Genomic DNA, 72,089 nt, shown 5'->3' with positions numbered 1-72,089 from the left:
GGACTGAGTTGTTTGTACCCTGAAGACTTGGTAGCCTTTACGCTAGATGGGTAACAGGTTGTTGTAATAGGGGAGCGGCCGAGTTTGCTTGGTGATAATTTTGTATGTCGCCCCGAGTCAATGATGTTGTTGTCTTGAAGAGAAACAGCGACTGGTGGGCCGTCACCGGGTTTTAGTGCCCAACAATCAGCTTTTTCAACATCACCACATCGGCCCAGCGACCTAATGATCAACGACAAGATCCCAAAAATTGTCTCGCCGAAAACCTCTGGTGTAATAAACTTGGCCGGGTTTCGGGATACACGTCCGGTCTGCAAGAAAACCACCATCGAGATCTTCAATGGTAAAGGTTGCTTCCAAACCGCCGGGATGTGGAGTGTATTTTCGCATCGTTGCGATACAACCTGGCCTGTAAAACAAAACTCGGTATAAGCACCTGCATGGCAATCAAATCCAAAAATCCTCTGTTTAAACAGTTCCTAGGGCTGGCGACTCATTAATGGGCCTCTAATTTGGTACATTGCAGAGCACACAGCAACAAACAATTATGAAAAACTTTCCTTTGTGACGTCCTCTTTATATTGTGCCGCCAGAGGACTACAAAGTGGGCATTTCCCGCCGGCGAAACGTATTTTAATAGAAACACAGGTATGCGGCCTTCAATTCAGTCAATTTGATTTAACCGATATTTGCTACGTTCCGAGCTTACCACGTGCATTTGAAGTCTTCCGCTTGCATCTGGCTTCCCGATTTCCAAAACTTTTCGTGTTCTCCAACTTAAAATCTATACAACGACGTCATAGTGATTTTACAATGTTCATGCGATATGTTGCACCCGACGCTTACCGATAACACGACATTTGGGAAGACCACTACCAGTCGCGATAGTCGCACCTCCAAACCTGGTTTTCTAAAGATAAACCATTCGAATTAAAAAAATAAAACAGAAACTGATGTTTCACAATGACCAATAAGCAGGGTTGTCGGTGGCATGCAACCTCAAATATGAACGACTCAAGAATGAGCATGACTTGCTACATTGAGATTTTTTGTGAAGTTGTAACGAACACAACATTATGTATTCACAGAAATTTGAAGGCCTTTGCGGGGTTAAAATCCACAGTCATTAAGTATATGAGACTTACTTTTCCAAGTACAGGCAACGACACGGTTTTCCAAGCCCTGCAAAAGACAATACTTATTCGAGCACGTAACTGCTTGAAATTAAAGGGGCCAACAATTTGCGTATCAACTCAATATGTCATACAAATAAATGTCCCCTATAATATTACAAGCACAGCAATTAAAACATCGGTATGCAAATCTCTCACCTTTTTACTGACAGGCAGAAACCTGTACCGAAGCAAAATAAAGCCATTTCCAGTGATAAAATACTCCGTAAAATTCAAACTTCTTTAGCGATCAACAACAAAAAAGTAGCAAAAATTGCTTGCTAGACTGCCAGCTGCCATGGGATTAATGAGAGCAATGTGACGTCATAGACTTGTCTTTGTTTCTTCTTTCCCTCAGTTTGCATTTATGATTTTTGTGCGTGCACACAGGCAAAGTGTTTGTTTATATCTCGTAATCAAGTTTGCTGCTTGGTTTGACCACTTTCTATTTGGTATCCCAACATGTGGCGCGTAAGCAAGAGAAACATGGAAAAAAATGGCAAAGCTCGACAGTTCTTACTGTGGCAGAGTATAATTAAATGAAAAGAAATATCCAGGGGATTTAATTGATTCAAAAATGAAATCAGTCAGTAATCCCAACTGCTGATAAAAGAAGGCAAATTGACGCAGAATGTGATGCACCCGTTATAGTTTCTTAAAGCGTGTGTTAAAAAAAACGCACAAAGTTACGCTTGATTGCACATGCCAATAAGAGCCTGGAGTCTGCAGTAGCCTACTGCTGTACTGCTGGACGCAAGTACAGTCCCACAACTGTGATTTGAATAGTTCGTAAAGTCATACTCTGTGCCTTAATGGTAAACTTTTGAAAGGAAATTAGATTGAAAATGTTTTAACTCGATGAAATGCAGCCATATTTTGTGTTCAAGTGGTTTTATGGTGTGCCGCAGTGACAATGAAATACTGAGACAACGGTAAGGTAATATCTTTGACAACAGAATGTTTTTGGCAGTAATTGCATTTATCTATACGACGTGTAAGATCTACTAAAAAAAGTGCACTCAATTATAAAAACAGATTGGCTCTAACACTGCGGATTTGAGATTTCAATCTGGAGAAAAACTGATCATCAGCATAAGTCATATAATTTTCAAAATCATGCTGCATTGTTGGTGAATTTCTAGGAAAGATCTTACTCATCTTATGAAAGGACATTTGCTGCATGATTACCTTCCATGCATTGAATGCTTCGAAACTGTATGTTTTCGATAAACATAGTGCCGATAGTATGTTTGTCCGAAAATTGCTGGCAATGAGATTTATATTAAAAGTAAATGTTTAACTATCACTCTCGTAACAATACAATCAATAAAAAGCCCTACTAAAATGTTTGCAAATGCGGAAGATGACTGCAAACATACAGAATAAATGAGAACACTAGATACAAAACATCCTGAAGGAAATGTTTATAAACATCTATATGTAGAGAAACTATGCAAAGTTTAACAAAATATGGCAAAACATTTTCATTTTTACGGTTTTAGGTGTTTTTTAAAGCAGCAAAGCCACAACGCATATTATGAGACATTGTAATCTGTTTTGGGTGAGTACACAGCCACACATGCCAAATTTCAGTCCAATGTGAAAAGTAGTTGGGAGTTATCAAACTTTCTCTCAAACTTTCCTTTTTGGTCGAAATTGGGATTTTTAAACCCCTGTATTTTGAAAACTACTGGGTTAATTTTGATAACATTGGTGTTGGTTGAAAAGGAATTGAACACAGATCCTATATCTGTAATTAGTTTTTAACTTTTTGTTTCCTTATTGCAATGACCTATTGATCTTTTTTATGACCCCGAAATATACCTTGTCGGGCGTGGTGCGGGGGTTATCAGATGTTCAATTTTTAGGTCCATCTCATAACTGAAACTTATCAAACAGTTGGAGGGGGTATATTTAATTTCCTTGCAATATCACCTTTAAAAACAAAATTTGGCATGTGTGACTGTGCCACTGTACTTTTTAAGTGTAAGGGTATAGAAGGTCATTTTTTGGTGATTCAACATGGAATGATCCGACTGCTGTGTGCATTGATTATTCCAGTTGTACTAATGTCAATGCTTTGTTGTTGTTTTTCAGGAAACCCAAACTGGCAGGCCTTTTTCATGACAGTGGATGACCATGTAAAGATTGTTTTGGGCCTTTTTGGAAGGTTTTTAGACCTTTCACGTCAAAGTATAGAAGACCCATCACAAAAGTTCCCTGAAAGCTACTTAGTTACCTACGATTTTGAATGACTTTTTCATACACATGTGTTATTTGCTTTGTCATGCATTATTGAAATGGTGTTGCAATAAATGGCGCCGGTCTGTGACCCGAAGGTTGCTTTTTCTGCAAAGTCAAATTTTATGCTTTTTGGTGTCAAAACTTGGACAATCAAACTGGTCCCAACGTCGAAAAATTCAAACATATTCTTGGATGGCCTCGCGTTAGCGTCAGAGTTGTACAGAAACCGAAGTCCACGAGTGAATGGAGTCGGAGTTTAGCAATGTTTGACTGTTTGGATTAGATGCAAAAAAATTCGTCCGAAATACTGGATTCTTTATATCTTTAACTGCAAGAGAAACTTTAATATTCTTCAGTTGAAGTCGGGTTTTGCAATTATCACCAGGAGGAGTGCAGATTTTAGACATTTACAATAATCTCTAAAATAAAAGTGCACCTATTTCAACATTAAAGTAACCACCTTTCACGCGTGACTCCTAAAACCTTGTTTTTTTTGCGGGGTCGTCCAATACATGTCTATTACACACCTCTCTCCAATTGATTCAACTCCTTTCTACAGTGTATCCCAGCCGGAGAGAGGTAGGATTGAATTTGGATATCGCAATTGCCCTTATAGGTCAGCGGAGATTGACTGTTATAGTGCATCGATTCAAACGACTTTGCAAAATACACACTAATTTATTCACATTGCAAAATCGAGAAATTTTTTTTGAACAATTGAATCGACATATAGCTGCTACTGCCTTGGCACTATTAGAAAGGTAAAGCAGAAACGTTCAGTTTCTATTTTCCTGTTTTGAATTCCTAATAGAAGCTTTTCCTTGCAGAAGGTTTTGGAAGAAAACTCTTCTTGCGTTTTGACCCAACCACATTCCCCATCGTGTTAATGCCAAACTGGACATGATAGCCGAGAAGGGAATTAGACTTGCAAGGGCTTACAATTTGTCCTGAAGGCAGCTTGAAACGGACACTTCTTTCAGTGCGACTCTGCGCATCTCCATTACCTTTTAACATCGACTTATTTTCCGGCAACTCCACGATTCTGTTGTTTGAGGAGTGCAGACCTTTTTCTGCCTTGTAATATTCCAACTAATCCTCTTCGGTTGGACCTTGGCCTGGTACGTAATCTTCGTCCGCCTCATTGAGTGACTCGTTTCCGACTCTGTCGATGATTTCAATCAAACTGCGTGGACTGAGGTGTTTAGACGCCGTGGTCTTCACGCCATATGTGTAACTGGTTGTAATCGGGGAGCGGCCGAGTTTTCGATTTGGAGACGAAACAACTTGTCCTGTAAAGTATCAAACAGTGGTTAAAACTTTAGGACCTACATGTGTATTAAATTGCAGAAATCCTGTTTACAAGGCCCTGTGCCCTAATGCACCTGACGACTCTTCCGCTTGTTTCCCACCACCAAGTACTACCTGATTGAAATAGCCCAAAACCCCACTAAAACTACCCCAAACACCCTAAAGTTCGCTATGACACAGCACACGCATATGCGCTCATTCAACCGTCAAATTGATCCCCATGCATTGCTGGTTTGCTCTGTGACGTACTCATTCCATTGTGACAGAGGTCTACACGGTTGGGCATTTCCCACCACCGAAACTGATTTTCATAGAAATAGCGATATGCGTCCGTTAGCGAAATTTTTGAGCAAGTGTACATTCCACTTTTATTCCTTATCTCTAATTTCGAACTTACCGTAGGTCGCCGGTGACGTTATATTTTGTTCTTTGCCAACACGGCGGCTAATGGGTCAATTTTATTACCATCGCAAAAACACAAACAATTATCCTCCATGCTTATGGCTTACCCAACGTGACGGAGATATTTGGAGTCTTTCCATTCTCAAGTGTTTTGCCGGTTACGTCGCCATGCTGTTTACGTTTCCCCAATCGAGGTACCTGATAAAATGAACGACTGTTTTGTGACTGTGCATCAACCGATCAGGAAATTCCTTTACTTTTTGACGAAGATTTTGCATGGAGTGAGAACGTTGCGCAGCTTTTTCTGCCTTGTAATACTCCAGCCAATCCGCTTCTGTTGGACCTCCACATGGCACGTAATCTTCGTCCACGCCATTATTCGAGTCGTTTCCAACCCTATTGATGATTTCCATCAAACCACGTGGACTGAGTTGTTTGTACCCTGAAGACTTGGTAGCCTTTACGCTAGATGGGTAACAGGTTGTTGTAATAGGGGAGCGGCCGAGTTTGCTTGGTGATAATTTTGTATGTCGCTCCGAGTCAATGATGTTGTTGTCTTGAAGAGAAACAGCGACTGGTGGGCCGTCACCGGGTTTTAGTGCCCAACAATCAGCTTTTTCAACATCACCACATCGGCCCAGCGACCTAATGATCAACGACAAGATCCCAAAAATTGTCTCGCCGAAAACCTCTGGTGTAATAAACTTGGCCGGGTTTCGGGATACACGTCCGGTCTGCAAGAAAACCACCATCGAGATCTTCAATGGTAAAGGTTGCTTCCAAACCGCCGGGATGTGGAGTGTATTTTCGCATCGTTGCGATACAACCTGGCCTGTAAAACAAAACTCGGTATAAGTACCTGCATGGCAATCAAATCCAAATATCTTCTGTTTAAACAGTTCCTAGGGCTGGTGACTCATTAATGGGCCTCTAATTTGTCAACAGGAGGAAAAAGTAATTGCAGGTACATTGCAGAGCACACAGCAACAAACAATTATGAAAAACTTTCCTTTGTGACGTCCTCTTTATATTGTGCCGCCAGAGGACTACAAAGTGGGCATTTCCCGCCGGCGAAACGTATTTTAATAGAAACACAGGTATGCGGCCTTCAATTCAGTCAATTTGATTTAACCGATATTTGCTACGTTCCGAGCTTACCACGTGCATTTGAAGTCTTCCGCTTGCATCTGGCTTCCCGATTTCCAAAACTTTCCGTGTTCTCCAACTTAAAATCTATACAACGACGTCATAGTGATTTTGCAATGTTCATGCGATATGTTGCACCCGACGCTTACCGATAACACGACATTTGGGAAGACCACTACCAGTCGCGATAGTCGCACCTCCAAACCTGGTTTTCTAAAGACAAACCATTCGAATTAAAAAAATAAAACAGAAACTGATGTTTCACAATGACCAATAAGCAGGGTTGTCGGTGGCATGCAACCTCAAATATGAACGACTCAAGAATGAGCATGACTTGCTACATTGAGATTTTTTGTGAAGTTGTAACGAACACAACATTATGTATTCACAGAAATTTGAAGGCCTTTGCGGGGTTAAAATCCACAGTCATTAAGTATATGAGACTTACTTTTCCAAGTACAGGCAACGACACGGTTTTCCAAGCCCTGCAAAAGACAATACTTATTCGAGCACGAAACTGCTTGAAATTAAAGGGGCCAACAATTTGCGTATTAACTCAATATGTCATACAAATAAAAGTCCCCTATAATATTACAAGCACAGCAATTAAAACATCGGTATGCAAATCTCTCACCTTTTTACTGACAGGCAGAAACCTGTACCGAAGCAAAATAAAGCCATTTCCAGTGATAAAATACTCCGTAAAATTCAAACTTCTTTAGCGATCAACAACAAAAAAGTAGCAAAAATTGCTTACTAGACTGCCAGCTGCCATGGGATTAATGAGAGCAATGTGACGTCATAGACTTGTCTTTGTTTCTTCTTTCCCTCAGTTTGCATTTATGATTTTTGTGCGTGCACACAGGCAAAGTGTTTGTTTATATCTCGTAATCAAGTTTGCTGCTTGGTTTGACCACTTTCTATTTGGTATCCCAACATGTGGCGCGTAAGCAAGAGAAACATGGAAAAAAATGGCAAAGCTCGACAGTTCTTACTGTGGCAGAGTATAATTAAATGAAAAGAAATATCCAGGGGATTTAATTGATTCAAAAATGAAATCAGTCAGTAATCCCAACTGCTGATAAAAGAAGGCAAATTGACGCAGAATGTGATGCACCCGTTATAGTTTCTTAAAGCGTGTGTTAAAAAAAACGCACAAAGTTACGCTTGATTGCACATGCCAATAAGAGCCTGGAGTCTGCAGTAGCCTACTGCTGTACTGCTGGACGCAAGTACAGTCCCACAACTGTGATTTGAATAGTTCGTAAAGTCATACTCTGTGCCTTAATGGTAAACTTTTGAAAGGAAATTAGATTGAAAATGTTTTAACTCCATGAAATGCAGCCATATTTTGTGTTCAAGTGGTTTTATGGTGTGCCGCAGTGACAATGAAATACTGAGACAACGGTAAGGTAATATCTTTGACAACAGAATGTTTTTGGCAGTAATTGCATTTATCTATACGACGTGTAAGATCTACTAAAAAAAGTGCACTCAATTATAAAAACAGATTGGCTCTAACACTGCGGATTTGAGATTTCAGTCTGGAGAAAAACTGATCATCAGCATAAGTCATATAATTTTCAAAATCATGCTGCATTGTTGGTGAATTTCTAGGAAAGATCTTTCTCATCTTATGAAAGGACATTTGCTGCATGATTACCTTCCATGCATTGAATGCTTCGAAACTGTATGTTTTCGATAAACATAGTGCCGATAGTATGTTTGTCCGAAAATTGCTGGCAATGAGATTTATATTAAAAGTAAATGTTTAACTATCACTCTCGTAACAATACAATCAATAAAAAGCCCTACTAAAATGTTTGCAAATGCGGAAGATGACTGCAAACATACAGAATAAATGAGAACACTAGATACAAAACATCCTGTAGGAAATCTTATAAACATCTGTAGGTAGAGAAACTATGCAAAGTTTAACAAAACATGGCAAAACATTTTCATTTTTACGGTTTTAGGTATTTTTTAAAGCTGCAAAGCCATAACGCATATTATGAGACATTGTAATCTGTTTTGGGTGAGTACACAGCCACACATGCCAAATTTCAGTCCAATGTGAAAAGTAGTTTGGGAGTTATCAAACTTTCCTTTTTGGTCGAGATTGGGATTTTTAAACCCCTGTATTTTGAAAACTACTGGGTTAATTTTGATAACATTGGTGTTGGTTGAAAAGGAATTGAACACAGATCCTATATCTGTAATTATAGTTTTTTACTTTTTGTTTCCTTATTGCAATGACCTATTGATCTTTTTTATGACCCCGAAATACACCTTGTCGGGGCGTGGTGCGGGGGTTATCAGATGTTCAATTTTTAGGTCCATCTTATAACTGAAACTTATCAAACAGTTGGAGGGGGTATATTTAATTTCCTTGCAATATCACCTTTAAAAACGAAATTTGGCATGTGTGACTGTGCCACTGTACTTTTTAAGTGTAAGGGTATAGAAGGTCATTTTTTGGTGATTCAACATGGAATGATCCGACTGCTGTGTGCATTGATTATTCCAGTTGTACTAATGTCAATGCTTTGTTGTTGTTTTTCAGGAAACCCAAACTGGCAGGCCTTTTTCATGACAGTGGATGACCATGCAAAGATTGTTTTGGGCCTTTTTGGAAGGTTTTTAGACCTTTCACGTCAAAGTATAGAAGACCCATCACAAAAGTTCCCTGAAAGCTACTTAGTTACCTACGATTTTGAATGACTTTTTCATACACTTGTGTTATTTGCTTTGTCATGCGTTATTGAAATGGTGTTGCAATAAATGGCGCCGGTCTGTGACCCGAAGGTTGCTCTTTCTGCAAAGTCAAATTTTATGCTTTTTGGTGTCAAAACTTGGACAATCAAACTGGTCCCAACGTCGAAAAATTCAAACATATTCTTGGATGGCCTCGCGTTAGCGTCAGAGTTGTACAGAAACCGAAGTCCACGAGTGAATGGAGTCGGAGTTTAGCAATGTTTGACTGTTTGGGTTTGATGCAAAAAAATTCGTCCGAAATACTGGATTCTTTATATCTTTAACTGCAAGAGAAACTTTTGATATTCTTCAGTTGAAGTCGGGTTTTGCAATTATCACCAGGAGGAGTGCAGATTTTAGACATTTACAATAATCTCTAAAATAAAAGTGCACCTATTTCAACATTAAAGTAACCACCTTTCACGCGTGACTCCTAAAACCTTGTTTTTTTTGTGGGGTCGTCCAATACATGTCTATTACACACCTCTCTCCAATTGATTCAACTCCTTTCTACAGTGTATCCCAGCCGGAGAGAGGTAGGATTGAATTTGGATATCGCAATTGCCCTTACAGGTCAGCGGAGATTGACTGTTATAGTGCATCGATTCAAACGACTTTGCAAAATACACACTAATTTATTCACATTGCAAAATCGAGCGAAATTTTTTTTGAACAATTGAATCGACATATAGCTGCTACTGCCTTGGCACTATTAGAAAGGTAAAGCGGAAACGTTCAGTTTCTATTTTCCCGTTTTGAATTCCTAATAGAAGCTTTTCCTTGCAGAAGGTTTTGGAAGAAAACTCTTCTTGCGTTTTGACCCAACCACATTCCCCATCGTGTTAATGCCAAACTGGACATGATAGCCTTGAAGGGAATTAGACTTGCAAGGGCTTACAATTTGTCCTGAAGGCAGCTTGAAACGGACACTTCTTTCAGTGCGACTCTGCGCATCTCCATTACCTTCTAACATCGACTTATTTTCCGGCAACTCCACGATTCTGTTGTTTGAGGAGTGCAGACCTTTTTCTGCCTTGTAATATTCCAACCAATCCTCTTCGGTTGGACCTTGGCCTGGTACGTAATCTTCGTCCGCCTCATTGAGTGACTCGTTTCCGACTCTGTCGATGATTTCAATCAAACTGCGTGGACTGAGGTGTTTAGACGCCGTGGTCTTCACGCCATATGTGTAACTGGTTGTAATCGGGGAGCGGCCGAGTTTTCGATTTGGAGACGAAACAACTTGTCCTGTAAAGTATCAAACAGTGGTTAAAACTTTAGGACCTACATGTGTATTAAATTGCAGAAATCCTGTTTACAAGGCCCTGTGCCCTAATGCACCTGACGACTCTTCCGCTTGTTTCCCACCACCAAGTACTACCTGATTGAAATAGCCCAAAACCCCACTAAAACTACCCCAAACACCCTAAAGTTCGCTATGACACAGCACACGCATATGCGCTCATTCAACCGTCAAATTGACCCCCATGCATTGCTGGTTTGCTCTGTGACGTACTCATTCCATTGTGACAGAGGTCTACACGGTTGGGCATTTCCCACCACCGAAACTGATTTTCATAGAAATAGCGATATGCGTCCGTTAGCGAAATTTTTGAGCAAGTGTACATTCCACTTTTATTCCTTATCTCTAATTTCGAACTTACCGTAGGTCGCCGGTGACGTTATATTTTGTTCTTTGCCAACACGGCAGCTAATGGGTCAATTTTATTACCATCGCAAAAACACAAACAATTATCCTCCATGCTTATGGCTTACCGAACGTGACGGAGATATTTGGAGTCTTTCCATTCTCAAGTGTTTTGCCGGTTACGTCGCCATGCTGTTTACGTTTCCCCAATCGAGGTACCTGATAAAATGAACGACTGTTTTGTGACTGTGCATCAACCGATCAGGAAATTCCTTTACTTTTCGACGAAGATTTTGCATGGAGTGAGAACGTTGCGCAGCTTTTTCTGCCTTGTAATACTCCAGCCAATCCGCTTCTGTTGGACCTCCACATGGCACGTAATCTTCGTCCACGCCATTATTCGAGTCGTTTCCAACCCTATTGATGATTTCCATCAAACCACGTGGACTGAGTTGTTTGTACCCTGAAGACTTGGTAGCCTTTACGCTAGATGGGTAACAGGTTGTTGTAATAGGGGAGCGGCCGAGTTTGCTTGGTGATAATTTTGTATGTCGCCCCGAGTCAATGATGTTGTTGTCTTGAAGAGAAACAGCGACTGGTGGGCCGTCACCGGGTTTTAGTGCCCAACAATCAGCTTTTTCAACATCACCACATCGGCCCAGCGACCTAATGATCAACGACAAGATCCCAAAAATTGTCTCGCCGAAAACCTCTGGTGTAATAAACTTGGCCGGGTTTCGGGATACACGTCCGGTCTGCAAGAAAACCACCATCGAGATCTTCAATGGTAAAGGTTGCTTCCAAACCGCCGGGATGTGGAGTGTATTTTCGCATCGTTGCGATACAACCTGGCCTGTAAAACAAAACTCGGTATAAGCACCTGCATGGCAATCAAATCCAAAAATCCTCTGTTTAAACAGTTCCTAGGGCTGGTGACTCATTAATGGGCCTCTAATTTGGTACATTGCAGAGCACACAGCAACAAACAATTATGAAAAACTTTCCTTTGTGACGTCCTCTTTATATTGTGCCGCCAGAGGACTACAAAGTGGGCATTTCCCGCCGGCGAAACGTATTTTAATAGAAACACAGGTATGCGGCCTTCAATTCAGTCAATTTGATTTAACCGATATTTGCTACGTTCCGAGCTTACCACGTGCATTTGAAGTCTTCCGCTTGCATCTGGCTTCCCGATTTCCAAAACTTTTCGTGTTCTCCAACTTAAAATCTATACAACGACGTCATAGTGATTTTACAATGTTCATGCGATATGTTGCACCCGACGCTTACCGATAACACGACATTTGGGAAGACCACTACCAGTCGCGATAGTCGCACCTCCAAACCTGGTTTTCTAAAGATAAACCATTCGAATTAAAAAAATAAAACAGAAACTGATGTTTCACAATGACCAATAAGCAGGGTTGTCGGTGGCATGCAACCTCAAATATGAACGACTCAAGAATGAGCATGACTTGCTACATTGAGATTTTTTGTGAAGTTGTAACGAACACAACATTATGTATTCACAGAAATTTGAAGGCCTTTGCGGGGTTAAAATCCACAGTCATTAAGTATATGAGACTTACTTTTCCAAGTACAGGCAACGACACGGTTTTCCAAGCCCTGCAAAAGACAATACTTATTCGAGCACGTAACTGCTTGAAATTAAAGGGGCCAACAATTTGCGTATCAACTCAATATGTCATACAAATAAATGTCCCCTATAATATTACAAGCACAGCAATTAAAACATCGGTATGCAAATCTCTCACCTTTTTACTGACAGGCAGAAACCTGTACCGAAGCAAAATAAAGCCATTTCCAGTGATAAAATACTCCGTAAAATTCAAACTTCTTTAGCGATCAACAACAAAAAAGTAGCAAAAATTGCTTGCTAGACTGCCAGCTGCCATGGGATTAATGAGAGCAATGTGACGTCATAGACTTGTCTTTGTTTCTTCTTTCCCTCAGTTTGCATTTATGATTTTTGTGCGTGCACACAGGCAAAGTGTTTGTTTATATCTCGTAATCAAGTTTGCTGCTTGGTTTGACCACTTTCTATTTGGTATCCCAACATGTGGCGCGTAAGCAAGAGAAACATGGAAAAAAATGGCAAAGCTCGACAGTTCTTACTGTGGCAGAGTATAATTAAATGAAAAGAAATATCCAGGGGATTTAATTGATTCAAAAATGAAATCAGTCAGTAATCCCAACTGCTGATAAAAGAAGGCAAATTGACGCAGAATGTGATGCACCCGTTATAGTTTCTTAAAGCGTGTGTTAAAAAAAACGCACAAAGTTACGCTTGATTGCACATGCCAATAAGAGCCTGGAGTCTGCAGTAGCCTACTGCTGTACTGCTGGACGCAAGTACAGTCCCACAACTGTGATTTGAATAGTTCGTAAAGTCATACTCTGTGCCTTAATGGTAAACTTTTGAAAGGAAATTAGATTGAAAATGTTTTAACTCGATGAAATGCAGCCATATTTTGTGTTCAAGTGGTTTTATGGTGTGCCGCAGTGACAATGAAATACTGAGACAACGGTAAGGTAATATCTTTGACAACAGAATGTTTTTGGCAGTAATTGCATTTATCTATACGACGTGTAAGATCTACTAAAAAAAGTGCACTCAATTATAAAAACAGATTGGCTCTAACACTGCGGATTTGAGATTTCAATCTGGAGAAAAACTGATCATCAGCATAAGTCATATAATTTTCAAAATCATGCTGCATTGTTGGTGAATTTCTAGGAAAGATCTTTCTCATCTTATGAAAGGACATTTGCTGCATGATTACCTTCCATGCATTGAATGCTTCGAAACTGTATGTTTTCGATAAACATAGTGCCGATAGTATGTTTGTCCGAAAATTGCTGGCAATGAGATTTATATTAAAAGTAAATGTTTAACTATCACTCTCGTAACAATACAATCAATAAAAAGCCCTACTAAAATGTTTGCAAATGCGGAAGATGACTGCAAACATACAGAATAAATGAGAACACTAGATACAAAACATCCTGTAGGAAATTTTTATAAACATCTATATGTAGAGAAACTATGCAAAGTTTAACAAAAATGGCAAAACATTTTCATTTTCACGGTTTTAGGTGTTTTTTAAAGCAGCAAAGCCATAACGCATATTATGAGACATTGTAATCTGTTTTGGGTGAGTACACAGCCACACATGCCAAATTTCAGTCCAATGTGAAAAGTAGTTTGGGAGTTATCAAACTTTCTCTCAAACTTTCCTTTTTGGTCGAAATTGGGATTTTTAAACCCCTGTATTTTGAAAACTACTGGGTTAATTTTGATAACATTGGTGTTGGTTGAAAAGGAATTGAACACAGATCCTATATCTGTAATTAGTTTTTAACTTTTTGTTTCCTTATTGCAATGACCTATTGATCTTTTTTATGACCCCGAAATACACCTTGTCGGGCGTGGTGCGGGGGTTATCAGATGTTCAATTTTTAGGTCCATCTCATAACTGAAACTTATCAAACAGTTGGAAGGGGTATATTTAATTTCCTTGCAATATCACCTTTAAAAACAAAATTTGGCATGTGTGACTGTGCCACTGTACTTTTTAAGTGTAAGGGTATAGAAGGTCATTTTTTGGTGATTCAACATGGAATGATCCGACTGCTGTGTGCATTGATTATTCCAGTTGTACTAATGTCAATGCTTTGTTGTTGTTTTTCAGGAAACCCAAACTGGCAGGCCTTTTTCATGACAGTGGATGACCATGTAAAGATTGTTTTGGGCCTTTTTGGAAGGTTTTTAGACCTTTCACGTCAAAGTATAGAAGACCCATCACAAAAGTTCCCTGAAAGCTACTTAGTTATCTACGATTTTGAATGACTTTTTCATACACATGTGTTATTTGCTTTGTCATGCATTATTGAAATGGTGTTGCAATAAATGGCGCCGGTCTGTGACCCGAAGGTTGCTTTTTCTGCAAAGTCAAATTTTATGCTTTTTGGTGTCAAAACTTGGACAATCAAACTGGTCCCAACGTCGAAAAATTCAAACATATTCTTGGATGGCCTCGCGTTAGCGTCAGAGTTGTACAGAAACCGAAGTCCACGAGTGAATGGAGTCGGAGTTTAGCAATGTTTGACTGTTTGGATTTGATGCAAAAAAATTCGTCCGAAATACTGGATTCTTTATATCTTTAACTGCAAGAGAAACTTTTAATATTCTTCAGTTGAAGTCGGGTTTTGCAATTATCACCAGGAGGAGTGCAGATTTTAGACATTTACAATAATCTCTAAAATAAAAGTGCACCTATTTCAACATTAAAGTAACCACCTTTCACGCGTGACTCCTAAAACCTTGTTTTTTTTGCGGGGTCGTCCAATACATGTCTATTACACACCTCTCTCCAATTGATTCAACTCCTTTCTACAGTGTATCCCAGCCGGAGAGAGGTAGGATTGAATTTGGATATCGCAATTGCCCTTATAGGTCAGCGGAGATTGACTGTTATAGTGCATCGATTCAAACGACTTTGCAAAATACACACTAATTTATTCACATTGCAAAATCGAGCGAAATTTTTTTTGAACAATTGAATCGACATATAGCTGCTACTGCCTTGGCACTATTAGAAAGGTAAAGCGGAAACGTTCAGTTTCTATTTTCCCGTTTTGAATTCCTAATAGAAGCTTTTCCTTGCAGAAGGTTTTGGAAGAAAACTCTTCTTGCGTTTTGACCAAACCACATTCCCCATCGTGTTAATGCCAAACTGGACATGATAGCCTTGAAGGGAATTAGACTTGCAAGGGCTTACAATTTGTCCTGAAGGCAGCTTGAAACGGACACTTCTTTCAGTGCGACTCTGCGCATCTCCATTACCTTCTAACATCGACTTATTTTCCGGCAACTCCACGATTCTGTTGTTTGAGGAGTGCAGACCTTTTTCTGCCTTGTAATATTCCAACCAATCCTCTTCGGTTGGACCTTGGCCTGGTACGTAATCTTCGTCCGCCTCATTGAGTGACTCGTTTCCGACTCTGTCGATGATTTCAATCAAACTGCGTGGACTGAGGTGTTTAGACGCCATGGTCTTCACGCCATATGTGTAACTGGTTGTAATCGGGGAGCGGCCGAGTTTTCGATTTGGAGACGAAACAACTTGTCCTGTAAAGTATCAAACAGTGGTTAAAACTTTAGGACCTACATGTGTATTAAATTGCAGAAATCCTGTTTACAAGGCCCTGTGACCTAATGCACCTGACGACTCTTCCGCTTGTTTCCCACCACCAAGTACTACCTGATTGAAATAGCCCAAAACCCCACTAAAACTACCCCAAACACCCTAAAGTTCGCTATGACACAGCACACGCATATGCGCTCATTCAACCGTCAAATTGACCCCCATGCATTGCTGGTTTGCTCTGTGACGTACTCATTCCATTGTGACAGAGGTCTACACGGTTGGGCATTTCCCACCACCGAAACTGATTTTCATAGAAATAGCGATATGCGTCCGTTAGCGAAATTTTTGAGCAAGTGTACATTCCACTTTTATTCCTTATCTCTAATTTCGAACTTACCGTAGGTCGCCGGTGACGTTATATTTTGTTCTTTGCCAACACGGCAGCTAATGGGTCAATTTTATTACCATCGCAAAAACACAAACAATTATCCTCCATGCTTATGGCTTACCGAACGTGACGGAGATATTTGGAGTCTTTCCATTCTCAAGTGTTTTGCCGGTTACGTCGCCATGCTGTTTACGTTTCCCCAATCGAGGTACCTGATAAAATGAACGACTGTTTTGTGACTGTGCATCAACCGATCAGGAAATTCCTTTACTTTTCGACGAAGATTTTGCATGGAGTGAGAACGTTGCGCAGCTTTTTCTGCCTTGTAATACTCCAGCCAATCCGCTTCTGTTGGACCTCCACATGGCACGTAATCTTCGTCCACGCCATTATTCGAGTCGTTTCCAACCCTATTGATGATTTCCATCAAACCACGTGGACTGAGTTGTTTGTACCCTGAAGACTTGGTAGCCTTTACGCTAGATGGGTAACAGGTTGTTGTAATAGGGGAGCGGCCGAGTTTGCTTGGTGATAATTTTGTATGTCGCCCCGAGTCAATGATGTTGTTGTCTTGAAGAGAAACAGCGACTGGTGGGCCGTCACCGGGTTTTAGTGCCCAACAATCAGCTTTTTCAACATCACCACATCGGCCCAGCGACCTAATGATCAACGACAAGATCCCAAAAATTGTCTCGCCGAAAACCTCTGGTGTAATAAACTTGGCCGGGTTTCGGGATACACGTCCGGTCTGCAAGAAAACCACCATCGAGATCTTCAATGGTAAAGGTTGCTTCCAAACCGCCGGGATGTGGAGTGTATTTTCGCATCGTTGCGATACAACCTGGCCTGTAAAACAAAACTCGGTATAAGCACCTGCATGGCAATCAAATCCAAAAATCCTCTGTTTAAACAGTTCCTAGGGCTGGTGACTCATTAATGGGCCTCTAATTTGGTACATTGCAGAGCACACAGCAACAAACAATTATGAAAAACTTTCCTTTGTGACGTCCTCTTTATATTGTGCCGCCAGAGGACTACAAAGTGGGCATTTCCCGCCGGCGAAACGTATTTTAATAGAAACACAGGTATGCGGCCTTCAATTCAGTCAATTTGATTTAACCGATATTTGCTACGTTCCGAGCTTACCACGTGCATTTGAAGTCTTCCGCTTGCATCTGGCTTCCCGATTTCCAAAACTTTTCGTGTTCTCCAACTTAAAATCTATACAACGACGTCATAGTGATTTTACAATGTTCATGCGATATGTTGCACCCGACGCTTACCGATAACACGACATTTGGGAAGACCACTACCAGTCGCGATAGTCGCACCTCCAAACCTGGTTTTCTAAAGATAAACCATTCGAATTAAAAAAATAAAACAGAAACTGATGTTTCACAATGACCAATAAGCAGGGTTGTCGGTGGCATGCAACCTCAAATATGAACGACTCAAGAATGAGCATGACTTGCTACATTGAGATTTTTTGTGAAGTTGTAACGAACACAACATTATGTATTCACAGAAATTTGAAGGCCTTTGCGGGGTTAAAATCCACAGTCATTAAGTATATGAGACTTACTTTTCCAAGTACAGGCGACGACACGGTTTTCCAAGCCCTGCAAAAGACAATACTTATTCGAGCACGTAACTGCTTGAAATTAAAGGGGCCAACAATTTGCGTATCAACTCAATATGTCATACAAATAAATGTCCCCTATAATATTACAAGCACAGCAATTAAAACATCGGTATGCAAATCTCTCACCTTTTTACTGACAGGCAGAAACCTGTACCGAAGCAAAATAAAGCCATTTCCAGTGATAAAATACTCCGTAAAATTCAAACTTCTTTAGCGATCAACAACAAAAAAGTAGCAAAAATTGCTTGCTAGACTGCCAGCTGCCATGGGATTAATGAGAGCAATGTGACGTCATAGACTTGTCTTTGTTTCTTCTTTCCCTCAGTTTGCATTTATGATTTTTGTGCGTGCACACAGGCAAAGTGTTTGTTTATATCTCGTAATCAAGTTTGCTGCTTGGTTTGACCACTTTCTATTTGGTATCCCAACATGTGGCGCGTAAGCAAGAGAAACATGGAAAAAAATGGCAAAGCTCGACAGTTCTTACTGTGGCAGAGTATAATTAAATGAAAAGAAATATCCAGGGGATTTAATTGATTCAAAAATGAAATCAGTCAGTAATCCCAACTGCTGATAAAAGAAGGCAAATTGACGCAGAATGTGATGCACCCGTTATAGTTTCTTAAAGCGTGTGTTAAAAAAAACGCACAAAGTTACGCTTGATTGCACATGCCAATAAGAGCCTGGAGTCTGCAGTAGCCTACTGCTGTACTGCTGGACGCAAGTACAGTCCCACAACTGTGATTTGAATAGTTCGTAAAGTCATACTCTGTGCCTTAATGGTAAACTTTTGAAAGGAAATTAGATTGAAAATGTTTTAACTCGATGAAATGCAGCCATATTTTGTGTTCAAGTGGTTTTATGGTGTGCCGCAGTGACAATGAAATACTGAGACAACGGTAAGGTAATATCTTTGACAACAGAATGTTTTTGGCAGTAATTGCATTTATCTATACGACGTGTAAGATCTACTAAAAAAAGTGCACTCAATTATAAAAACAGATTGGCTCTAACACTGCGGATTTGAGATTTCAATCTGGAGAAAAACTGATCATCAGCATAAGTCATATAATTTTCAAAATCATGCTGCATTGTTGGTGAATTTCTAGGAAAGATCTTTCTCATCTTATGAAAGGACATTTGCTGCATGATTACCTTCCATGCATTGAATGCTTCGAAACTGTATGTTTTCGATAAACATAGTGCCGATAGTATGTTTGTCCGAAAATTGCTGGCAATGAGATTTATATTAAAAGTAAATGTTTAACTATCACTCTCGTAACAATACAATCAATAAAAAGCCCTACTAAAATGTTTGCAAATGCGGAAGATGACTGCAAACATACAGAATAAATGAGAACACTAGATACAAAACATCCTGTAGGAAATTTTTATAAACATCTATATGTAGAGAAACTATGCAAAGTTTAACAAAAATGGCAAAACATTTTCATTTTCACGGTTTTAGGTGTTTTTTAAAGCAGCAAAGCCATAACGCATATTATGAGACATTGTAATCTGTTTTGGGTGAGTACACAGCCACACATGCCAAATTTCAGTCCAATGTGAAAAGTAGTTTGGGAGTTATCAAACTTTCTCTCAAACTTTCCTTTTTGGTCGAAATTGGGATTTTTAAACCCCTGTATTTTGAAAACTACTGGGTTAATTTTGATAACATTGGTGTTGGTTGAAAAGGAATTGAACACAGATCCTATATCTGTAATTAGTTTTTAACTTTTTGTTTCCTTATTGCAATGACCTATTGATCTTTTTTATGACCCCGAAATACACCTTGTCGGGCGTGGTGCGGGGGTTATCAGATGTTCAATTTTTAGGTCCATCTCATAACTGAAACTTATCAAACAGTTGGAAGGGGTATATTTAATTTCCTTGCAATATCACCTTTAAAAACAAAATTTGGCATGTGTGACTGTGCCACTGTACTTTTTAAGTGTAAGGGCATAGAAGGTCATTTTTTGGTGATTCAACATGGAATGATCCGACTGCTGTGTGCATTGATTATTCCAGTTGTACTAATGTCAATGCTTTGTTGTTGTTTTTCAGGAAACCCAAACTGGCAGGCCTTTTTCATGACAGTGGATGACCATGTAAAGATTGTTTTGGGCCTTTTTGGAAGGTTTTTAGACCTTTCACGTCAAAGTATAGAAGACCCATCACAAAAGTTCCCTGAAAGCTACTTAGTTATCTACGATTTTGAATGACTTTTTCATACACATGTGTTATTTGCTTTGTCATGCATTATTGAAATGGTGTTGCAATAAATGGCGCCGGTCTGTGACCCGAAGGTTGCTTTTTCTGCAAAGTCAAATTTTATGCTTTTTGGTGTCAAAACTTGGACAATCAAACTGGTCCCAACGTCGAAAAATTCAAACATATTCTTGGATGGCCTCGCGTTAGCGTCAGAGTTGTACAGAAACCGAAGTCCATGAGTGAATGGAGTCGGAGTTTAGCAATGTTTGACTGTTTGGATTTGATGCAAAAAAATTCGTCCGAAATACTGGATTCTTTATATCTTTAACTGCAAGAGAAACTTTTAATATTCTTCAGTTGAAGTCGGGTTTTGCAATTATCACCAGGAGGAGTGCAGATTTTAGACATTTACAATAATCTCTAAAATAAAAGTGCACCTATTTCAACATTAAAGTAACCACCTTTCACGCGTGACTCCTAAAACCTTGTTTTTTTTGCGGGGTCGTCCAATACATGTCTATTACACACCTCTCTCCAATTGATTCAACTCCTTTCTACAGTGTATCCCAGCCGGAGAGAGGTAGGATTGAATTTGGATATCGCAATTGCCCTTATAGGTCAGCGGAGATTGACTGTTATAGTGCATCGATTCAAACGACTTTGCAAAATACACACTAATTTATTCACATTGCAAAATCGAGCGAAATTTTTTTTGAACAATTGAATCGACATATAGCTGCTACTGCCTTGGCACTATTAGAAAGGTAAAGCGGAAACGTTCAGTTTCTATTTTCCCGTTTTGAATTCCTAATAGAAGCTTTTCCTTGCAGAAGGTTTTGGAAGAAAACTCTTCTTGCGTTTTGACCAAACCACATTCCCCATCGTGTTAATGCCAAACTGGACATGATAGCCTTGAAGGGAATTAGACTTGCAAGGGCTTACAATTTGTCCTGAAGGCAGCTTGAAACGGACACTTCTTTCAGTGCGACTCTGCGCATCTCCATTACCTTCTAACATCGACTTATTTTCCGGCAACTCCACGATTCTGTTGTTTGAGGAGTGCAGACCTTTTTCTGCCTTGTAATATTCCAACCAATCCTCTTCGGTTGGACCTTGGCCTGGTACGTAATCTTCGTCCGCCTCATTGAGTGACTCGTTTCCGACTCTGTCGATGATTTCAATCAAACTGCGTGGACTGAGGTGTTTAGACGCCCTGGTCTTCACGCCATATGTGTAACTGGTTGTAATCGGGGAGCGGCCGAGTTTTCGATTTGGAGACGAAACAACTTGTCCTGTAAAGTATCAAACAGTGGTTAAAACTTTAGGACCTACATGTGTATTAAATTGCAGAAATCCTGTTTACAAGGCCCTGTGCCCTAATGCACCTGACGACTCTTCCGCTTGTTTCCCACCACCAAGTACTACCTGATTGAAATAGCCCAAAACCCCACTAAAACTACCCCAAACACCCTAAAGTTCGCTATGACACAGCACACGCATATGCGCTCATTCAACCGTCAAATTGACCCCCATGCATTGCTGGTTTGCTCTGTGACGTACTCATTCCATTGTGACAGAGGTCTACACGGTTGGGCATTTCCCACCACCGAAACTGATTTTCATAGAAATAGCGATATGCGTCCGTTAGCGAAATTTTTGAGCAAGTGTACATTCCACTTTTATTCCTTATCTCTAATTTCGAACTTACCGTAGGTCGCCGGTGACGTTATATTTTGTTCTTTGCCAACACGGCAGCTAATGGGTCAATTTTATTACCATCGCAAAAACACAAACAATTATCCTCCATGCTTATGGCTTACCGAACGTGACGGAGATATTTGGAGTCTTTCCATTCTCAAGTGTTTTGCCGGTTACGTCGCCATGCTGTTTACGTTTCCCCAATCGAGGTACCTGATAAAATGAACGACTGTTTTGTGACTGTGCATCAACCGATCAGGAAATTCCTTTACTTTTCGACGAAGATTTTGCATGGAGTGAGAACGTTGCGCAGCTTTTTCTGCCTTGTAATACTCCAGCCAATCCGCTTCTGTTGGACCTCCACATGGCACGTAATCTTCGTCCACGCCATTATTCGAGTCGTTTCCAACCCTATTGATGATTTCCATCAAACCACGTGGACTGAGTTGTTTGTACCCTGAAGACTTGGTAGCCTTTACGCTAGATGGGTAACAGGTTGTTGTAATAGGGGAGCGGCCGAGTTTGCTTGGTGATAATTTTGTATGTCGCCCCGAGTCAATGATGTTGTTGTCTTGAAGAGAAACAGCGACTGGTGGGCCGTCACCGGGTTTTAGTGCCCAACAATCAGCTTTTTCAACATCACCACATCGGCCCAGCGACCTAATGATCAACGACAAGATCCCAAAAATTGTCTCGCCGAAAACCTCTGGTGTAATAAACTTGGCCGGGTTTCGGGATACACGTCCGGTCTGCAAGAAAACCACCATCGAGATCTTCAATGGTAAAGGTTGCTTCCAAACCGCCGGGATGTGGAGTGTATTTTCGCATCGTTGCGATACAACCTGGCCTGTAAAACAAAACTCGGTATAAGCACCTGCATGGCAATCAAATCCAAAAATCCTCTGTTTAAACAGTTCCTAGGGCTGGTGACTCATTAATGGGCCTCTAATTTGGTACATTGCAGAGCACACAGCAACAAACAATTATGAAAAACTTTCCTTTGTGACGTCCTCTTTATATTGTGCCGCCAGAGGACTACAAAGTGGGCATTTCCCGCCGGCGAAACGTATTTTAATAGAAACACAGGTATGCGGCCTTCAATTCAGTCAATTTGATTTAACCGATATTTGCTACGTTCCGAGCTTACCACGTGCATTTGAAGTCTTCCGCTTGCATCTGGCTTCCCGATTTCCAAAACTTTTCGTGTTCTCCAACTTAAAATCTATACAACGACGTCATAGTGATTTTACAATGTTCATGCGATATGTTGCACCCGACGCTTACCGATAACACGACATTTGGGAAGACCACTACCAGTCGCGATAGTCGCACCTCCAAACCTGGTTTTCTAAAGATAAACCATTCGAATTAAAAAAATAAAACAGAAACTGATGTTTCACAATGACCAATAAGCAGGGTTGTCGGTGGCATGCAACCTCAAATATGAACGACTCAAGAATGAGCATGACTTGCTACATTGAGATTTTTTGTGAAGTTGTAACGAACACAACATTATGTATTCACAGAAATTTGAAGGCCTTTGCGGGGTTAAAATCCACAGTCATTAAGTATATGAGACTTACTTTTCCAAGTACAGGCGACGACACGGTTTTCCAAGCCCTGCAAAAGACAATACTTATTCGAGCACGTAACTGCTTGAAATTAAAGGGGCCAACAATTTGCGTATCAACTCAATATGTCATACAAATAAATGTCCCCTATAATATTACAAGCACAGCAATTAAAACATCGGTATGCAAATCTCTCACCTTTTTACTGACAGGCAGAAACCTGTACCGAAGCAAAATAAAGCCATTTCCAGTGATAAAATACTCCGTAAAATTCAAACTTCTTTAGCGATCAACAACAAAAAAGTAGCAAAAATTGCTTGCTAGACTGCCAGCTGCCATGGGATTAATGAGAGCAATGTGACGTCATAGACTTGTCTTTGTTTCTTCTTTCCCTCAGTTTGCATTTATGATTTTTGTGCGTGCACACAGGCAAAGTGTTTGTTTATATCTCGTAATCAAGTTTGCTGCTTGGTTTGACCACTTTCTATTTGGTATCCCAACATGTGGCGCGTAAGCAAGAGAAACATGGAAAAAAATGGCAAAGCTCGACAGTTCTTACTGTGGCAGAGTATAATTAAATGAAAAGAAATATCCAGGGGATTTAATTGATTCAAAAATGAAATCAGTCAGTAATCCCAACTGCTGATAAAAGAAGGCAAATTGACGCAGAATGTGATGCACCCGTTATAGTTTCTTAAAGCGTGTGTTAAAAAAAACGCACAAAGTTACGCTTGATTGCACATGCCAATAAGAGCCTGGAGTCTGCAGTAGCCTACTGCTGTACTGCTGGACGCAAGTACAGTCCCACAACTGTGATTTGAATAGTTCGTAAAGTCATACTCTGTGCCTTAATGGTAAACTTTTGAAAGGAAATTAGATTGAAAATGTTTTAACTCGATGAAATGCAGCCATATTTTGTGTTCAAGTGGTTTTATGGTGTGCCGCAGTGACAATGAAATACTGAGACAACGGTAAGGTAATATCTTTGACAACAGAATGTTTTTGGCAGTAATTGCATTTATCTATACGACGTGTAAGATCTACTAAAAAAAGTGCACTCAATTATAAAAACAGATTGGCTCTAACACTGCGGATTTGAGATTTCAATCTGGAGAAAAACTGATCATCAGCATAAGTCATATAATTTTCAAAATCATGCTGCATTGTTGGTGAATTTCTAGGAAAGATCTTTCTCATCTTATGAAAGGACATTTGCTGCATGATTACCTTCCATGCATTGAATGCTTCGAAACTGTATGTTTTCGATAAACATAGTGCCGATAGTATGTTTGTCCGAAAATTGCTGGCAATGAGATTTATATTAAAAGTAAATGTTTAACTATCACTCTCGTAACAATACAATCAATAAAAAGCCCTACTAAAATGTTTGCAAATGCGGAAGATGACTGCAAACATACAGAATAAATGAGAACACTAGATACAAAACATCCTGTAGGAAATTTTTATAAACATCTATATGTAGAGAAACTATGCAAAGTTTAACAAAAATGGCAAAACATTTTCATTTTCACGGTTTTAGGTGTTTTTTAAAGCAGCAAAGCCATAACGCATATTATGAGACATTGTAATCTGTTTTGGGTGAGTACACAGCCACACATGCCAAATTTCAGTCCAATGTGAAAAGTAGTTTGGGAGTTATCAAACTTTCTCTCAAACTTTCCTTTTTGGTCGAAATTGGGATTTTTAAACCCCTGTATTTTGAAAACTACTGGGTTAATTTTGATAACATTGGTGTTGGTTGAAAAGGAATTGAACACAGATCCTATATCTGTAATTAGTTTTTAACTTTTTGTTTCCTTATTGCAATGACCTATTGATCTTTTTTATGACCCCGAAATACACCTTGTCGGGCGTGGTGCGGGGGTTATCAGATGTTCAATTTTTAGGTCCATCTCATAACTGAAACTTATCAAACAGTTGGAAGGGGTATATTTAATTTCCTTGCAATATCACCTTTAAAAACAAAATTTGGCATGTGTGACTGTGCCACTGTACTTTTTAAGTGTAAGGGCATAGAAGGTCATTTTTTGGTGATTCAACATGGAATGATCCGACTGCTGTGTGCATTGATTATTCCAGTTGTACTAATGTCAATGCTTTGTTGTTGTTTTTCAGGAAACCCAAACTGGCAGGCCTTTTTCATGACAGTGGATGACCATGTAAAGATTGTTTTGGGCCTTTTTGGAAGGTTTTTAGACCTTTCACGTCAAAGTATAGAAGACCCATCACAAAAGTTCCCTGAAAGCTACTTAGTTATCTACGATTTTGAATGACTTTTTCATACACATGTGTTATTTGCTTTGTCATGCATTATTGAAATGGTGTTGCAATAAATGGCGCCGGTCTGTGACCCGAAGGTTGCTTTTTCTGCAAAGTCAAATTTTATGCTTTTTGGTGTCAAAACTTGGACAATCAAACTGGTCCCAACGTCGAAAAATTCAAACATATTCTTGGATGGCCTCGCGTTAGCGTCAGAGTTGTACAGAAACCGAAGTCCATGAGTGAATGGAGTCGGAGTTTAGCAATGTTTGACTGTTTGGATTTGATGCAAAAAAATTCGTCCGAAATACTGGATTCTTTATATCTTTAACTGCAAGAGAAACTTTTAATATTCTTCAGTTGAAGTCGGGTTTTGCAATTATCACCAGGAGGAGTGCAGATTTTAGACATTTACAATAATCTCTAAAATAAAAGTGCACCTATTTCAACATTAAAGTAACCACCTTTCACGCGTGACTCCTAAAACCTTGTTTTTTTTGCGGGGTCGTCCAATACATGTCTATTACACACCTCTCTCCAATTGATTCAACTCCTTTCTACAGTGTATCCCAGCCGGAGAGAGGTAGGATTGAATTTGGATATCGCAATTGCCCTTATAGGTCAGCGGAGATTGACTGTTATAGTGCATCGATTCAAACGACTTTGCAAAATACACACTAATTTATTCACATTGCAAAATCGAGCGAAATTTTTTTTGAACAATTGAATCGACATATAGCTGCTACTGCCTTGGCACTATTAGAAAGGTAAAGCGGAAACGTTCAGTTTCTATTTTCCCGTTTTGAATTCCTAATAGAAGCTTTTCCTTGCAGAAGGTTTTGGAAGAAAACTCTTCTTGCGTTTTGACCAAACCACATTCCCCATCGTGTTAATGCCAAACTGGACATGATAGCCTTGAAGGGAATTAGACTTGCAAGGGCTTACAATTTGTCCTGAAGGCAGCTTGAAACGGACACTTCTTTCAGTGCGACTCTGCGCATCTCCATTACCTTCTAACATCGACTTATTTTCCGGCAACTCCACGATTCTGTTGTTTGAGGAGTGCAGACCTTTTTCTGCCTTGTAATATTCCAACCAATCCTCTTCGGTTGGACCTTGGCCTGGTACGTAATCTTCGTCCGCCTCATTGAGTGACTCGTTTCCGACTCTGTCGATGATTTCAATCAAACTGCGTGGACTGAGGTGTTTAGACGCCCTGGTCTTCACGCCATATGTGTAACTGGTTGTAATCGGGGAGCGGCCGAGTTTTCGATTTGGAGACGAAACAACTTGTCCTGTAAAGTATCAAACAGTGGTTAAAACTTTAGGACCTACATGTGTATTAAATTGCAGAAATCCTGTTTACAAGGCCCTGTGCCCTAATGCACCTGACGACTCTTCCGCTTGTTTCCCACCACCAAGTACTACCTGATTGAAATAGCCCAAAACCCCACTAAAACTACCCCAAACACCCTAAAGTTCGCTATGACACAGCACACGCATATGCGCTCATTCAACCGTCAAATTGACCCCCATGCATTGCTGGTTTGCTCTGTGACGTACTCATTCCATTGTGACAGAGGTCTACACGGTTGGGCATTTCCCACCACCGAAACTGATTTTCATAGAAATAGCGATATGCGTCCGTTAGCGAAATTTTTGAGCAAGTGTACATTCCACTTTTATTCCTTATCTCTAATTTCGAACTTACCGTAGGTCGCCGGTGACGTTATATTTTGTTCTTTGCCAACACGGCAGCTAATGGGTCAATTTTATTACCATCGCAAAAACACAAACAATTATCCTCCATGCTTATGGCTTACCGAACGTGACGGAGATATTTGGAGTCTTTCCATTCTCAAGTGTTTTGCCGGTTACGTCGCCATGCTGTTTACGTTTCCCCAATCGAGGTACCTGATAAAATGAACGACTGTTTTGTGACTGTGCATCAACCGATCAGGAAATTCCTTTACTTTTCGACGAAGATTTTGCATGGAGTGAGAACGTTGCGCAGCTTTTTCTGCCTTGTAATACTCCAGCCAATCCGCTTCTGTTGGACCTCCACATGGCACGTAATCTTCGTCCACGCCATTATTCGAGTCGTTTCCAACCCTATTGATGATTTCCATCAAACCACGTGGACTGAGTTGTTTGTACCCTGAAGACTTGGTAGCCTTTACGCTAGATGGGTAACAGGTTGTTGTAATAGGGGAGCGGCCGAGTTTGCTTGGTGATAATTTTGTATGTCGCCCCGAGTCAATGATGTTGTTGTCTTGAAGAGAAACAGCGACTGGTGGGCCGTCACCGGGTTTTAGTGCCCAACAATCAGCTTTTTCAACATCACCACATCGGCCCAGCGACCTAATGATCAACGACAAGATCCCAAAAATTGTCTCGCCGAAAACCTCTGGTGTAATAAACTTGGCCGGGTTTCGGGATACACGTCCGGTCTGCAAGAAAACCACCATCGAGATCTTCAATGGTAAAGGTTGCTTCCAAACCGCCGGGATGTGGAGTGTATTTTCGCATCGTTGCGATACAACCTGGCCTGTAAAACAAAACTCGGTATAAGCACCTGCATGGCAATCAAATCCAAAAATCCTCTGTTTAAACAGTTCCTAGGGCTGGTGACTCATTAATGGGCCTCTAATTTGGTACATTGCAGAGCACACAGCAACAAACAATTATGAAAAACTTTCCTTTGTGACGTCCTCTTTATATTGTGCCGCCAGAGGACTACAAAGTGGGCATTTCCCGCCGGCGAAACGTATTTTAATAGAAACACAGGTATGCGGCCTTCAATTCAGTCAATTTGATTTAACCGATATTTGCTACGTTCCGAGCTTACCACGTGCATTTGAAGTCTTCCGCTTGCATCTGGCTTCCCGATTTCCAAAACTTTTCGTGTTCTCCAACTTAAAATCTATACAACGACGTCATAGTGATTTTACAATGTTCATGCGATATGTTGCACCCGACGCTTAAGTACAGGCAACGACACGGTTTTCCAAGCCCTGCAAAAGACAATACTTATTCGAGCACGTAACTGCTTGAAATTAAAGGGGCCAACAATTTGCGTATCAACTCAATATGTCATACAAATAAATGTCCCCTATAATATTACAAGCACAGCAATTAAAACATCGGTATGCAAATCTCTCACCTTTTTACTGACAGGCAGAAACCTGTACCGAAGCAAAATAAAGCCATTTCCAGTGATAAAATACTCCGTAAAATTCAAACTTCTTTAGCGATCAACAACAAAAAAGTAGCAAAAATTGCTTGCTAGACTGCCAGCTGCCATGGGATTAATGAGAGCAATGTGACGTCATAGACTTGTCTTTGTTTCTTCTTTCCCTCAGTTTGCATTTATGATTTTTGTGCGTGCACACAGGCAAAGTGTTTGTTTATATCTCGTAATCAAGTTTGCTGCTTGGTTTGACCACTTTCTATATTGTATCCCAACATGTGGCGCGTAAGCAAGAGAAACATGGAAAAAAATGGCAAAGCTCGACAGTTCTTACTGTGGCAGAGTATAATTAAATGAAAAGAAATATCCAGGGGATTTAATTGATTCAAAAATGAAATCAGTCAGTAATCCCAACTGCTGATAAAAGAAGGCAAATTGACGCAGAATGTGATGCACCCGTTATAGTTTCTTAAAGCGTGTGTTAAAAAAAACGCACAAAGTTACGCTTGATTGCACATGCCAATAAGAGCCTGGAGTCTGCAGTAGCCTACTGCTGTACTGCTGGACGCAAGTACAGTCCCACAACTGTGATTTGAATAGTTCGTAAAGTCATACTCTGTGCCTTAATGGTAAACTTTTGAAAGGAAATTAGATTGAAAATGTTTTAACTCGATGAAATGCAGCCATATTTTGTGTTCAAGTGGTTTTATGGTGTGCCGCAGTGACAATGAAATACTGAGACAACGGTAAGGTAATATCTTTGACAACAGAATGTTTTTGGCAGTAATTGCATTTATCTATACGACGTGTAAGATCTACTAAAAAAAGTGCACTCAATTATAAAAACAGATTGGCTCTAACACTGCGGATTTGAGATTTCAATCTGGAGATAAACTGATCATCAGCATAAGTCATATAATTTTCAAAATCATGCTGCATTGTTGGTGAATTTCTAGGAAAGATCTTTCTCATCTTATGAAAGGACATTTGCTGCATGATTACCTTCCATGCATTGAATGCTTCGAAACTGTATGTTTTCGATAAACATAGTGCCGATAGTATGTTTGTCCGAAAATTGCTGGCAATGAGATTTATATTAAAAGTAAATGTTTAACTATCACTCTCGTAACAATACAATCAATAAAAAGCCCTACTAAAATGTTTGCAAATGCGGAAGATGACTGCAAACATACAGAATAAATGAGAACACTAGATACAAAACATCCTGTAGGAAATTTTTATAAACATCTATATGTAGAGAAACTATGCAAAGTTTAACAAAAATGGCAAAACATTTTCATTTTCACGGTTTTAGGTGTTTTTTAAAGCAGCAAAGCCATAACGCATATTATGAGACATTGTAATCTGTTTTGGGTGAGTACACAGCCACACATGCCAAATTTCAGTCCAATGTGAAAAGTAGTTTGGGAGTTATCAAACTTTCTCTCAAACTTTCCTTTTTGGTCGAAATTGGGATTTTTAAACCCCTGTATTTTGAAAACTACTGGGTTAATTTTGATAACATTGGTGTTGGTTGAAAAGGAATTGAACACAGATCCTATATCTGTAATTAGTTTTTAACTTTTTGTTTCCTTATTGCAATGACCTATTGATCTTTTTTATGACCCCGAAATACACCTTGTCGGGCGTGGTGCGGGGGTTATCAGATGTTCAATTTTTAGGTCCATCTCATAACTGAAACTTATCAAACAGTTGGAGGGGGTATATTTAATTTCCTTGCAATATCACCTTTAAAAACAAAATTTGGCATGTGTGACTGTGCCACTGTACTTTTTAAGTGTAAGGGTATAGAAGGTCATTTTTTGGTGATTCAACATGGAATGATCCGACTGCTGTGTGCATTGATTATTCCAGTTGTACTAATGTCAATGCTTTGTTGTTGTTTTTCAGGAAACCCAAACTGGCAGGCCTTTTTCATGACAGTGGATGACCATGTAAAGATTGTTTTGGGCCTTTTTGGAAGGTTTTTAGACCTTTCACGTCAAAGTATAGAAGACCCATCACAAAAGTTCCCTGAAAGCTACTTAGTTATCTACGATTTTGAATGACTTTTTCATACACATGTGTTATTTGCTTTGTCATGCATTATTGAAATGGTGTTGCAATAAATGGCGCCGGTCTGTGACCCGAAGGTTGCTTTTTCTGCAAAGTCAAATTTTATGCTTTTTGGTGTCAAAACTTGGACAATCAAACTGGTCCCAACGTCGAAAAATTCAAACATATTCTTGGATGGCCTCGCGTTAGCGTCAGAGTTGTACAGAAACCGAAGTCCACGAGTGAATGGAGTCGGAGTTTAGCAATGTTTGACTGTTTGGATTTGATGCAAAAAAATTCGTCCGAAATACTGGATTCTTTATATCTTTAACTGCAAGAGAAACTTTTAATATTCTTCAGTTGAAGTCGGGTTTTGCAATTATCACCAGGAGGAGTGCAGATTTTAGACATTTACAATAATCTCTAAAATAAAAGTGCACCTATTTCAACATTAAAGTAACCACCTTTCACGCGTGACTCCTAAAACCTTGTTTTTTTTGCGGGGTCGTCCAATACATGTCTATTACACACCTCTCTCCAATTGATTCAACTCCTTTCTACAGTGTATCCCAGCCGGAGAGAGGTAGGATTGAATTTGGATATCGCAATTGCCCTTATAGGTCAGCGGAGATTGACTGTTATAGTGCATCGATTCAAACGACTTTGCAAAATACACACTAATTTATTCACATTGCAAAATCGAGCGAAATTTTTTTTGAACAATTGAATCGACATATAGCTGCTACTGCCTTGGCACTATTAGAAAGGTAAAGCGGAAACGTTCAGTTTCTATTTTCCCGTTTTGAATTCCTAATAGAAGCTTTTCCTTGCAGAAGGTTTTGGAAGAAAACTCTTCTTGCGTTTTGACCAAACCACATTCCCCATCGTGTTAATGCCAAACTGGACATGATAGCCTTGAAGGGAATTAGACTTGCAAGGGCTTACAATTTGTCCTGAAGGCAGCTTGAAACGGACACTTCTTTCAGTGCGACTCTGCGCATCTCCATTACCTTCTAACATCGACTTATTTTCCGGCAACTCCACGATTCTGTTGTTTGAGGAGTGCAGACCTTTTTCTGCCTTGTAATATTCCAACCAATCCTCTTCGGTTGGACCTTGGCCTGGTACGTAATCTTCGTCCGCCTCATTGAGTGACTCGTTTCCGACTCTGTCGATGATTTCAATCAAACTGCGTGGACTGAGGTGTTTAGACGCCATGGTCTTCACGCCATATGTGTAACTGGTTGTAATCGGGGAGCGGCCGAGTTTTCGATTTGGAGACGAAACAACTTGTCCTGTAAAGTATCAAACAGTGGTTAAAACTTTAGGACCTACATGTGTATTAAATTGCAGAAATCCTGTTTACAAGGCCCTGTGACCTAATGCACCTGACGACTCTTCCGCTTGTTTCCCACCACCAAGTACTACCTGATTGAAATAGCCCAAAACCCCACTGAAACTACCCCAAACACCCTAAAGTTCGCTATGACACAGCACACGCATATGCGCTCATTCAACCGTCAAATTGACCCCCATGCATTGCTGGTTTGCTCTGTGACGTACTCATTCCATTGTGACAGAGGTCTACACGGTTGGGCATTTCCCACCACCGAAACTGATTTTCATAGAAATAGCGATATGCGTCCGTTAGCGAAATTTTTGAGCAAGTGTACATTCCACTTTTATTCCTTATCTCTAATTTCGAACTTACCGTAGGTCGCCGGTGACGTTATATTTTGTTCTTTGCCAACACGGCGGCTAATGGGTCAATTTTATTACCATCGCAAAAACACAAACAATTATCCTCCATGCTTATGGCTTACCGAACGTGACGGAGATATTTGTCTTTCCATTCTCAAGTGTTTTGCCGGTTACGTCGCCATGCTGTTTACGTTTCCCCAATCGAGGTACCTGATAAAATGAACGACTGTTTTGTGACTGTGCATCAACCGATCAGGAAATTCCTTTACTTTTTGACGAAGATTTTGCATGGAGTGAGAACGTTGCGCAGCTTTTTCTGCCTTGTAATACTCCAGCCAATCCGCTTCTGTTGGACCTCCACATGGCACGTAATCTTCGTCCACGCCATTATTCGAGTCGTTTCCAACCCTATTGATGATTTCCATCAAACCACGTGGACTGAGTTGTTTGTACCCTGAAGACTTGGTAGCCTTTACGCTAGATGGGTAACAGGTTGTTGTAATAGGGGAGCGGCCGAGTTTGCTTGGTGATAATTTTGTATGTCGCTCCGAGTCAATGATGTTGTTGTCTTGAAGAGAAACAGCGACTGGTGGGCCGTCACCGGGTTTTAGTGCCCAACAATCAGCTTTTTCAACATCACCACATCGGCCCAGCGACCTAATGATCAACGACAAGATCCCAAAAATTGTCTCGCCGAAAACCTCTGGTGTAATAAACTTGGCCGGGTTTCGGGATACACGTCCGGTCTGCAAGAAAACCACCATCGAGATCTTCAATGGTAAAGGTTGCTTCCAAACCGCCGGGATGTGGAGTGTATTTTCGCATCGTTGCGATACAACCTGGCCTGTAAAACAAAACTCGGTATAAGTACCTGCATGGCAATCAAATCCAAATATCCTCTGTTTAAACAGTTCCTAGGGCTGGTGACTCATTAATGGGCCTCTAATTTGTCAACAGGAGGAAAAAGTAATTGCAGGTACATTGCAGAGCACACAGCAACAAACAACTATGAAAAACTTTCCTTTGTGACGTCCTCTTTATATTGTGCCGCCAGAGGACTACAAAGTGGGCATTTCCCTCCGGCGAAACGTATTTTAATAGAAACACAGGGATGCGGCCTTCAATTCAGTCAATTTGATTTAACCGATATTTGCTACGTTCCGAGCTTACCACGTGCATTTGAAGTCTTCCGCTTGCATCTGGCTTCCCGATTTCCAAAACTTTCCGTGTTCTCCAACTTAAAATCTATACAACGACGTCATAGTGATTTTACAATGTTCATGCGATATGTTGCACCCGACGCTTACCGATAACACGACATTTGGGAAGACCACTACCAGTCGCGATAGTCGCACCTCCAAACCTGGTTTTCTAAAGACAAACCATTCGAATTAAAAAAATAAAACAGAAACTGATGTTTCACAATGACCAATAAGCAGGGTTGTCGGTGGCATGCAACCTCAAATATGAACGACTCAAGAATGAGCATGACTTGCTACATTGAGATTTTTTGTGAAGTTGTAACGAACACAACATTATGTATTCACAGAAATTTGAAGGCCTTTGCGGGGTTAAAATCCACAGTCATTAAGTATATGAGACTTACTTTTCCAAGTACAGGCAACGACACGGTTTTCCAAGCCCTGCAAAAGACAATACTTATTCGAGCACGAAACTGCTTGAAATTAAAGGGGCCAACAATTTGCGTATTAACTCAATATGTCATACAAATAAAAGTCCCCTATAATATTACAATCACAGCAATTAAAACATCGGTATGCAAATCTCTCACCTTTTTACTGACAGGCAGAAACCTGTACCGAAGCAAAATAAAGCCATTTCCAGTGATAAAATACTCCGTAAAATTCAAACTTCTTTAGCGATCAACAACAAAAAAGTAGCAAAAATTGCTTACTAGACTGCCAGCTGCCATGGGATTAATGAGAGCAATGTGACGTCATAGACTTGTCTTTGTTTCTTCTTTCCCTCAGTTAGCATTTATGATTTTTGTGCGTGCACACAGGCAAAGTGTTTGTTTATATCTCGTAATCAAGTTTGCTGCTTGGTTTGACCACTTTCTATTTGGTATCCCAACATGTGGCGCGTAAGCAAGAGAAACATGGAAAAAATGGCAAAGCTCGACAGTTCTTACTGTGGCAGAGTATAATTAAATGAAAAGAAATATCCAGGGGATTTAATTGATTCAAAAATGAAATCAGTCAGTAATCCCAACTGCTGATAAAAGAAGGCAAATTGACGCAGAAGGTGATGCACCCGTTATAGTTTCTTAAAGCGTGTGTTAAAAAAAACGCACAAAGTTACGCTTGATTGCACATGCCAATAAGAGCCTGGAGTCTGCAGTAGCCTACTGCTGTACTGCTGGACGCAAGTACAGTCCCACAACTGTGATTTTAATAGTTCGTAAAGTCATACTCTGTGCCTTAATGGTAAACTTTTGAAAGGAAATTAGATTGAAAATGTTTTAACTCAATGAAATGCAGCCATATTTTGTGTTCAAGTGGTTTTATGGTGTGCCGCAGTGACAATGAAATACTGAGACAACGGTAAGGTAATATCTTTGACAACAGAATGTTTTTGGCAGTAATTGCATTTATCTATACGACGTGTAAGATCTACTAAAAAAAGTGCACTCAATTATAAAAACAGATTGGCTCTAACACTGCGGATTTGAGATTTCAGTCTGGAGAAAAACTGATCATCAGCATAAGTCATATAATTTTCAAAATCATGCTGCATTGTTGGTGAATTTCTAGGAAAGATCTTTCTCATCTTATGAAAGGACATTTGCTGCATGATTACCTTCCATGCATTGAATGCTTCGAAACTGTATGTTTTCGATAAACATAGTGCCGATAGTATGTTTGTCCGAAAATTGCTGGCAATGAGATTTATATTAAAAGTAAATGTTTAACTATCACTCTCGTAACAATACAATCAATAAAAAGCCCTACTAAAATGTTTGCAAATGCGGAAGATGACTGCAAACATACAGAATAAATGAGAACACTAGATACAAAACATCCTGTAGGAAATCTTATAAACATCTATAGGTAGAGAAACTATGCAAAGTTTAACAAAATATGGCAAAACATTTTCATTTTTACGGTTTTAGGTGTTTTTTAAAGCAGCAAAGCCACAACGCATATTATGAGACATTGTAATCTGTTTTGGGTGAGTACACAGCCACACATGCCAAATTTCAGTCCAATGTGAAAAGTAGTTGGGAGTTATCAAACTTTCTCTCAAACTTTCCTTTTTGGTCGAAATTGGGATTTTTAAACCCCTGTATTTTGAAAACTACTGGGTTAATTTTGATAACATTGGTGTTGGTTGAAAAGGAATTGAACACAGATCCTATATCTGTAATTAGTTTTTAACTTTTTGTTTCCTTATTGCAATGACCTATTGATCTTTTTTATGACCCCGAAATATACCTTGTCGGGCGTGGTGCGGGGGTTATCAGATGTTCAATTTTTAGGTCCATCTCATAACTGAAACTTATCAAACAGTTGGAGGGGGTATATTTAATTTCCTTGCAATATCACCTTTAAAAACAAAATTTGGCATGTGTGACTGTGCCACTGTACTTTTTAAGTGTAAGGGTATAGAAGGTCATTTTTTGGTGATTCAACATGGAATGATCCGACTGCTGTGTGCATTGATTATTCCAGTTGTACTAATGTCAATGCTTTGTTGTTGTTTTTCAGGAAACCCAAACTGGCAGGCCTTTTTCATGACAGTGGATGACCATGTAAAGATTGTTTTGGGCCTTTTTGGAAGGTTTTTAGGCCTTTCACGTCAAAGTATAGAAGACCCATCACAAAAGTTCCCTGAAAGCTACTTAGTTACCTACGATTTTGAATGACTTTTTCATACACATGTGTTATTTGCTTTGTCATGCATTATTGAAATGGTGTTGCAATAAATGGCGCCGGTCTGTGACCCGAAGGTTGCTTTTTCTGCAAAGTCAAATTTTATGCTTTTTGGTGTCAAAACTTGGACAATCAAACTGGTCCCAACGTCGAAAAATTCAAACATATTCTTGGATGGCCTCGCGTTAGCGTCAGAGTTGTACAGAAACCGAAGTCCACGAGTGAATGGAGTCGGAGTTTAGCAATGTTTGACTGTTTGGATTAGATGCAAAAAAAATCGTCCGAAATACTGGATTCTTTATATCTTTAACTGCAAGAGAAACTTTTAATATTCTTCAGTTGAAGTCGGGTTTTGCAATTATCACCAGGAGGAGTGCAGATTTTAGACATTTACAATAATCTCTAAAATAAAAGTGCACCTATTTCAACATTAAAGTAACCACCTTTCACGCGTGACTCCTAAAACCTTGTTTTTTTTTGCGGGGTCGTCCAATACATGTCTATTACACACCTCTCTCCAATTGATTCAACTCCTTTCTACAGTGTATCCCAGCCGGAGAGAGGTAGGATTGAATTTGGATATCGCAATTGCCCTTATAGGTCAGCGGAGATTGACTGTTATAGTGCATCGATTCAAACGACTTTGCAAAATACACACTAATTTATTCACATTGCAAAATCGAGAAATTTTTTTTGAACAATTGAATCGACATATAGCTGCTACTGCCTTGGCACTATTAGAAAGGTAAAGCAGAAACGTTCAGTTTCTATTTTCCGGTTTTGAATTCCTAATAGAAGCTTTTCCTTGCAGAAGGTTTTGGAAGAAAACTCTTCTTGCGTTTTGACCCAACCACATTCCCCATCGTGTTAATGCCAAACTGGACATGATAGCCGAGAAGGGAATTAGACTTGCAAGGGCTTACAATTTGTCCTGAAGGCAGCTTGAAACGGACACTTCTTTCAGTGCGACTCTGCGCATCTCCATTACCTTCTAACATCGACTTATTTTCCGGCAACTCCACGATTCTGTTGTTTGAGGAGTGCAGACCTTTTTCTGCCTTGTAATATTCCAACTAATCCTCTTCGGTTGGACCTTGGCCTGGTACGTAATCTTCGTCCGCCTCATTGAGTGACTCGTTTCCGACTCTGTCGATGATTTCAATCAAACTGCGTGGACTGAGGTGTTTAGACGCCGTGGTCTTCACGCCATATGTGTAACTGGTTGTAATCGGGGAGCGGCCGAGTTTTCGATTTGGAGACGAAACAACTTGTCCTGTAAAGTATCAAACAGTGGTTAAAACTTTAGGACCTACATGTGTATTAAATTGCAGAAATCCTGTTTACAAGGCCCTGTGACCTAATGCACCTGACGACTCTTCCGCTTGTTTCCCACCACCAAGTACTACCTGATTGAAATAGCCCAAAACCCCACTGAAACTACCCCAAACACCCTAAAGTTCGCTATGACACAGCACACGCATATGCGCTCATTCAACCGTCAAATTAACCCCCATGCATTGCTGGTTTGCTCTGTGACGTACTCATTCCATTGTGACAGAGGTCTACACGGTTGGGCATTTCCCACCACCGAAACTGATTTTCATAGAAATAGCGATATGCGTCCGTTAGCGAAATTTTTGAGCAAGTGTACATTCCACTTTTATTCCTTATCTCTAATTTCGAACTTACCGTAGGTCGCCGGTGACGTTTTACTTTGTTCTTTGCCAACACGGCGGCTAATGGGTCAATTTTATTACCATCGCAAAAACACAAACAATTATCCTCCATGCTTATGGCTTACCGAACGTGACGGAGATATTTGGAGTCTTTCCATTCTCAAGTGTTTTGCCGGTTACGTCGCCATGCTGTTTACGTTTCCCCAATCGAGGTACCTGATAAAATGAACGACTGTTTTGTGACTGTGCATCAACCGATCAGGAAATTCCTTTACTTTTTGACGAAGATTTTGCATGGAGTGAGAACGTTGCGCAGCTTTTTCTGCCTTGTAATACTCCAGCCAATCCGCTTCTGTTGGACCTCCACATGGCACGTAATCTTCGTCCACGCCATTATTCGAGTCGTTTCCAACCCTATTGATGATTTCCATCAAACCACGTGGACTGAGTTGTTTGTACCCTGAAGACTTGGTAGCCTTTACGCTAGATGGGTAACAGGTTGTTGTAATAGGGGAGCGGCCGAGTTTGCTTGGTGATAATTTTGTATGTCGCCCCGAGTCAATGATGTTGTTGTCTTGAAGAGAAACAGCGACTGGTGGGCCGTCACCGGGTTTTAGTGCCCAACAATCAGCTTTTTCAACATCACCACATCGGCCCAGCGACCTAATGATCAACGACAAGATCCCAAAAATTGTCTCGCCGAAAACCTCTGGTGTAATAAACTTGGCCGGGTTTCGGGATACACGTCCGGTCTGCAAGAAAACCACCATCGAGATCTTCAATGGTAAAGGTTGCTTCCAAACCGCCGGGATGTGGAGTGTATTTTCGCATCGTTGCGATACAACCTGGCCTGTAAAACAAAACTCGGTATAAGCACCTGCATGGCAATCAAATCCAAAAATCCTCTGTTTAAACAGTTCCTAGGGCTGGTGACTCATTAATGGGCCTCTAATTTGGTACATTGCAGAGCACACAGCAACAAACAATTATGAAAAACTTTCCTTTGTGACGTCCTCTTTATATTGTGCCGCCAGAGGACTACAAAGTGGGCATTTCCCGCCGGCGAAACGTATTTTAATAGAAACACAGGTATGCGGCCTTCAATTCAGTCAATTTGATTTAACCGATATTTGCTACGTTCCGAGCTTACCACGTGCATTTGAAGTCTTCCGCTTGCATCTGGCTTCCCGATTTCCAAAACTTTTCGTGTTCTCCAACTTAAAATCTATACAACGACGTCATAGTGATTTTACAATGTTCATGCGATATGTTGCACCCGACGCTTACCGATAACACGACATTTGGGAAGACCACTACCAGTCGCGATAGTCGCACCTCCAAACCTGGTTTTCTAAAGATAAACCATTCGAATTAAAAAAATAAAACAGAAACTGATGTTTCACAATGACCAATAAGCAGGGTTGTCGGTGGCATGCAACCTCAAATATGAACGACTCAAGAATGAGCATGACTTGCTACATTGAGATTTTTTGTGAAGTTGTAACGAACACAACATTATGTATTCACAGAAATTTGAAGGCCTTTGCGGGGTTAAAATCCACAGTCATTAAGTATATGAGACTTACTTTTCCAAGTACAGGCGACGACACGGTTTTCCAAGCCCTGCAAAAGACAATACTTATTCGAGCACGTAACTGCTTGAAATTAAAGGGGCCAACAATTTGCGTATCAACTCAATATGTCATACAAATAAATGTCCCCTATAATATTACAAGCACAGCAATTAAAACATCGGTATGCAAATCTCTCACCTTTTTACTGACAGGCAGAAACCTGTACCGAAGCAAAATAAAGCCATTTCCAGTGATAAAATACTCCGTAAAATTCAAACTTCTTTAGCGATCAACAACAAAAAAGTAGCAAAAATTGCTTGCTAGACTGCCAGCTGCCATGGGATTAATGAGAGCAATGTGACGTCATAGACTTGTCTTTGTTTCTTCTTTCCCTCAGTTTGCATTTATGATTTTTGTGCGTGCACACAGGCAAAGTGTTTGTTTATATCTCGTAATCAAGTTTGCTGCTTGGTTTGACCACTTTCTATTTGGTATCCCAACATGTGGCGCGTAAGCAAGAGAAACATGGAAAAAAATGGCAAAGCTCGACAGTTCTTACTGTGGCAGAGTATAATTAAATGAAAAGAAATATCCAGGGGATTTAATTGATTCAAAAATGAAATCAGTCAGTAATCCCAACTGCTGATAAAAGAAGGCAAATTGACGCAGAATGTGATGCACCCGTTATAGTTTCTTAAAGCGTGTGTTAAAAAAAACGCACAAAGTTACGCTTGATTGCACATGCCAATAAGAGCCTGGAGTCTGCAGTAGCCTACTGCTGTACTGCTGGACGCAAGTACAGTCCCACAACTGTGATTTGAATAGTTCGTAAAGTCATACTCTGTGCCTTAATGGTAAACTTTTGAAAGGAAATTAGATTGAAAATGTTTTAACTCGATGAAATGCAGCCATATTTTGTGTTCAAGTGGTTTTATGGTGTGCCGCAGTGACAATGAAATACTGAGACAACGGTAAGGTAATATCTTTGACAACAGAATGTTTTTGGCAGTAATTGCATTTATCTATACGACGTGTAAGATCTACTAAAAAAAGTGCACTCAATTATAAAAACAGATTGGCTCTAACACTGCGGATTTGAGATTTCAATCTGGAGAAAAACTGATCATCAGCATAAGTCATATAATTTTCAAAATCATGCTGCATTGTTGGTGAATTTCTAGGAAAGATCTTTCTCATCTTATGAAAGGACATTTGCTGCATGATTACCTTCCATGCATTGAATGCTTCGAAACTGTATGTTTTCGATAAACATAGTGCCGATAGTATGTTTGTCCGAAAATTGCTGGCAATGAGATTTATATTAAAAGTAAATGTTTAACTATCACTCTCGTAACAATACAATCAATAAAAAGCCCTACTAAAATGTTTGCAAATGCGGAAGATGACTGCAAACATACAGAATAAATGAGAACACTAGATACAAAACATCCTGTAGGAAATTTTTATAAACATCTATATGTAGAGAAACTATGCAAAGTTTAACAAAAATGGCAAAACATTTTCATTTTCACGGTTTTAGGTGTTTTTTAAAGCAGCAAAGCCATAACGCATATTATGAGACATTGTAATCTGTTTTGGGTGAGTACACAGCCACACATGCCAAATTTCAGTCCAATGTGAAAAGTAGTTTGGGAGTTATCAAACTTTCTCTCAAACTTTCCTTTTTGGTCGAAATTGGGATTTTTAAACCCCTGTATTTTGAAAACTACTGGGTTAATTTTGATAACATTGGTGTTGGTTGAAAAGGAATTGAACACAGATCCTATATCTGTAATTAGTTTTTAACTTTTTGTTTCCTTATTGCAATGACCTATTGATCTTTTTTATGACCCCCCGAAATACACCTTGTCGGGCGTGGTGCGGGGGTTATCAGATGTTCAATTTTTAGGTCCATCTCATAACTGAAACTTATCAAACAGTTGGAAGGGGTATATTTAATTTCCTTGCAATATCACCTTTAAAAACAAAATTTGGCATGTGTGACTGTGCCACTGTACTTTTTAAGTGTAAGGGTATAGAAGGTCATTTTTTGGTGATTCAACATGGAATGATCCGACTGCTGTGTGCATTGATTATTCCAGTTGTACTAATGTCAATGCTTTGTTGTTGTTTTTCAGGAAACCCAAACTGGCAGGCCTTTTTCATGACAGTGGATGACCATGTAAAGATTGTTTTGGGCCTTTTTGGAAGGTTTTTAGACCTTTCACGTCAAAGTATAGAAGACCCATCACAAAAGTTCCCTGAAAGCTACTTAGTTATCTACGATTTTGAATGACTTTTTCATACACATGTGTTATTTGCTTTGTCATGCATTATTGAAATGGTGTTGCAATAAATGGCGCCGGTCTGTGACCCGAAGGTTGCTTTTTCTGCAAAGTCAAATTTTATGCTTTTTGGTGTCAAAACTTGGACAATCAAACTGGTCCCAACGTCGAAAAATTCAAACATATTCTTGGATGGCCTCGCGTTAGCGTCAGAGTTGTACAGAAACCGAAGTCCACGAGTGAATGGAGTCGGAGTTTAGCAATGTTTGACTGTTTGGATTTGATGCAAAAAAATTCGTCCGAAATACTGGATTCTTTATATCTTTAACTGCAAGAGAAACTTTTAATATTCTTCAGTTGAAGTCGGGTTTTGCAATTATCACCAGGAGGAGTGCAGATTTTAGACATTTACAATAATCTCTAAAATAAAAGTGCACCTATTTCAACATTAAAGTAACCACCTTTCACGCGTGACTCCTAAAACCTTGTTTTTTTTGCGGGGTCGTCCAATACATGTCTATTACACACCTCTCTCCAATTGATTCAACTCCTTTCTACAGTGTATCCCAGCCGGAGAGAGGTAGGATTGAATTTGGATATCGCAATTGCCCTTATAGGTCAGCGGAGATTGACTGTTATAGTGCATCGATTCAAACGACTTTGCAAAATACACACTAATTTATTCACATTGCAAAATCGAGCGAAATTTTTTTTGAACAATTGAATCGACATATAGCTGCTACTGCCTTGGCACTATTAGAAAGGTAAAGCGGAAACGTTCAGTTTCTATTTTCCCGTTTTGAATTCCTAATAGAAGCTTTTCCTTGCAGAAGGTTTTGGAAGAAAACTCTTCTTGCGTTTTGACCAAACCACATTCCCCATCGTGTTAATGCCAAACTGGACATGATAGCCTTGAAGGGAATTAGACTTGCAAGGGCTTACAATTTGTCCTGAAGGCAGCTTGAAACGGACACTTCTTTCAGTGCGACTCTGCGCATCTCCATTACCTTCTAACATCGACTTATTTTCCGGCAACTCCACGATTCTGTTGTTTGAGGAGTGCAGACCTTTTTCTGCCTTGTAATATTCCAACCAATCCTCTTCGGTTGGACCTTGGCCTGGTACGTAATCTTCGTCCGCCTCATTGAGTGACTCGTTTCCGACTCTGTCGATGATTTCAATCAAACTGCGTGGACTGAGGTGTTTAGACGCCATGGTCTTCACGCCATATGTGTAACTGGTTGTAATCGGGGAGCGGCCGAGTTTTCGATTTGGAGACGAAACAACTTGTCCTGTAAAGTATCAAACAGTGGTTAAAACTTTAGGACCTACATGTGTATTAAATTGCAGAAATCCTGTTTACAAGGCCCTGTGACCTAATGCACCTGACGACTCTTCCGCTTGTTTCCCACCACCAAGTACTACCTGATTGAAATAGCCCAAAACCCCACTAAAACTACCCCAAACACCCTAAAGTTCGCTATGACACAGCACACGCATATGCGCTCATTCAACCGTCAAATTGACCCCCATGCATTGCTGGTTTGCTCTGTGACGTACTCATTCCATTGTGACAGAGGTCTACACGGTTGGGCATTTCCCACCACCGAAACTGATTTTCATAGAAATAGCGATATGCGTCCGTTAGCGAAATTTTTGAGCAAGTGTACATTCCACTTTTATTCCTTATCTCTAATTTCGAACTTACCGTAGGTCGCCGGTGACGTTATATTTTGTTCTTTGCCAACACGGCGGCTAATGGGTCAATTTTATTACCATCGCAAAAACACAAACAATTATCCTCCATGCTTATGGCTTACCGAACGTGACGGAGATATTTGGAGTCTTTCCATTCTCAAGTGTTTTGCCGGTTACGTCGCCATGCTGTTTACGTTTCCCCAATCGAGGTACCTGATAAAATGAACGACTGTTTTGTGACTGTGCATCAACCGATCAGGAAATTCCTTTACTTTTCGACGAAGATTTTGCATGGAGTGAGAACGTTGCGCAGCTTTTTCTGCCTTGTAATACTCCAGCCAATCCGCTTCTGTTGGACCTCCACATGGCACGTAATCTTCGTCCACGCCATTATTCGAGTCGTTTCCAACCCTATTGATGATTTCCATCAAACCACGTGGACTGAGTTGTTTGTACCCTGAAGACTTGGTAGCCTTTACGCTAGATGGGTAACAGGTTGTTGTAATAGGGGAGCGGCCGAGTTTGCTTGGTGATAATTTTGTATGTCGCCCCGAGTCAATGATGTTGTTGTCTTGAAGAGAAACAGCGACTGGTGGGCCGTCACCGGGTTTTAGTGCCCAACAATCAGCTTTTTCAACATCACCACATCGGCCCAGCGACCTAATGATCAACGACAAGATCCCAAAAATTGTCTCGCCGAAAACCTCTGGTGTAATAAACTTGGCCGGGTTTCGGGATACACGTCCGGTCTGCAAGAAAACCACCATCGAGATCTTCAATGGTAAAGGTTGCTTCCAAACCGCCGGGATGTGGAGTGTATTTTCGCATCGTTGCGATACAACCTGGCCTGTAAAACAAAACTCGGTATAAGCACCTGCATGGCAATCAAATCCAAAAATCCTCTGTTTAAACAGTTCCTAGGGCTGGTGACTCATTAATGGGCCTCTAATTTGGTACATTGCAGAGCACACAGCAACAAACAATTATGAAAAACTTTCCTTTGTGACGTCCTCTTTATATTGTGCCGCCAGAGGACTACAAAGTGGGCATTTCCCGCCGGCGAAACGTATTTTAATAGAAACACAGGTATGCGGCCTTCAATTCAGTCAATTTGATTTAACCGATATTTGCTACGTTCCGAGCTTACCACGTGCATTTGAAGTCTTCCGCTTGCATCTGGCTTCCCGATTTCCAAAACTTTTCGTGTTCTCCAACTTAAAATCTATACAACGACGTCATAGTGATTTTACAATGTTCATGCGATATGTTGCACCCGACGCTTACCGATAACACGACATTTGGGAAGACCACTACCAGTCGCGATAGTCGCACCTCCAAACCTGGTTTTCTAAAGATAAACCATTCGAATTAAAAAAATAAAACAGAAACTGATGTTTCACAATGACCAATAAGCAGGGTTGTCGGTGGCATGCAACCTCAAATATGAACGACTCAAGAATGAGCATGACTTGCTACATTGAGATTTTTTGTGAAGTTGTAACGAACACAACATTATGTATTCACAGAAATTTGAAGGCCTTTGCGGGGTTAAAATCCACAGTCATTAAGTATATGAGACTTACTTTTCCAAGTACAGGCGACGACACGGTTTTCCAAGCCCTGCAAAAGACAATACTTATTCGAGCACGTAACTGCTTGAAATTAAAGGGGCCAACAATTTGCGTATCAACTCAATATGTCATACAAATAAATGTCCCCTATAATATTACAAGCACAGCAATTAAAACATCGGTATGCAAATCTCTCACCTTTTTACTGACAGGCAGAAACCTGTACCGAAGCAAAATAAAGCCATTTCCAGTGATAAAATACTCCGTAAAATTCAAACTTCTTTAGCGATCAACAACAAAAAAGTAGCAAAAATTGCTTGCTAGACTGCCAGCTGCCATGGGATTAATGAGAGCAATGTGACGTCATAGACTTGTCTTTGTTTCTTCTTTCCCTCAGTTTGCATTTATGATTTTTGTGCGTGCACACAGGCAAAGTGTTTGTTTATATCTCGTAATCAAGTTTGCTGCTTGGTTTGACCACTTTCTGTTTGGTATCCCAACATGTGGCGCGTAAGCAAGAGAAACATGGAAAAAAATGGCAAAGCTCGACAGTTCTTACTGTGGCAGAGTATAATTAAATGAAAAGAAATATCCAGGGGATTTAATTGATTCAAAAATGAAATCAGTCAGTAATCCCAACTGCTGATAAAAGAAGGCAAATTGACGCAGAATGTGATGCACCCGTTATAGTTTCTTAAAGCGTGTGTTAAAAAAAACGCACAAAGTTACGCTTGATTGCACATGCCAATAAGAGCCTGGAGTCTGCAGTAGCCTACTGCTGTACTGCTGGACGCAAGTACAGTCCCACAACTGTGATTTGAATAGTTCGTAAAGTCATACTCTGTGCCTTAATGGTAAACTTTTGAAAGGAAATTAGATTGAAAATGTTTTAACTCGATGAAATGCAGCCATATTTTGTGTTCAAGTGGTTTTATGGTGTGCCGCAGTGACAATGAAATACTGAGACAACGGTAAGGTAATATCTTTGACAACAGAATGTTTTTGGCAGTAATTGCATTTATCTATACGACGTGTAAGATCTACTAAAAAAAGTGCACTCAATTATAAAAACAGATTGGCTCTAACACTGCGGATTTGAGATTTCAATCTGGAGAAAAACTGATCATCAGCATAAGTCATATAATTTTCAAAATCATGCTGCATTGTTGGTGAATTTCTAGGAAAGATCTTTCTCATCTTATGAAAGGACATTTGCTGCATGATTACCTTCCATGCATTGAATGCTTCGAAACTGTATGTTTTCGATAAACATAGTGCCGATAGTATGTTTGTCCGAAAATTGCTGGCAATGAGATTTATATTAAAAGTAAATGTTTAACTATCACTCTCGTAACAATACAATCAATAAAAAGCCCTACTAAAATGTTTGCAAATGCGGAAGATGACTGCAAACATACAGAATAAATGAGAACACTAGATACAAAACATCCTGTAGGAAATTTTTATAAACATCTATATGTAGAGAAACTATGCAAAGTTTAACAAAAATGGCAAAACATTTTCATTTTCACGGTTTTAGGTGTTTTTTAAAGCAGCAAAGCCATAACGCATATTATGAGACATTGTAATCTGTTTTGGGTGAGTACACAGCCACACATGCCAAATTTCAGTCCAATGTGAAAAGTAGTTTGGGAGTTATCAAACTTTCTCTCAAACTTTCCTTTTTGGTCGAAATTGGGATTTTTAAACCCCTGTATTTTGAAAACTACTGGGTTAATTTTGATAACATTGGTGTTGGTTGAAAAGGAATTGAACACAGATCCTATATCTGTAATTAGTTTTTAACTTTTTGTTTCCTTATTGCAATGACCTATTGATCTTTTTTATGACCCCGAAATACACCTTGTCGGGCGTGGTGCGGGGGTTATCAGATGTTCAATTTTTAGGTCCATCTCATAACTGAAACTTATCAAACAGTTGGAGGGGGTATATTTAATTTCCTTGCAATATCACCTTTAAAAACAAAATTTGGCATGTGTGACTGTGCCACTGTACTTTTTAAGTGTAAGGGTATAGAAGGTCATTTTTTGGTGATTCAACATGGAATGATCCGACTGCTGTGTGCATTGATTATTCCAGTTGTACTAATGTCAATGCTTTGTTGTTGTTTTTCAGGAAACCCAAACTGGCAGGCCTTTTTCATGACAGTGGATGACCATGTAAAGATTGTTTTGGGCCTTTTTGGAAGGTTTTTAGACCTTTCACGTCAAAGTATAGAAGACCCATCACAAAAGTTCCCTGAAAGCTACTTAGTTATCTACGATTTTGAATGACTTTTTCATACACATGTGTTATTTGCTTTGTCATGCATTATTGAAATGGTGTTGCAATAAATGGCGCCGGTCTGTGACCCGAAGGTTGCTTTTTCTGCAAAGTCAAATTTTATGCTTTTTGGTGTCAAAACTTGGACAATCAAACTGGTCCCAACGTCGAAAAATTCAAACATATTCTTGGATGGCCTCGCGTTAGCGTCAGAGTTGTACAGAAACCGAAGTCCACGAGTGAATGGAGTCGGAGTTTAGCAATGTTTGACTGTTTGGATTTGATGCAAAAAAATTCGTCCGAAATACTGGATTCTTTATATCTTTAACTGCAAGAGAAACTTTTAATATTCTTCAGTTGAAGTCGGGTTTTGCAATTATCACCAGGAGGAGTGCAGATTTTAGACATTTACAATAATCTCTAAAATAAAAGTGCACCTATTTCAACATTAAAGTAACCACCTTTCACGCGTGACTCCTAAAACCTTGTTTTTTTTGCGGGGTCGTCCAATACATGTCTATTACACACCTCTCTCCAATTGATTCAACTCCTTTCTACAGTGTATCCCAGCCGGAGAGAGGTAGGATTGAATTTGGATATCGCAATTGCCCTTATAGGTCAGCGGAGATTGACTGTTATAGTGCATCGATTCAAACGACTTTGCAAAATACACACTAATTTATTCACATTGCAAAATCGAGCGAAATTTTTTTTGAACAATTGAATCGACATATAGCTGCTACTGCCTTGGCACTATTAGAAAGGTAAAGCGGAAACGTTCAGTTTCTATTTTCCCGTTTTGAATTCCTAATAGAAGCTTTTCCTTGCAGAAGGTTTTGGAAGAAAACTCTTCTTGCGTTTTGACCAAACCACATTCCCCATCGTGTTAATGCCAAACTGGACATGATAGCCTTGAAGGGAATTAGACTTGCAAGGGCTTACAATTTGTCCTGAAGGCAGCTTGAAACGGACACTTCTTTCAGTGCGACTCTGCGCATCTCCATTACCTTCTAACATCGACTTATTTTCCGGCAACTCCACGATTCTGTTGTTTGAGGAGTGCAGACCTTTTTCTGCCTTGTAATATTCCAACCAATCCTCTTCGGTTGGACCTTGGCCTGGTACGTAATCTTCGTCCGCCTCATTGAGTGACTCGTTTCCGACTCTGTCGATGATTTCAATCAAACTGCGTGGACTGAGGTGTTTAGACGCCATGGTCTTCACGCCATATGTGTAACTGGTTGTAATCGGGGAGCGGCCGAGTTTTCGATTTGGAGACGAAACAACTTGTCCTGTAAAGTATCAAACAGTGGTTAAAACTTTAGGACCTACATGTGTATTAAATTGCAGAAATCCTGTTTACAAGGCCCTGTGACCTAATGCACCTGACGACTCTTCCGCTTGTTTCCCACCACCAAGTACTACCTGATTGAAATAGCCCAAAACCCCACTGAAACTACCCCAAACACCCTAAAGTTCGCTATGACACAGCACACGCATATGCGCTCATTCAACCGTCAAATTGACCCCCATGCATTGCTGGTTTGCTCTGTGACGTACTCATTCCATTGTGACAGAGGTCTACACGGTTGGGCATTTCCCACCACCGAAACTGATTTTCATAGAAATAGCGATATGCGTCCGTTAGCGAAATTTTTGAGCAAGTGTACATTCCACTTTTATTCCTTATCTCTAATTTCGAACTTACCGTAGGTCGCCGGTGACGTTATATTTTGTTCTTTGCCAACACGGCGGCTAATGGGTCAATTTTATTACCATCGCAAAAACACAAACAATTATCCTCCATGCTTATGGCTTACCGAACGTGACGGAGATATTTGTCTTTCCATTCTCAAGTGTTTTGCCGGTTACGTCGCCATGCTGTTTACGTTTCCCCAATCGAGGTACCTGATAAAATGAACGACTGTTTTGTGACTGTGCATCAACCGATCAGGAAATTCCTTTACTTTTTGACGAAGATTTTGCATGGAGTGAGAACGTTGCGCAGCTTTTTCTGCCTTGTAATACTCCAGCCAATCCGCTTCTGTTGGACCTCCACATGGCACGTAATCTTCGTCCACGCCATTATTCGAGTCGTTTCCAACCCTATTGATGATTTCCATCAAACCACGTGGACTGAGTTGTTTGTACCCTGAAGACTTGGTAGCCTTTACGCTAGATGGGTAACAGGTTGTTGTAATAGGGGAGCGGCCGAGTTTGCTTGGTGATAATTTTGTATGTCGCTCCGAGTCAATGATGTTGTTGTCTTGAAGAGAAACAGCGACTGGTGGGCCGTCACCGGGTTTTAGTGCCCAACAATCAGCTTTTTCAACATCACCACATCGGCCCAGCGACCTAATGATCAACGACAAGATCCCAAAAATTGTCTCGCCGAAAACCTCTGGTGTAATAAACTTGGCCGGGTTTCGGGATACACGTCCGGTCTGCAAGAAAACCACCATCGAGATCTTCAATGGTAAAGGTTGCTTCCAAACCGCCGGGATGTGGAGTGTATTTTCGCATCGTTGCGATACAACCTGGCCTGTAAAACAAAACTCGGTATAAGTACCTGCATGGCAATCAAATCCAAATATCCTCTGTTTAAACAGTTCCTAGGGCTGGTGACTCATTAATGGGCCTCTAATTTGTCAACAGGAGGAAAAAGTAATTGCAGGTACATTGCAGAGCACACAGCAACAAACAACTATGAAAAACTTTCCTTTGTGACGTCCTCTTTATATTGTGCCGCCAGAGGACTACAAAGTGGGCATTTCCCTCCGGCGAAACGTATTTTAATAGAAACACAGGGATGCGGCCTTCAATTCAGTCAATTTGATTTAACCGATATTTGCTACGTTCCGAGCTTACCACGTGCATTTGAAGTCTTCCGCTTGCATCTGGCTTCCCGATTTCCAAAACTTTCCGTGTTCTCCAACTTAAAATCTATACAACGACGTCATAGTGATTTTACAATGTTCATGCGATATGTTGCACCCGACGCTTACCGATAACACGACATTTGGGAAGACCACTACCAGTCGCGATAGTCGCACCTCCAAACCTGGTTTTCTAAAGACAAACCATTCGAATTAAAAAAATAAAACAGAAACTGATGTTTCACAATGACCAATAAGCAGGGTTGTCGGTGGCATGCAACCTCAAATATGAACGACTCAAGAATGAGCATGACTTGCTACATTGAGATTTTTTGTGAAGTTGTAACGAACACAACATTATGTATTCACAGAAATTTGAAGGCCTTTGCGGGGTTAAAATCCACAGTCATTAAGTATATGAGACTTACTTTTCCAAGTACAGGCAACGACACGGTTTTCCAAGCCCTGCAAAAGACAATACTTATTCGAGCACGAAACTGCTTGAAATTAAAGGGGCCAACAATTTGCGTATTAACTCAATATGTCATACAAATAAAAGTCCCCTATAATATTACAATCACAGCAATTAAAACATCGGTATGCAAATCTCTCACCTTTTTACTGACAGGCAGAAACCTGTACCGAAGCAAAATAAAGCCATTTCCAGTGATAAAATACTCCGTAAAATTCAAACTTCTTTAGCGATCAACAACAAAAAAGTAGCAAAAATTGCTTACTAGACTGCCAGCTGCCATGGGATTAATGAGAGCAATGTGACGTCATAGACTTGTCTTTGTTTCTTCTTTCCCTCAGTTAGCATTTATGATTTTTGTGCGTGCACACAGGCAAAGTGTTTGTTTATATCTCGTAATCAAGTTTGCTGCTTGGTTTGACCACTTTCTATTTGGTATCCCAACATGTGGCGCGTAAGCAAGAGAAACATGGAAAAAATGGCAAAGCTCGACAGTTCTTACTGTGGCAGAGTATAATTAAATGAAAAGAAATATCCAGGGGATTTAATTGATTCAAAAATGAAATCAGTCAGTAATCCCAACTGCTGATAAAAGAAGGCAAATTGACGCAGAAGGTGATGCACCCGTTATAGTTTCTTAAAGCGTGTGTTAAAAAAAACGCACAAAGTTACGCTTGATTGCACATGCCAATAAGAGCCTGGAAACTGATCATCAGCATAAGTCATATAATTTTCAAAATCATGCTGCATTGTTGGTGAATTTCTAGGAAAGATCTTTCTCATCTTATGAAAGGACATTTGCTGCATGATTACCTTCCATGCATTGAATGCTTCGAAACTGTATGTTTTCGATAAACATAGTGCCGATAGTATGTTTGTCCGAAAATTGCTGGCAATGAGATTTATATTAAAAGTAAATGTTTAACTATCACTCTCGTAACAATACAATCAATAAAAAGCCCTACTAAAATGTTTGCAAATGCGGAAGATGACTGCAAACATACAGAATAAATGAGAACACTAGATACAAAACATCCTGTAGGAAATCTTATAAACATCTATAGGTAGAGAAACTATGCAAAGTTTAACAAAATATGGCAAAACATTTTCATTTTTACGGTTTTAGGTGTTTTTTAAAGCAGCAAAGCCACAACGCATATTATGAGACATTGTAATCTGTTTTGGGTGAGTACACAGCCACACATGCCAAATTTCAGTCCAATGTGAAAAGTAGTTGGGAGTTATCAAACTTTCTCTCAAACTTTCCTTTTTGGTCGAAATTGGGACTTTTAAACCCCTGTATTTTGAAAACTACTGGGTTAATTTTGATAACATTGGTGTTGGTTGAAAAGGAATTGAACACAGATCCTATATCTGTAATTAGTTTTTAACTTTTTGTTTCCTTATTGCAATGACCTATTGATCTTTTTTATGACCCCGAAATATACCTTGTCGGGCGTGGTGCGGGGGTTATCAGATGTTCAATTTTTAGGTCCATCTCATAACTGAAACTTATCAAACAGTTGGAGGGGGTATATTTAATTTCCTTGCAATATCACCTTTAAAAACAAAATTTGGCATGTGTGACTGTGCCACTGTACTTTTTAAGTGTAAGGGTATAGAAGGTCATTTTTTGGTGATTCAACATGGAATGATCCGACTGCTGTGTGCATTGATTATTCCAGTTGTACTAATGTCAATGCTTTGTTGTTGTTTTTCAGGAAACCCAAACTGGCAGGCCTTTTTCATGACAGTGGATGACCATGTAAAGATTGTTTTGGGCCTTTTTGGAAGGTTTTTAGACCTTTCACGTCAAAGTATAGAAGACCCATCACAAAAGTTCCCTGAAAGCTACTTAGTTACCTACGATTTTGAATGACTTTTTCATACACATGTGTTATTTGCTTTGTCATGCATTATTGAAATGGTGTTGCAATAAATGGCGCCGGTCTGTGACCCGAAGGTTGCTTTTTCTGCAAAGTCAAATTTTATGCTTTTTGGTGTCAAAACTTGGACAATCAAACTGGTCCCAACGTCGAAAAATTCAAACATATTCTTGGATGGCCTCGCGTTAGCGTCAGAGTTGTACAGAAACCGAAGTCCACGAGTGAATGGAGTCGGAGTTTAGCAATGTTTGACTGTTTGGATTAGATGCAAAAAAAATCGTCCGAAATACTGGATTCTTTATATCTTTAACTGCAAGAGAAACTTTTAATATTCTTCAGTTGAAGTCGGGTTTTGCAATTATCACCAGGAGGAGTGCAGATTTTAGACATTTACAATAATCTCTAAAATAAAAGTGCACCTATTTCAACATTAAAGTAACCACCTTTCACGCGTGACTCCTAAAACCTTGTTTTTTTTTGCGGGGTCGTCCAATACATGTCTATTACACACCTCTCTCCAATTGATTCAACTCCTTTCTACAGTGTATCCCAGCCGGAGAGAGGTAGGATTGAATTTGGATATCGCAATTGCCCTTATAGGTCAGCGGAGATTGACTGTTATAGTGCATCGATTCAAACGACTTTGCAAAATACACACTAATTTATTCACATTGCAAAATCGAGAAATTTTTTTTGAACAATTGAATCGACATATAGCTGCTACTGCCTTGGCACTATTAGAAAGGTAAAGCAGAAACGTTCAGTTTCTATTTTCCGGTTTTGAATTCCTAATAGAAGCTTTTCCTTGCAGAAGGTTTTGGAAGAAAACTCTTCTTGCGTTTTGACCCAACCACATTCCCCATCGTGTTAATGCCAAACTGGACATGATAGCCGAGAAGGGAATTAGACTTGCAAGGGCTTACAATTTGTCCTGAAGGCAGCTTGAAACGGACACTTCTTTCAGTGCGACTCTGCGCATCTCCATTACCTTCTAACATCGACTTATTTTCCGGCAACTCCACGATTCTGTTGTTTGAGGAGTGCAGACCTTTTTCTGCCTTGTAATATTCCAACTAATCCTCTTCGGTTGGACCTTGGCCTGGTACGTAATCTTCGTCCGCCTCATTGAGTGACTCGTTTCCGACTCTGTCGATGATTTCAATCAAACTGCGTGGACTGAGGTGTTTAGACGCCGTGGTCTTCACGCCATATGTGTAACTGGTTGTAATCGGGGAGCGGCCGAGTTTTCGATTTGGAGACGAAACAACTTGTCCTGTAAAGTATCAAACAGTGGTTAAAACTTTAGGACCTACATGTGTATTAAATTGCAGAAATCCTGTTTACAAGGCCCTGTGACCTAATGCACCTGACGACTCTTCCGCTTGTTTCCCACCACCAAGTACTACCTGATTGAAATAGCCCAAAACCCCACTGAAACTACCCCAAACACCCTAAAGTTCGCTATGACACAGCACACGCATATGCGCTCATTCAACCGTCAAATTAACCCCCATGCATTGCTGGTTTGCTCTGTGACGTACTCATTCCATTGTGACAGAGGTCTACACGGTTGGGCATTTCCCACCACCGAAACTGATTTTCATAGAAATAGCGATATGCGTCCGTTAGCGAAATTTTTGAGCAAGTGTACATTCCACTTTTATTCCTTATCTCTAATTTCGAACCTTCCGTAGGTCGCCGGTGACGTTTTACTTTGTTCTTTGCCAACACGGCGGCTAATGGGTCAATTTTATTACCATCGCAAAAACACAAACAATTATCCTCCATGCTTATGGCTTACCGAACGTGACGGAGATATTTGGAGTCTTTCCATTCTCAAGTGTTTTGCCGGTTACGTCGCCATGCTGTTTACGTTTCCCCAATCGAGGTACCTGATAAAATGAACGACTGTTTTGTGACTGTGCATCAACCGATCAGGAAATTCCTTTACTTTTTGACGAAGATTTTGCATGGAGTGAGAACGTTGCGCAGCTTTTTCTGCCTTGTAATACTCCAGCCAATCCGCTTCTGTTGGACCTCCACATGGCACGTAATCTTCGTCCACGCCATTATTCGAGTCGTTTCCAACCCTATTGATGATTTCCATCAAACCACGTGGACTGAGTTGTTTGTACCCTGAAGACTTGGTAGCCTTTACGCTAGATGGGTAACAGGTTGTTGTAATAGGGGAGCGGCCGAGTTTGCTTGGTGATAATTTTGTATGTCGCCCCGAGTCAATGATGTTGTTGTCTTGAAGAGAAACAGCGACTGGTGGGCCGTCACCGGGTTTTAGTGCCCAACAATCAGCTTTTTCAACATCACCACATCGGCCCAGCGACCTAATGATCAACGACAAGATCCCAAAAATTGTCTCGCCGAAAACCTCTGGTGTAATAAACTTGGCCGGGTTTCGGGATACACGTCCGGTCTGCAAGAAAACCACCATCGAGATCTTCAATGGTAAAGGTTGCTTCCAAACCGCCGGGATGTGGAGTGTATTTTCGCATCGTTGCGATACAACCTGGCCTGTAGAACAAAACTCGGTATAAGCACCTGCATGGCAATCAAATCCAAAAATCCTCTGTTTAAACAGTTCCTAGGGCTGGTGACTCATTAATGGGCCTCTAATTTGGTACATTGCAGAGCACACAGCAACAAACAATTATGAAAAACTTTCCTTTGTGACGTCCTCTTTATATTGTGCCGCCAGAGGACTACAAAGTGGGCATTTCCCGCCGGCGAAACGTATTTTAATAGAAACACAGGTATGCGGCCTTCAATTCAGTCAATTTGATTTAACCGATATTTGCTACGTTCCGAGCTTACCACGTGCATTTGAAGTCTTCCGCTTGCATCTGGCTTCCCGATTTCCAAAACTTTTCGTGTTCTCCAACTTAAAATCTATACAACGACGTCATAGTGATTTTACAATGTTCATGCGATATGTTGCACCCGACGCTTACCGATAACACGACATTTGGGAAGACCACTACCAGTCGCGATAGTCGCACCTCCAAACCTGGTTTTCTAAAGATAAACCATTCGAATTAAAAAAATAAAACAGAAACTGATGTTTCACAATGACCAATAAGCAGGGTTGTCGGTGGCATGCAACCTCAAATATGAACGACTCAAGAATGAGCATGACTTGCTACATTGAGATTTTTTGTGAAGTTGTAACGAACACAACATTATGTATTCACAGAAATTTGAAGGCCTTTGCGGGGTTAAAATCCACAGTCATTAAGTATATGAGACTTACTTTTCCAAGTACAGGCGACGACACGGTTTTCCAAGCCCTGCAAAAGACAATACTTATTCGAGCACGTAACTGCTTGAAATTAAAGGGGCCAACAATTTGCGTATCAACTCAATATGTCATACAAATAAATGTCCCCTATAATATTACAAGCACAGCAATTAAAACATCGGTATGCAAATCTCTCACCTTTTTACTGACAGGCAGAAACCTGTACCGAAGCAAAATAAAGCCATTTCCAGTGATAAAATACTCCGTAAAATTCAAACTTCTTTAGCGATCAACAACAAAAAAGTAGCAAAAATTGCTTGCTAGACTGCCAGCTGCCATGGGATTAATGAGAGCATTGTGACGTCATAGACTTGTCTTTGTTTCTTCTTTCCCTCAGTTTGCATTTATGATTTTTGTGCGTGCACACAGGCAAAGTGTTTGTTTATATCTCGTAATCAAGTTTGCTGCTTGGTTTGACCACTTTCTATTTGGTATCCCAACATGTGGCGCGTAAGCAAGAGAAACATGGAAAAAAATGGCAAAGCTCGACAGTTCTTACTGTGGCAGAGTATAATTAAATGAAAAGAAATATCCAGGGGATTTAATTGATTCAAAAATGAAATCAGTCAGTAATCCCAACTGCTGATAAAAGAAGGCAAATTGACGCAGAATGTGATGCACCCGTTATAGTTTCTTAAAGCGTGTGTTAAAAAAAACGCACAAAGTTACGCTTGATTGCACATGCCAATAAGAGCCTGGAGTCTGCAGTAGCCTACTGCTGTACTGCTGGACGCAAGTACAGTCCCACAACTGTGATTTGAATAGTTCGTAAAGTCATACTCTGTGCCTTAATGGTAAACTTTTGAAAGGAAATTAGATTGAAAATGTTTTAACTCGATGAAATGCAGCCATATTTTGTGTTCAAGTGGTTTTATGGTGTGCCGCAGTGACAATGAAATACTGAGACAACGGTAAGGTAATATCTTTGACAACAGAATGTTTTTGGCAGTAATTGCATTTATCTATACGACGTGTAAGATCTACTAAAAAAAGTGCACTCAATTATAAAAACAGATTGGCTCTAACACTGCGGATTTGAGATTTCAATCTGGAGAAAAACTGATCATCAGCATAAGTCATATAATTTTCAAAATCATGCTGCATTGTTGGTGAATTTCTAGGAAAGATCTTTCTCATCTTATGAAAGGACATTTGCTGCATGATTACCTTCCATGCATTGAATGCTTCGAAACTGTATGTTTTCGATAAACATAGTGCCGATAGTATGTTTGTCCGAAAATTGCTGGCAATGAGATTTATATTAAAAGTAAATGTTTAACTATCACTCTCGTAACAATACAATCAATAAAAAGCCCTACTAAAATGTTTGCAAATGCGGAAGATGACTGCAAACATACAGAATAAATGAGAACACTAGATACAAAACATCCTGTAGGAAATGTTTATAAACATCTATATGTAGAGAAACTATGCAAAGTTTAACAAAAATGGCAAAACATTTTCATTTTCACGGTTTTAGGTGTTTTTTAAAGCAGCAAAGCCATAACGCATATTATGAGACATTGTAATCTGTTTTGGGTGAGTACACAGCCACACATGCCAAATTTCAGTCCAATGTGAAAAGTAGTTTGGGAGTTATCAAACTTTCTCTCAAACTTTCCTTTTTGGTCGAAATTGGGATTTTTAAACCCCTGTATTTTGAAAACTACTGGGTTAATTTTGATAACATTGGTGTTGGTTGAAAAGGAATTGAACACAGATCCTATATCTGTAATTAGTTTTTAACTTTTTGTTTCCTTATTGCAATGACCTATTGATCTTTTTTATGACCCCGAAATACACCTTGTCGGGCGTGGTGCGGGGGTTATCAGATGTTCAATTTTTAGGTCCATCTCATAACTGAAACTTATCAAACAGTTGGAAGGGGTATATTTAATTTCCTTGCAATATCACCTTTAAAAACAAAATTTGGCATGTGTGACTGTGCCACTGTACTTTTTAAGTGTAAGGGTATAGAAGGTCATTTTTTGGTGATTCAACATGGAATGATCCGACTGCTGTGTGCATTGATTATTCCAGTTGTACTAATGTCAATGCTTTGTTGTTGTTTTTCAGGAAACCCAAACTGGCAGGCCTTTTTCATGACAGTGGATGACCATGTAAAGATTGTTTTGGGCCTTTTTGGAAGGTTTTTAGACCTTTCACGTCAAAGTATAGAAGACCCATCACAAAAGTTCCCTGAAAGCTACTTAGTTATCTACGATTTTGAATGACTTTTTCATACACATGTGTTATTTGCTTTGTCATGCATTATTGAAATGGTGTTGCAATAAATGGCGCCGGTCTGTGACCCGAAGGTTGCTTTTTCTGCAAAGTCAAATTTTATGCTTTTTGGTGTCAAAACTTGGACAATCAAACTGGTCCCAACGTCGAAAAATTCAAACATATTCTTGGATGGCCTCGCGTTAGCGTCAGAGTTGTACAGAAACCGAAGTCCACGAGTGAATGGAGTCGGAGTTTAGCAATGTTTGACTGTTTGGATTTGATGCAAAAAAATTCGTCCGAAATACTGGATTCTTTATATCTTTAACTGCAAGAGAAACTTTTAATATTCTTCAGTTGAAGTCGGGTTTTGCAATTATCACCAGGAGGAGTGCAGATTTTAGACATTTACAATAATCTCTAAAATAAAAGTGCACCTATTTCAACATTAAAGTAACCACCTTTCACGCGTGACTCCTAAAACCTTGTTTTTTTTGCGGGGTCGTCCAATACATGTCTATTACACACCTCTCTCCAATTGATTCAACTCCTTTCTACAGTGTATCCCAGCCGGAGAGAGGTAGGATTGAATTTGGATATCGCAATTGCCCTTATAGGTCAGCGGAGATTGACTGTTATAGTGCATCGATTCAAACGACTTTGCAAAATACACACTAATTTATTCACATTGCAAAATCGAGCGAAATTTTTTTTGAACAATTGAATCGACATATAGCTGCTACTGCCTTGGCACTATTAGAAAGGTAAAGCGGAAACGTTCAGTTTCTATTTTCCCGTTTTGAATTCCTAATAGAAGCTTTTCCTTGCAGAAGGTTTTGGAAGAAAACTCTTCTTGCGTTTTGACCAAACCACATTCCCCATCGTGTTAATGCCAAACTGGACATGATAGCCTTGAAGGGAATTAGACTTGCAAGGGCTTACAATTTGTCCTGAAGGCAGCTTGAAACGGACACTTCTTTCAGTGCGACTCTGCGCATCTCCATTACCTTCTAACATCGACTTATTTTCCGGCAACTCCACGATTCTGTTGTTTGAGGAGTGCAGACCTTTTTCTGCCTTGTAATATTCCAACCAATCCTCTTCGGTTGGACCTTGGCCTGGTACGTAATCTTCGTCCGCCTCATTGAGTGACTCGTTTCCGACTCTGTCGATGATTTCAATCAAACTGCGTGGACTGAGGTGTTTAGACGCCCTGGTCTTCACGCCATATGTGTAACTGGTTGTAATCGGGGAGCGGCCGAGTTTTCGATTTGGAGACGAAACAACTTGTCCTGTAAAGTATCAAACAGTGGTTAAAACTTTAGGACCTACATGTGTATTAAATTGCAGAAATCCTGTTTACAAGGCCCTGTGCCCTAATGCACCTGACGACTCTTCCGCTTGTTTCCCACCACCAAGTACTACCTGATTGAAATAGCCCAAAACCCCACTAAAACTACCCCAAACACCCTAAAGTTCGCTATGACACAGCACACGCATATGCGCTCATTCAACCGTCAAATTGACCCCCATGCATTGCTGGTTTGCTCTGTGACGTACTCATTCCATTGTGACAGAGGTCTACACGGTTGGGCATTTCCCACCACCGAAACTGATTTTCATAGAAATAGCGATATGCGTCCGTTAGCGAAATTTTTGAGCAAGTGTACATTCCACTTTTATTCCTTATCTCTAATTTCGAACTTACCGTAGGTCGCCGGTGACGTTATATTTTGTTCTTTGCCAACACGGCAGCTAATGGGTCAATTTTATTACCATCGCAAAAACACAAACAATTATCCTCCATGCTTATGGCTTACCGAACGTGACGGAGATATTTGGAGTCTTTCCATTCTCAAGTGTTTTGCCGGTTACGTCGCCATGCTGTTTACGTTTCCCCAATCGAGGTACCTGATAAAATGAACGACTGTTTTGTGACTGTGCATCAACCGATCAGGAAATTCCTTTACTTTTCGACGAAGATTTTGCATGGAGTGAGAACGTTGCGCAGCTTTTTCTGCCTTGTAATACTCCAGCCAATCCGCTTCTGTTGGACCTCCACATGGCACGTAATCTTCGTCCACGCCATTATTCGAGTCGTTTCCAACCCTATTGATGATTTCCATCAAACCACGTGGACTGAGTTGTTTGTACCCTGAAGACTTGGTAGCCTTTACGCTAGATGGGTAACAGGTTGTTGTAATAGGGGAGCGGCCGAGTTTGCTTGGTGATAATTTTGTATGTCGCCCCGAGTCAATGATGTTGTTGTCTTGAAGAGAAACAGCGACTGGTGGGCCGTCACCGGGTTTTAGTGCCCAACAATCAGCTTTTTCAACATCACCACATCGGCCCAGCGACCTAATGATCAACGACAAGATCCCAAAAATTGTCTCGCCGAAAACCTCTGGTGTAATAAACTTGGCCGGGTTTCGGGATACACGTCCGGTCTGCAAGAAAACCACCATCGAGATCTTCAATGGTAAAGGTTGCTTCCAAACCGCCGGGATGTGGAGTGTATTTTCGCATCGTTGCGATACAACCTGGCCTGTAAAACAAAACTCGGTATAAGCACCTGCATGGCAATCAAATCCAAAAATCCTCTGTTTAAACAGTTCCTAGGGCTGGTGACTCATTAATGGGCCTCTAATTTGGTACATTGCAGAGCACACAGCAACAAACAATTATGAAAAACTTTCCTTTGTGACGTCCTCTTTATATTGTGCCGCCAGAGGACTACAAAGTGGGCATTTCCCGCCGGCGAAACGTATTTTAATAGAAACACAGGTATGCGGCCTTCAATTCAGTCAATTTGATTTAACCGATATTTGCTACGTTCCGAGCTTACCACGTGCATTTGAAGTCTTCCGCTTGCATCTGGCTTCCCGATTTCCAAAACTTTTCGTGTTCTCCAACTTAAAATCTATACAACGACGTCATAGTGATTTTACAATGTTCATGCGATATGTTGCACCCGACGCTTACCGATAACACGACATTTGGGAAGACCACTACCAGTCGCGATAGTCGCACCTCCAAACCTGGTTTTCTAAAGATAAACCATTCGAATTAAAAAAATAAAACAGAAACTGATGTTTCACAATGACCAATAAGCAGGGTTGTCGGTGGCATGCAACCTCAAATATGAACGACTCAAGAATGAGCATGACTTGCTACATTGAGATTTTTTGTGAAGTTGTAACGAACACAACATTATGTATTCACAGAAATTTGAAGGCCTTTGCGGGGTTAAAATCCACAGTCATTAAGTATATGAGACTTACTTTTCCAAGTACAGGCAACGACACGGTTTTCCAAGCCCTGCAAAAGACAATACTTATTCGAGCACGTAACTGCTTGAAATTAAAGGGGCCAACAATTTGCGTATCAACTCAATATGTCATACAAATAAATGTCCCCTATAATATTACAAGCACAGCAATTAAAACATCGGTATGCAAATCTCTCACCTTTTTACTGACAGGCAGAAACCTGTACCGAAGCAAAATAAAGCCATTTCCAGTGATAAAATACTCCGTAAAATTCAAACTTCTTTAGCGATCAACAACAAAAAAGTAGCAAAAATTGCTTGCTAGACTGCCAGCTGCCATGGGATTAATGAGAGCAATGTGACGTCATAGACTTGTCTTTGTTTCTTCTTTCCCTCAGTTTGCATTTATGATTTTTGTGCGTGCACACAGGCAAAGTGTTTGTTTATATCTCGTAATCAAGTTTGCTGCTTGGTTTGACCACTTTCTATTTGGTATCCCAACATGTGGCGCGTAAGCAAGAGAAACATGGAAAAAAATGGCAAAGCTCGACAGTTCTTACTGTGGCAGAGTATAATTAAATGAAAAGAAATATCCAGGGGATTTAATTGATTCAAAAATGAAATCAGTCAGTAATCCCAACTGCTGATAAAAGAAGGCAAATTGACGCAGAATGTGATGCACCCGTTATAGTTTCTTAAAGCGTGTGTTAAAAAAAACGCACAAAGTTACGCTTGATTGCACATGCCAATAAGAGCCTGGAGTCTGCAGTAGCCTACTGCTGTACTGCTGGACGCAAGTACAGTCCCACAACTGTGATTTGAATAGTTCGTAAAGTCATACTCTGTGCCTTAATGGTAAACTTTTGAAAGGAAATTAGATTGAAAATGTTTTAACTCGATGAAATGCAGCCATATTTTGTGTTCAAGTGGTTTTATGGTGTGCCGCAGTGACAATGAAATACTGAGACAACGGTAAGGTAATATCTTTGACAACAGAATGTTTTTGGCAGTAATTGCATTTATCTATACGACGTGTAAGATCTACTAAAAAAAGTGCACTCAATTATAAAAACAGATTGGCTCTAACACTGCGGATTTGAGATTTCAATCTGGAGAAAAACTGATCATCAGCATAAGTCATATAATTTTCAAAATCATGCTGCATTGTTGGTGAATTTCTAGGAAAGATCTTTCTCATCTTATGAAAGGACATTTGCTGCATGATTACCTTCCATGCATTGAATGCTTCGAAACTGTATGTTTTCGATAAACATAGTGCCGATAGTATGTTTGTCCGAAAATTGCTGGCAATGAGATTTATATTAAAAGTAAATGTTTAACTATCACTCTCGTAACAATACAATCAATAAAAAGCCCTACTAAAATGTTTGCAAATGCGGAAGATGACTGCAAACATACAGAATAAATGAGAACACTAGATACAAAACATCCTGTAGGAAATTTTTATAAACATCTATATGTAGAGAAACTATGCAAAGTTTAACAAAAATGGCAAAACATTTTCATTTTCACGGTTTTAGGTGTTTTTTAAAGCAGCAAAGCCATAACGCATATTATGAGACATTGTAATCTGTTTTGGGTGAGTACACAGCCACACATGCCAAATTTCAGTCCAATGTGAAAAGTAGTTTGGGAGTTATCAAACTTTCTCTCAAACTTTCCTTTTTGGTCGAAATTGGGATTTTTAAACCCCTGTATTTTGAAAACTACTGGGTTAATTTTGATAACATTGGTGTTGGTTGAAAAGGAATTGAACACAGATCCTATATCTGTAATTAGTTTTTAACTTTTTGTTTCCTTATTGCAATGACCTATTGATCTTTTTTATGACCCCGAAATACACCTTGTCGGGCGTGGTGCGGGGGTTATCAGATGTTCAATTTTTAGGTCCATCTCATAACTGAAACTTATCAAACAGTTGGAAGGGGTATATTTAATTTCCTTGCAATATCACCTTTAAAAACAAAATTTGGCATGTGTGACTGTGCCACTGTACTTTTTAAGTGTAAGGGTATAGAAGGTCATTTTTTGGTGATTCAACATGGAATGATCCGACTGCTGTGTGCATTGATTATTCCAGTTGTACTAATGTCAATGCTTTGTTGTTGTTTTTCAGGAAACCCAAACTGGCAGGCCTTTTTCATGACAGTGGATGACCATGTAAAGATTGTTTTGGGCCTTTTTGGAAGGTTTTTAGACCTTTCACGTCAAAGTATAGAAGACCCATCACAAAAGTTCCCTGAAAGCTACTTAGTTATCTACGATTTTGAATGACTTTTTCATACACATGCGTTATTTGCTTTGTCATGCATTATTGAAATGGTGTTGCAATAAATGGCGCCGGTCTGTGACCCGAAGGTTGCTTTTTCTGCAAAGTCAAATTTTATGCTTTTTGGTGTCAAAACTTGGACAATCAAACTGGTCCCAACGTCGAAAAATTCAAACATATTCTTGGATGGCCTCGCGTTAGCGTCAGAGTTGTACAGAAACCGAAGTCCACGAGTGAATGGAGTCGGAGTTTAGCAATGTTTGACTGTTTGGATTTGATGCAAAAAAATTCGTCCGAAATACTGGATTCTTTATATCTTTAACTGCAAGAGAAACTTTTAATATTCTTCAGTTGAAGTCGGGTTTTGCAATTATCACCAGGAGGAGTGCAGATTTTAGACATTTACAATAATCTCTAAAATAAAAGTGCACCTATTTCAACATTAAAGTAACCACCTTTCACGCGTGACTCCTAAAACCTTGTTTTTTTTGCGGGGTCGTCCAATACATGTCTATTACACACCTCTCTCCAATTGATTCAACTCCTTTCTACAGTGTATCCCAGCCGGAGAGAGGTAGGATTGAATTTGGATATCGCAATTGCCCTTATAGGTCAGCGGAGATTGACTGTTATAGTGCATCGATTCAAACGACTTTGCAAAATACACACTAATTTATTCACATTGCAAAATCGAGCGAAATTTTTTTTGAACAATTGAATCGACATATAGCTGCTACTGCCTTGGCACTATTAGAAAGGTAAAGCGGAAACGTTCAGTTTCTATTTTCCCGTTTTGAATTCCTAATAGAAGCTTTTCCTTGCAGAAGGTTTTGGAAGAAAACTCTTCTTGCGTTTTGACCAAACCACATTCCCCATCGTGTTAATGCCAAACTGGACATGATAGCCTTGAAGGGAATTAGACTTGCAAGGGCTTACAATTTGTCCTGAAGGCAGCTTGAAACGGACACTTCTTTCAGTGCGACTCTGCGCATCTCCATTACCTTCTAACATCGACTTATTTTCCGGCAACTCCACGATTCTGTTGTTTGAGGAGTGCAGACCTTTTTCTGCCTTGTAATATTCCAACCAATCCTCTTCGGTTGGACCTTGGCCTGGTACGTAATCTTCGTCCGCCTCATTGAGTGACTCGTTTCCGACTCTGTCGATGATTTCAATCAAACTGCGTGGACTGAGGTGTTTAGACGCCCTGGTCTTCACGCCATATGTGTAACTGGTTGTAATCGGGGAGCGGCCGAGTTTTCGATTTGGAGACGAAACAACTTGTCCTGTAAAGTATCAAACAGTGGTTAAAACTTTAGGACCTACATGTGTATTAAATTGCAGAAATCCTGTTTACAAGGCCCTGTGCCCTAATGCACCTGACGACTCTTCCGCTTGTTTCCCACCACCAAGTACTACCTGATTGAAATAGCCCAAAACCCCACTAAAACTACCCCAAACACCCTAAAGTTCGCTATGACACAGCACACGCATATGCGCTCATTCAACCGTCAAATTGACCCCCATGCATTGCTGGTTTGCTCTGTGACGTACTCATTCCATTGTGACAGAGGTCTACACGGTTGGGCATTTCCCACCACCGAAACTGATTTTCATAGAAATAGCGATATGCGTCCGTTAGCGAAATTTTTGAGCAAGTGTACATTCCACTTTTATTCCTTATCTCTAATTTCGAACTTACCGTAGGTCGCCGGTGACGTTATATTTTGTTCTTTGCCAACACGGCGGCTAATGGGTCAATTTTATTACCATCGCAAAAACACAAACAATTATCCTCCATGCTTATGGCTTACCGAACGTGACGGAGATATTTGGAGTCTTTCCATTCTCAAGTGTTTTGCCGGTTACGTCGCCATGCTGTTTACGTTTCCCCAATCGAGGTACCTGATAAAATGAACGACTGTTTTGTGACTGTGCATCAACCGATCAGGAAATTCCTTTACTTTTCGACGAAGATTTTGCATGGAGTGAGAACGTTGCGCAGCTTTTTCTGCCTTGTAATACTCCAGCCAATCCGCTTCTGTTGGACCTCCACATGGCACGTAATCTTCGTCCACGCCATTATTCGAGTCGTTTCCAACCCTATTGATGATTTCCATCAAACCACGTGGACTGAGTTGTTTGTACCCTGAAGACTTGGTAGCCTTTACGCTAGATGGGTAACAGGTTGTTGTAATAGGGGAGCGGCCGAGTTTGCTTGGTGATAATTTTGTATGTCGCCCCGAGTCAATGATGTTGTTGTCTTGAAGAGAAACAGCGACTGGTGGGCCGTCACCGGGTTTTAGTGCCCAACAATCAGCTTTTTCAACATCACCACATCGGCCCAGCGACCTAATGATCAACGACAAGATCCCAAAAATTGTCTCGCCGAAAACCTCTGGTGTAATAAACTTGGCCGGGTTTCGGGATACACGTCCGGTCTGCAAGAAAACCACCATCGAGATCTTCAATGGTAAAGGTTGCTTCCAAACCGCCGGGATGTGGAGTGTATTTTCGCATCGTTGCGATACAACCTGGCCTGTAAAACAAAACTCGGTATAAGCACCTGCATGGCAATCAAATCCAAAAATCCTCTGTTTAAACAGTTCCTAGGGCTGGTGACTCATTAATGGGCCTCTAATTTGGTACATTGCAGAGCACACAGCAACAAACAATTATGAAAAACTTTCCTTTGTGACGTCCTCTTTATATTGTGCCGCCAGAGGACTACAAAGTGGGCATTTCCCGCCGGCGAAACGTATTTTAATAGAAACACAGGTATGCGGCCTTCAATTCAGTCAATTTGATTTAACCGATATTTGCTACGTTCCGAGCTTACCACGTGCATTTGAAGTCTTCCGCTTGCATCTGGCTTCCCGATTTCCAAAACTTTTCGTGTTCTCCAACTTAAAATCTATACAACGACGTCATAGTGATTTTACAATGTTCATGCGATATGTTGCACCCGACGCTTACCGATAACACGACATTTGGGAAGACCACTACCAGTCGCGATAGTCGCACCTCCAAACCTGGTTTTCTAAAGATAAACCATTCGAATTAAAAAAATAAAACAGAAACTGATGTTTCACAATGACCAATAAGCAGGGTTGTCGGTGGCATGCAACCTCAAATATGAACGACTCAAGAATGAGCATGACTTGCTACATTGAGATTTTTTGTGAAGTTGTAACGAACACAACATTATGTATTCACAGAAATTTGAAGGCCTTTGCGGGGTTAAAATCCACAGTCATTAAGTATATGAGACTTACTTTTCCAAGTACAGGCAACGACACGGTTTTCCAAGCCCTGCAAAAGACAATACTTATTCGAGCACGTAACTGCTTGAAATTAAAGGGGCCAACAATTTGCGTATCAACTCAATATGTCATACAAATAAATGTCCCCTATAATATTACAAGCACAGCAATTAAAACATCGGTATGCAAATCTCTCACCTTTTTACTGACAGGCAGAAACCTGTACCGAAGCAAAATAAAGCCATTTCCAGTGATAAAATACTCCGTAAAATTCAAACTTCTTTAGCGATCAACAACAAAAAAGTAGCAAAAATTGCTTGCTAGACTGCCAGCTGCCATGGGATTAATGAGAGCAATGTGACGTCATAGACTTGTCTTTGTTTCTTCTTTCCCTCAGTTTGCATTTATGATTTTTGTGCGTGCACACAGGCAAAGTGTTTGTTTATATCTCGTAATCAAGTTTGCTGCTTGGTTTGACCACTTTCTATTTGGTATCCCAACATGTGGCGCGTAAGCAAGAGAAACATGGAAAAAAATGGCAAAGCTCGACAGTTCTTACTGTGGCAGAGTATAATTAAATGAAAAGAAATATCCAGGGGATTTAATTGATTCAAAAATGAAATCAGTCAGTAATCCCAACTGCTGATAAAAGAAGGCAAATTGACGCAGAATGTGATGCACCCGTTATAGTTTCTTAAAGCGTGTGTTAAAAAAAACGCACAAAGTTACGCTTGATTGCACATGCCAATAAGAGCCTGGAGTCTGCAGTAGCCTACTGCTGTACTGCTGGACGCAAGTACAGTCCCACAACTGTGATTTGAATAGTTCGTAAAGTCATACTCTGTGCCTTAATGGTAAACTTTTGAAAGGAAATTAGATTGAAAATGTTTTAACTCGATGAAATGCAGCCATATTTTGTGTTCAAGTGGTTTTATGGTGTGCCGCAGTGACAATGAAATACTGAGACAACGGTAAGGTAATATCTTTGACAACAGAATGTTTTTGGCAGTAATTGCATTTATCTATACGACGTGTAAGATCTACTAAAAAAAGTGCACTCAATTATAAAAACAGATTGGCTCTAACACTGCGGATTTGAGATTTCAATCTGGAGAAAAACTGATCATCAGCATAAGTCATATAATTTTCAAAATCATGCTGCATTGTTGGTGAATTTCTAGGAAAGATCTTTCTCATCTTATGAAAGGACATTTGCTGCATGATTACCTTCCATGCATTGAATGCTTCGAAACTGTATGTTTTCGATAAACATAGTGCCGATAGTATGTTTGTCCGAAAATTGCTGGCAATGAGATTTATATTAAAAGTAAATGTTTAACTATCACTCTCGTGACAATACAATCAATAAAAAGCCCTACTAAAATGTTTGCAAATGCGGAAGATGACTGCAAACATACAGAATAAATGAGAACACTAGATACAAAACATCCTGTAGGAAATTTTTATAAACATCTATATGTAGAGAAACTATGCAAAGTTTAACAAAAATGGCAAAACATTTTCATTTTCACGGTTTTAGGTGTTTTTTAAAGCAGCAAAGCCATAACGCATATTATGAGACATTGTAATCTGTTTTGGGTGAGTACACAGCCACACATGCCAAATTTCAGTCCAATGTGAAAAGTAGTTTGGGAGTTATCAAACTTTCTCTCAAACTTTCCTTTTTGGTCGAAATTGGGATTTTTAAACCCCTGTATTTTGAAAACTACTGGGTTAATTTTGATAACATTGGTGTTGGTTGAAAAGGAATTGAACACAGATCCTATATCTGTAATTAGTTTTTAACTTTTTGTTTCCTTATTGCAATGACCTATTGATCTTTTTTATGACCCCGAAATACACCTTGTCGGGCGTGGTGCGGGGGTTATCAGATGTTCAATTTTTAGGTCCATCTCATAACTGAAACTTATCAAACAGTTGGAAGGGGTATATTTAATTTCCTTGCAATATCACCTTTAAAAACAAAATTTGGCATGTGTGACTGTGCCACTGTACTTTTTAAGTGTAAGGGTATAGAAGGTCATTTTTTGGTGATTCAACATGGAATGATCCGACTGCTGTGTGCATTGATTATTCCAGTTGTACTAATGTCAATGCTTTGTTGTTGTTTTTCAGGAAACCCAAACTGGCAGGCCTTTTTCATGACAGTGGATGACCATGTAAAGATTGTTTTGGGCCTTTTTGGAAGGTTTTTAGACCTTTCACGTCAAAGTATAGAAGACCCATCACAAAAGTTCCCTGAAAGCTACTTAGTTATCTACGATTTTGAATGACTTTTTCATACACATGTGTTATTTGCTTTGTCATGCATTATTGAAATGGTGTTGCAATAAATGGCGCCGGTCTGTGACCCGAAGGTTGCTTTTTCTGCAAAGTCAAATTTTATGCTTTTTGGTGTCAAAACTTGGACAATCAAACTGGTCCCAACGTCGAAAAATTCAAACATATTCTTGGATGGCCTCGCGTTAGCGTCAGAGTTGTACAGAAACCGAAGTCCACGAGTGAATGGAGTCGGAGTTTAGCAATGTTTGACTGTTTGGATTTGATGCAAAAAAATTCGTCCGAAATACTGGATTCTTTATATCTTTAACTGCAAGAGAAACTTTTAATATTCTTCAGTTGAAGTCGGGTTTTGCAATTATCACCAGGAGGAGTGCAGATTTTAGACATTTACAATAATCTCTAAAATAAAAGTGCACCTATTTCAACATTAAAGTAACCACCTTTCACGCGTGACTCCTAAAACCTTGTTTTTTTTGCGGGGTCGTCCAATACATGTCTATTACACACCTCTCTCCAATTGATTCAACTCCTTTCTACAGTGTATCCCAGCCGGAGAGAGGTAGGATTGAATTTGGATATCGCAATTGCCCTTATAGGTCAGCGGAGATTGACTGTTATAGTGCATCGATTCAAACGACTTTGCAAAATACACACTAATTTATTCACATTGCAAAATCGAGCGAAATTTTTTTTGAACAATTGAATCGACATATAGCTGCTACTGCCTTGGCACTATTAGAAAGGTAAAGCGGAAACGTTCAGTTTCTATTTTCCCGTTTTGAATTCCTAATAGAAGCTTTTCCTTGCAGAAGGTTTTGGAAGAAAACTCTTCTTGCGTTTTGACCAAACCACATTCCCCATCGTGTTAATGCCAAACTGGACATGATAGCCTTGAAGGGAATTAGACTTGCAAGGGCTTACAATTTGTCCTGAAGGCAGCTTGAAACGGACACTTCTTTCAGTGCGACTCTGCGCATCTCCATTACCTTCTAACATCGACTTATTTTCCGGCAACTCCACGATTCTGTTGTTTGAGGAGTGCAGACCTTTTTCTGCCTTGTAATATTCCAACCAATCCTCTTCGGTTGGACCTTGGCCTGGTACGTAATCTTCGTCCGCCTCATTGAGTGACTCGTTTCCGACTCTGTCGATGATTTCAATCAAACTGCGTGGACTGAGGTGTTTAGACGCCATGGTCTTCACGCCATATGTGTAACTGGTTGTAATCGGGGAGCGGCCGAGTTTTCGATTTGGAGACGAAACAACTTGTCCTGTAAAGTATCAAACAGTGGTTAAAACTTTAGGACCTACATGTGTATTAAATTGCAGAAATCCTGTTTACAAGGCCCTGTGCCCTAATGCACCTGACGACTCTTCCGCTTGTTTCCCACCACCAAGTACTACCTGATTAAAATAGCCCAAAACCCCACTAAAACTACCCCAAACACCCTAAAGTTCGCTATGACACAGCACACGCATATGCGCTCATTCAACCGTCAAATTGACCCCCATGCATTGCTGGTTTGCTCTGTGACGTACTCATTCCATTGTGACAGAGGTCTACACGGTTGGGCATTTCCCACCACCGAAACTGATTTTCATAGAAATAGCGATATGCGTCCGTTAGCGAAATTTTTGAGCAAGTGTACATTCCACTTTTATTCCTTATCTCTAATTTCGAACTTACCGTAGGTCGCCGGTGACGTTATATTTTGTTCTTTGCCAACACGGCAGCTAATGGGTCAATTTTATTACCATCGCAAAAACACAAACAATTATCCTCCATGCTTATGGCTTACCGAACGTGACGGAGATATTTGGAGTCTTTCCATTCTCAAGTGTTTTGCCGGTTACGTCGCCATGCTGTTTACGTTTCCCCAATCGAGGTACCTGATAAAATGAACGACTGTTTTGTGACTGTGCATCAACCGATCAGGAAATTCCTTTACTTTTCGACGAAGATTTTGCATGGAGTGAGAACGTTGCGCAGCTTTTTCTGCCTTGTAATACTCCAGCCAATCCGCTTCTGTTGGACCTCCACATGGCACGTAATCTTCGTCCACGCCATTATTCGAGTCGTTTCCAACCCTATTGATGATTTCCATCAAACCACGTGGACTGAGTTGTTTGTACCCTGAAGACTTGGTAGCCTTTACGCTAGATGGGTAACAGGTTGTTGTAATAGGGGAGCGGCCGAGTTTGCTTGGTGATAATTTTGTATGTCGCCCCGAGTCAATGATGTTGTTGTCTTGAAGAGAAACAGCGACTGGTGGGCCGTCACCGGGTTTTAGTGCCCAACAATCAGCTTTTTCAACATCACCACATCGGCCCAGCGACCTAATGATCAACGACAAGATCCCAAAAATTGTCTCGCCGAAAACCTCTGGTGTAATAAACTTGGCCGGGTTTCGGGATACACGTCCGGTCTGCAAGAAAACCACCATCGAGATCTTCAATGGTAAAGGTTGCTTCCAAACCGCCGGGATGTGGAGTGTATTTTCGCATCGTTGCGATACAACCTGGCCTGTAAAACAAAACTCGGTATAAGCACCTGCATGGCAATCAAATCCAAAAATCCTCTGTTTAAACAGTTCCTAGGGCTGGTGACTCATTAATGGGCCTCTAATTTGGTACAT

The sequence above is a fragment of the Ascidia mentula genome, chromosome 1, assembly GCF_947561715.1.
Source record: "Ascidia mentula chromosome 1, kaAscMent1.1, whole genome shotgun sequence".
Classification (NCBI taxonomy): domain Eukaryota; kingdom Metazoa; phylum Chordata; class Ascidiacea; order Phlebobranchia; family Ascidiidae; genus Ascidia; species Ascidia mentula.
The sequence above is the reverse complement of the archived record's forward strand: the minus strand, read 5'-3'. Positions refer to the sequence as shown.